This window comes from Malania oleifera, chromosome 11 (genome assembly GCF_029873635.1).
Source record: "Malania oleifera isolate guangnan ecotype guangnan chromosome 11, ASM2987363v1, whole genome shotgun sequence".
NCBI classification, from domain to species: Eukaryota; Viridiplantae; Streptophyta; class Magnoliopsida; order Santalales; family Ximeniaceae; genus Malania; species Malania oleifera.
This window is the reverse complement of record NC_080427.1, coordinates 51677470-51749558: the sequence shown is the minus strand read 5'-3', so window position 1 is coordinate 51749558 and position 72089 is coordinate 51677470. Positions and strand designations below refer to the sequence as shown.

The window sequence follows — 72089 nt, the reverse complement described above, 5'->3', positions numbered from 1 at the left end:
CATCCTACAAACAATCTATATCATAATATAGTTCGATGAAAAAATAGAATGTGATGTTCATGGTTTACATGACTTCCTTAGGACTCAAAAACAACTATAATAATCAACTAATGCAAATGAGTCCATGATTGATAGTATTTTCATTTAACATATGTAAAAGTAAATTTAGAAATGGAGTTCAAAATTCATTTGAATTTTACTCATCCTTTCAAAAATGTTTTAACATTCAGCACACTATAATCATTCTTACAAATATGGTATATGACTTTGATTATTTTTAGGAAAAATTTAACAAATTTTTGACAACATGTCGTATGTAAATAGACCATTTCCCAAACTTACAAGTCACAAAAGCATGCAAATCACAATACTATTGCATCATATAGATGCTTAATGTACTCAAGACAACCTTAGGACTCAAAAATAAAGACAATGATATGCATGAAAGTCTATAGGATTATGTTTTTCAAAATTATAGAAGTTTAGAAAAATTTTGACAGCATTTCGTCTATAAATAGAACATTTTCCATAAAGATATGCTCTAGACCTAGTTATTTATACTAAACAGTTCACAATAATCCTCTTAGTAATGAATTTTATGAGTGTGCAAGACCTTCATATAACCAGCATTACATAATGTAATGTGTTCATGCATCCCACAAACAATCTATATCAGAATATAGTTTTATGAAAAAATAGAATGCGATGTTCATGATTCACATGGCTTCCTTAGGACTCAAAAATAATTATAATAATCAAATAATGCAAATGAGTTCTTGATTAATAGAATTTTCACTTAACATATGCAAAAGTAAATTTAGAAATGAAGTTCAAAATTTATTTGAACTTCACTCATCCTTTCAAAAATATTTTAATATTTAGCATACTATAATCATTCTCATAAATATAGTATATGACTTTGATTATTTTTAGGAAAAATTTAACAAATTTTCAGTAGCATGCCGTCTGTAAATAGACTATTTCCCAAACCTGCCAGTCACAAAAGCATGCAAATCACAAGACTATGGCATCATACAGATGCTCAATGTGGTCAAGACAACCTTAAGACTTAAAAATAAAGACAATGATACGCATGAAAGTGCATACAAGAATGCTGCATTTACATTGCAGTCAATCGCTCAAATTCCTTCGTCATAGACATTATAAATTTCGGTAGCATCTCTCTGACTCTCCAAGTACATGAGATGGGGGAAGTGAATATGTTGTTAGTTTTTCATCACTAACACATTTTCATGACACCCCACTACAAAGTTATTGATTTTCAAGGCACGTAAAGTTTATACCTTGAAGTTTGACCTTTCATGTTATTTATTTTGTTCATGTACATCTTATTCTACTAGTTTTGTCTACACGAGGACACGCGAACTCTATTTTTATCATGTACCCCTTGCACGTATTCATCCAAAAACCTATCCCGCTACTTCACAATTTCTCCATCAAGCATGCAGATGCTTTGAACTCAACCAGCAAGCAATATCCTAATGATGTAGGAAATTTATAGAAAGCATAAGGATGAAATTCAATTATTCATTTATTCACTCATCCTTTCAAAATATACAGGACATTGTAATCATTTGAGCACACATTTTAATGACTGTAGTCATGTATAAGATTTCTAACGACAATTCGACAGCATGCCGTCAGTAAATAGACCATTTCCCAAACCTACAAATCACAAAAATAATAAAAATACGATTCATTTGAATCCTTAAGATAGTTAAATTTAGGCTAACTCACTAAGGATGGAGCTCAGCTCCCCTGTGTGTTCTCATGCGTTCAATCCAAACATGCAACAACCTAAGCAATTATCAGCATGCAGTTCCTAAGATTCTGCATTAGCCATGCAAATGATGTTCAGTTCAAGCATGCAATTCAGTATAGTTCAATAATAGTATATACTAAAATATAAACCATCTATCAAATAAATTCAAGCATTCAATACATTATGGATAGTAAATGTAGTGATGACCTCACAAAAGCATATAAGCATAAATAAGATGAGATTGTGAGTGCATTTAAGTTATAGAACTATGAAATTACAAAGGGAGATACTCCCAGGCAAATAGTAGTTGGCTGGCAAAATGACTTGATCTTGTGATGTCGTGGAGGCAAGAATTTGGATATACTAAAGTACTAATACAAATTTTCTAACTAAAGGTTAGTTGATTGTGTTGTTAGGGACCTGATGGGGTAAATATGATGTTGATTTATTTTAGATGAATCCATCATTTAGGTTAATTAACTGGATTAACCGAAAAAAATTTATTAAAGAATCTTGTTAGCTGAACTGATCTGAAATTCCATATTAACCAAACCCAAAACCAACTGAATTGAGTTTTGGTTAAATCGATTAACCTATTTAATATTTTAATATAGAACATATACATAATATATATAAAATATATATAATTTTTTATAATTATATTTAAAGAGATTTGTAATTCTCTCTTTTAATTTCATACTTTGGTGTGAAATACTATGTCTTTACAAACCCATCTAAAATATTAATCCTCCAGCAGATTTATATGTGCATATAATTGGTTATTGGTTAATTTTGTATTGTAAGAATATCATACTACTAACATGAGCCATCATGCATGTTAAAGGAGCATAATATTCGTTGTTAAATGATACCCCAACACCCATGCTAGCAGAGTATTGATACATTTGACAAGATAATTCCCCATTGGCCACAAAAAATCGCAAAAGGGAAAAAATTATAATACATTGGAAGATAGAAATGATGAAAGAAACAAAAGACTTCTTTGGTACAAACCTGAGCAAATAGATGGAAATATCTACAAGTAGCCTACGTAGAATTTTCTTTGGTTGTAAGCAAATAACACATAACAAACACTTTGTCAGGTTGAGAGAAAAAAAATGCACAAGCACCGGGAATGGGTTTATTAAAGTGGGAACCTATGTTGCAGAAGGAAAAAAAAGACTCCTGCTAGAATGAAAAGCATACTTCAATTATAGGATAACTGATCAGTAGACAACTCAAATTTGTTCCAAGGAAAAAGAAAAGAAAGAAAGGAACAATGATAGAAAAGAAGAGAGTTCAAACAAAAAAACTGCAAAGATAATGACTCGCAGTTAATGGATTTTTAAATATGAGACAACTAAAGGCTTAAGATGATCAGGTATTACCTCAAGATTCTTCAATTCAAGCTCAGGTTTATGTGCCAAGCACAAGTTTCCAAATGTTTCAGAGGGACCACTAGTTCCACTTAACCTTTACAAATACAGATTTAGGAATCAGAGCAGAATAATCTAGCTAATCTTCCTCTTAAACTAAGAGTAGAACAAAGTAATCTCAAAAGTGAACAGCAGAGAATGAATCTTACAGATCTCCATCGAGGCACAAAGCAAAGTTTCCACCCCCACCGAATGCAATTAAGTCATTCAAGCACAAATAGAAATATCTATTTGCGCCTTCCCTATCTAAATTCAACGACATGATTTTTTATTTTTGTAATGGCACCCACTCTTAAAAAAAACATTCAGAAGTCAGAAAAGATAAAGCATACTTTAGAGACTATTATGTGTTCACCAATTCATCTCTTAGCCTCAGTAATTAATTTCAGCTTAACTCATCTTTCCTAGAAAGGATACATATTTAAATATGCAGATGCTATGTTTACCTGTTGGTGTAAACAACCTTGGTCAACCGTATATGGTTGTAAATACGAATGTTTGGTTTGTACCCTATGACAAAACATTTTGGTCAATTAATGGTTCAGTCAGCAGGCTTCAAATTTGAAAGGCTGTGTGTGTGTGTTTGTGTGTGTGTGTGTGAGAGAGAGAGAGAGAGAGAGAGCAATAAAATAAGAGGGCTACTCGTAGACATTCAGCCATTAGATTGAGCTGAATGTGGTAATGATTAAACACTCCCCCTCATGTTTGAGTACTTAATTCCTTAAATAACGAGAGTAGGTTTCGGATTAAATGGGAGACTTTGAGGCTATAATGGCTATCTAATACCATAAAAAATGAACTTGATCATATAGCTAACCCAGTTAGATTGAGGTGCAATAATTGTCCAAATATACCCAAGTCTACAACATAAATGCTACCAATTAATAATTTCACATAGCCACATAAGTAGGAGAAATTATACAGGGACCTCTCCACCCACATGTCCATCCTTACTAAAAATGGATCCCTCTTTCGTATTAATGAATATAAGACTAATATCACAGGTCCTGTATAATTTCTCCATAAATAGAAGGAAAGAGCTGCAAACACATTTTACAGATCCAAACCAAATGTATTATCGCAAATCCCATCCAAAGTTGACCACAAAAACAGAAATAATAACTCCAACCAGCGTCGACAAGGTCGAAACCAAGACAACAAATTATCAAATCCAAACCTGGCAGGGTATAAAACTTTTAGAAAATGAAATCAGAGAGGATCGAACTTAACTACCTGTCCAAGAACTGCTGGTCCACAACCACAGAAATGTCGAGGAGGGGATTGCCCATTCCCAAAAAAACTCCCTCGGTCACCATTCCACCAGCTGAAGGAGAATCGAGAGCCAGAGGTCAAGCAATCCGCAGAGAGAGAGAGAGAGAGAGAGAGAGAGAGAGAGAGAGAGAGAGAGATGAAACAGACTTAGATCTGAGGGATGTTTATACCATGAGAGAGCCACCAACCCCCATTGATTCACCAACTTACAGTTGAAAATCATAAGGGGTTCAGACTTCTGGTCCACTGTGAAGATGATGACAGGGAGGGGCCGCGGGGCATAATCATTTAGACAGAGGTTTGCGACGGCGACGGCGACGGCGAGGGGCTGCAACGGCGGCGGGCGAAGGGCTGTGACGGTGTGCGGCGATGGGCGAGGGGCAGCGACGAACGACTACGGCGAGGGGCTGGGGCTGAGATGGAGAGAGGAGGATTAGGAGGGGAGGAGGGAAACAAAACAGGGAAAGGAAGGAGGATGGGGAGGTAGGGGTGAGAATAATTTGGTGAAAACCGAATTAACCGATCGAAATTGGTCGGTTTGATTCGGGTAAAAAACTTGGTTCGATCGGTTCGGTTGAAATTTTACAAAAATTTGGTTAATCGGTTTCGATTCGGTTAACAATCAAAAATAATTCGGTTAACCGATTAACCGAATTATTAATTAATTAATTAAATTTTAAGTATAAATTATAAATATATTTATTTTTTATTATGAACATGGATATACTTTATGGAAATTAATGTTGTCGTTGAAGGGGATGACGACGCCGACAATAAATTTTTTCAACGAAATTTTTTTCATTTTTTTATTTTTCAATGTTTCAATAATAACAAAAACATCGCCTTTTTTTTTTATTTCCACTTAATTTGCACAGACCTAGAACAAATAAATAAATAAAATTTATTACACCTCAAAATAAATAAGCCTATGTGATAGAGTAAATGCATTAACACAATTATTAAAATAAATTAGTTATGAAATTTTTATTTAATGTATAATTGAATAAATTCGGTTAAAATCGGTTAACTGAATTACCCGAATTGGTAATTCGGTCGGGTTCGGTTCAGTGTGATTCAGTAATTCGGTTGATTCGGTTAACAGCATTATTTAACCGAATTTTTCGGTTAATTCAGTTAATTACCCGAATTTGGCCGAACCGACCGTTTGCTCACCCCTATCGGGAGGGGAGGAGTGGGAAACAGATAGGAAAATGAGAGAAATAAGGGAGATTGGGGGAAACCCAAGCAGCGTGAGTAAATATATTTATAGGTATTAGTGACGAATCTAAACCGTCACTAATATCCTATTATTCATGACGAATGGTGTTAACTAAATATTTTTTATATTTTTTTTTAGTAAAAACACTATTAGTGACAAATCTAAACCGTCTCTAATACCATATTATTAGTGACAAGAGATTCGTCACTAATAGTATTAAATAAATTATTTTTATATTTTTTAAAATAAAAACACTATTAGTGACGAATCTAAACCGTCACTAATACACCATAATTAGTAATGAATCTCCTCATTCGTCACTAATAGTGTTAACTAAATTATTTTTACATTTTTTTAAAATAAAAATACTATTAGTGACGAATCTAAACCGTCACTAATACCCAATTATTAGTGACGAGTCTTCCCAACCATCCCTAATAGTTTTAACTATATTATTTTTACATTTTTTTTAAATAAAAAAACACTATTAATGATGAATCTAAACCGTCACTAAAATACCATATTATTAGTGACGAATCTCCCTAACCGTCACTAATAATATTAACTTTTTTATTTTTATTTATTAATAAATACTATTAGCGACGCTTACTTAATCGTCACTAATAAGTACTTTTAGTGACGGATTGAATTTGTCACGAACAGCCCTTAATCATCGCTAATATTTTCTTAGAATAATTTCCGCCCGAAAAATGGTTTCCTGCGATAGTTTGAGCGGGAAAACCGATTTTTGGTGATGAAAGTACTAGTGACGATTTTAAAACTGTCACTAATAGTGTTGTATTAGTGACGATTGTTGAAACTGTCGCTAATACCCACTTTTAGTGACGAAATTGAATTCGTCACTAATAATTTCGTCACTAAAAATCTTTTTTTTTTGTGGTAAATATTTGAAAAATTAAAATTCTATTTATTTATACTTGTATTCTCTTAATTGTAATTTGTTTTAACTTGTAAAATTCAAAGAATATTAAAGGTATGGCACAAATGAACTAAAACTAGGATTGGAAACAAAGGAAGATCAAATCAACCTTTGTAGTCAAACGCAATCAATTGCCTCACAAAGGGTGGCAAATTGGTCTAGACAGAAGTTAGAGGCAATCGATCAAGCCTTGAAGGCGATTTAACGATCTGCTAAGTTTTACATGCAGCAGTAAGTATTTTCTCTTTAGTGGCTAATAAGCGGTTGACTGGGCCCAGTAAATGACTGATTGGCCTAACCAACCTTTTGCATAAGGGATAGCAAGTAACTACTTTACTCAAAATGTTATATATATTTCTTCCAAAGCCTAAAAAACGTTACATCATGTATCTATATTAAATTTCTAAGCACTCAAACTTTTAATTCTCTTTAAATCTTTCTTGTACCCTAAATTGCTCTCTTTTGAGACAAACATCAAAAACTCGTTCGCCATAATTGTTGGAGATGTGACTCATATTTGAGTGGAACGCATGCACCGAGGAAAGTATAGTGATGCAAAGAACAAGGAGGCTAGTTGCAGGATCAAACCGTCGATGGATTGGTTGACGGTATGAGAGATGGTTTGCTCTCGGTATCAAGCCGTCAACGATTTTGGTCTGTAGCACGAACAGCTCTCGGCATCAAACCATCGACGGTTTCATGAGAGACAGTTTGCTCTCAATATCAAACCATCGACAATTTTAGTCTACAAGAGGAACAGCTCTCGGCATCAAATTATCGACGATTTGCTTGAAACCGTTGACGATTTTGTTCGGCGCAAGTCACGGATTTTTGAATTGGTGATCATACGTATTTTTACGCATAGGGTTAGTATTTACACTATAAATTTTAACCCTAGATTTAAGCTTGATGTAAGCTTCACATGTGATAGTGAAAAATAGCTGCTTGCTCCCGTAGATGTAGGCAAATTTCCGAACCACGTAAATTCTTGCGTCTTTGATTTTGTTTGCTTTCATTATTCTTATTGTGAGTGATTGCTTGTTCTGTATATTCATCATTGAGTGCTTGCATTACTTGTTCTAGTTTTATTCAAGTTTGCAAGGTTTCTACTGCGCATTCGCATCAATAATTGGTATCAGAGCACCAATTTCAACAAGTTGGTATCAGAGCTTTTCAATGGCTAGGATCTCTTCGATGAAGTTTGATGTTGGTAATTTCGATGGAACGGGAAATTTCGAACTTTGGCAGAGGAGGGTTAAAGACTTATTGGTGCAGTAAGGTATGGTGAAGGCACTATAATAAAATAAGCTACAAGACATGGATGACACAAGTTGGAAGGAGTTGGAAATGAAAGTTATGTCTACTATTAGGCATTGTTTGCCTGATGACGTGATGTATCACGTCATGGATGAGTGATCGCAGGCAATGGTTTGGCTAAAACTGAAGAGCTGGTACATGTCCAAGTCATTGATGAACAAGTTATATCTTAAGAAAATACTATATTGGCTTAAGATGGCAGAGGGTTCGGACCTGACTCAGCACATCAACGTATTCAATCGGATCATTGGTGATCTGAAGCAAGTTGATGTGAAGTTTGAGGAAGAAGACAAAACTCATGTAGTGGCAAGATTACGCCAAGTCCAGTCCAACCATACTGTTGGGATTACAAGGCTTAACATCTTGTTTTGATACTAACAAACAAGTAGATCTTAACATGTTTTGTTTAGTGATGTCTTTTCAGGTTTCAATGATGAATGTAAGGTTAAAGAATTCATGAAAGCTTGTACTTCAAATATGGATGATTATATCAAACTTGAGGCATGGATTAAAACTTGAAGATCATGAGAGCATTGATATTAAAGAAAAAAGTTTCAAGAATAAAAGCTCAAGTGATCAACATGGAAAGCTCAAAGATCAATGGAAAGCTCAAAATCTAAACTAGTGATGAAAGATCAAGAGAGATAAAGAATTGAAAGCTCACATCAAATTCAGGATCATTGAAGCTCAGCAATAAAGAGAACTCAAAGCAAAGAAGAATCAAATGAGTTTTTAGAACAAGCTTTGTAAGTACTTTAAATATGATTCAAGTATGATTTTTTTCATTTTGAAGCTCATTAGGCAAAGACATACTTAGAAACCTGAAGTTTTTAAAGTCTTGGAACATATTTTTCAAAGAAAAACAAATTGAAATTCTAAGTCTAAATTAAAAAAGAAGAGAGAAATCAAAAATATATTGAAATGAGGAACAACTACTTGACAGACGACTGTCTGTCTATGGACAGCTGACTGTCATATTAAAAGATCTTAATCAAGTAGATAGAAGCATGACAGACAACTGTCAAGTACTTGACAGACGACTATCAGTGACAACTGAGACGACTGGGTGTGTTTCGTCAGTCATCTGCCACCCTTTTGGTTATTTTTTAAAAAACTTGGTCGTTCAGTGACAGACAACTACCACCTTGATGACAGGCGACTGTCACCTTACTAATTGTGAAATATATACTTGAAATGCATGGACAGACGACTGCCAGAGGCCACACAGTTGTCTGGCTCACGGCAGATTTTAAAATACTCAACAAATATATTTTTGAAATTTCAATTACTTGAGACACAAATTAATATAAAACTTGGACCCTACTCCAAGTAAACTTGGGAAACAAGCTAGATACCTTTCTTCATCTATAAATACCCTCAAGTTACATTGATTTGTACACCAAGAATTCAATTCAGCAATCAATTTTCTCTCAAACATTCTGAAATTCTAAAAGCTCCCTATTGCTCACATCTTGCACGAAATATACTGAAGTCTTGCTGGTTTTCTCACTGATATTGTGCTTTAACTATCAATTCTTTCATCCATAGAAAGAATCATACGGTGAAAAAATTCTAGAGCTTCAATCTGAATTTCGTATTGTAAATTTTATTGAAATATATAGTTTTGAACTGTACTAATCAGCTCCTTGAGGAGCAATTCTTTGTACATCTACTTGACTTGTATTTTGTAGATTGACGATTCCAAGGATTGTTGGCTAAGCAAGGGGATATTGCTTAGAGAGACAGACTCTAGCCTATTTAAAGGGGTGACCGAACGAGGGTACATCGTTTGGAGAGGCGGGCTCTAACCTATTGAAGGAGTGTGTAAAGGTTTGTTCCTCCCAGTAAAGGAACAGGTTTAGTGAATCCTTTGGTGATTTGTCAAAGGCAAGGAAGTAGGCTGGGTATAAGCCGAACCTCGTAAAAATCCCGGTCTCACTCTCTCTTTCCCTTACTCTTTATTTTCAGCAAATTTAAATTATGTGGATGGTTTAATTGATAATCATATAAACTACATAATTTGGAAGTTAAATAAACTTAAGGTTTAATTTTTGATTTGGGATTGCGGAAACCGAAAGGGAGTACGTTAGTTAAACCATTCTTTGCGAAAACCATACGGGAGTACATTACTTGGTTAAACACCCAAAAATAAATTAATCAAGAGTTTATCTGAATTCTGAATTTTGGAAAGAGTGTGATTGTTTTTGTTGAAGATCATTTTGAGAAAGCTAAATTCTGAGTTGTTTGGAAATTAAGTTGAGGTTTGCGTTAAAGGAACGATTTCACATTCACTACAGGGATTGGTTCAAATTTATATCCACAGGGCTTATATAAACAAACAAACCATCTCAAGTTCTTATATTATCAAAGTGCTGTATATTTTAATCTTGATTTGGTTGTTTGCTTTCAAATTGTGGTTGATTGGTTGGCTGATTAATTACTTGAATGATTGAATGATTGTGTGATTGTGGATTAAATAAAGAAATAAGTTTTTGCTGAAAGTTTGAAGAAGCAACAAGAAGTTAAGAATTATTAAAAAGATTTAAAATCCCAATTCACCCCCCCCCCCCCACCTCTTGGAACTACACCTTGTTTTTCACATACTCATTCTTATCCAAGGAAATACTCAACCATAATTACTAATGTTTCAACTTTCTCATAAACCTAAAACATTCCCAAACCCTCCCTATACCCTCTCCCCAAGTTCTTCTCACTAATGGCTTAAACAAAGCATAATCTAGCCACACATTCTCAAACCTAAAAGGAGTGGGACCTACCTGTTAGATTCTAGGAGAACAAGAAAGTGATCAAATGTAGGTCTTGAAGGAATAGTTTGGGAGAGATTAGAAAATCCGTCCTCCCGGTCACTATAAAATAAGAACCCATATAATCTATTAGCCACAACCCTAACCCCCCCTCCCCCTAACAGACCAGCCATAGGTAGCATTGCTCAAAGGCAAATCTCTAAGACCACACTACCTGATCAACGAGTCAAAATGTTGCATACTAGCACTAACTTCCAACCCCTCCCCTCCCCCCACACCACCCCCCCCCCCCCCCCCCCGCCCCCGCCCTCGCCCCTGCCCGCCCCCACAAAAAAATTCCAGAAAATCTCACCATGTTAAAATCCCCACATACTACCGACCTAGGAGAACAAAATCCAAAAAAAATAAAACAAAGCTCAACCCACAACACACTCCTTAAAGTATGCATTGATGGACCATACACTGAGGAAACCCACCACTAAACCCTCATTTTCACTTCGACAAGAACTTGGAGGGAAAAGAAACCCACTAAACCAAGTCCAGCATCTATGGACCATAACCAAGTCTAGGATTTGCATAATGGATGCATATTTGGATCCCATAAAACATAGATGCCATGTGGGATGAATTAGCATCTATGGACCAAAACCAAGTCTAGGATTTGGTGGGGTAACCTACTAGATGCAAGGTTGTCGGTGCAAATGAGTTTTCAAAACTAAGCATGATTTTAGAGGTGAAATCAAAGATGAAAAAATATATATGCCCTTTTTTTTTTTTTTTTATTGACACCAGTTATAAGAACAATTACTGTTGTGTGTGACGATTTGGGTTTTCATCACTAATGCCTTAGTTAGTAGTAACGAATTATATTTTCATCACTAATGATTCATTATTAGTGACGATTTAGACTCTGTCACTAATACTTTCGTCACTAAAAACATTTTTTTTTGTGGTGGCATTGATTTAAAGGAGTATGAGTAAAATTAGTAAGTTATTACTAATCAAAATGTGTGCTAAATAGCTTATTAAAAGAAATGAGTTCCCTAAAAATGAATGGGTATTTAAGCACAACAACATAAATAAAATATAAAAAGAGTCCAAAATAATTTAAATAAAATTTTCAGGACATCACTGCATCTACAAATTAATCTACAACTTTAACCAAAATAATATTTTATTCACAAATCCTAAAAAGGAAAAGTCAACTAAGAAAACAAAATTGTTGTAATGCATCATATAAGATGTGCTAGTGCATTCAACTGCTCAATAAAATGATATTCCCACAAACCCAACCATTAGATAAAGAGATGAAGCACAAAAATCTTTTTCAATGTTGTGCTAACTAAAACAAATTTTTATACACCAAAAAATGCGACAATGTATGACCATCTCAGCATCCAAAACATCGTTATAATTCTAGACATTAAATAGTAATTGATGCTTCCCAGATTGAGCAAAAATCGACAAATTAGTCTTCTTGACTACACTTACAAATTCTAATATGCTAGCAGCTTAGTGCAATCAAGATATAAATGTACCTAAACAATCTATATCATCTGATTCTTGATAAAAATTTCTCATTTAAAAATTCATATCGGATGCAAACAACCCAATTTCAAATAAAGTATCACACTCTAATGCATCAACATATATAACCCAATTGTAACCCATGATATATGTGAGATATTCAGATGAATGGAGAGGAATTTATAAGAATATAGAGAGCAGCAGCAGATTCATCTAGCGAAGACTAATAGCCATAACAATGGGACATTTGGAATTCTGACTGTCGAACTTTGACAAATAGTCATCTTTTGCATAACTACCAATGACAGATGGAGGGATTGCACTGAATGAACAAGTTGCAATAGACTCTTCAGTTCTAGGTTTTGGGGAACGCAAGGGATTAAAATTTTGTATGAATAACAAAAAATAGAGGGTAAATTTGGAATTTCAAATTTTGTCACCTAGGAGACTACCAATATTTCCCCTATATACTTTTAGAAGTAGTTTCATATGTGATAGAGATTTTTCTGTTTTAGGGTTTACTTTTTATTGTCAAAAATATGTGTGTAGATGTATTAGTTGAATAATAAAGTTAAGAACAAAGTAGGAAAATATTAGACATCTCATGAGTACATACAAATAATATATAAAATAAATCATAATTAGCTCACAATTACTTATGATCTCTTTTACTGTGTTAATTATTAACACTTTAAATTTTCTAAATTTTAATAAAAATGTATTCTTGGTCATATTTGCCCAACAAATATAGTATAATTCATAGTGGATTAGAGATTAACAATGGAGGTATAGAATTAAATTATTAGAATAGAGACAAATATAAATATAAATGAGAAATTAATTTTACATAGAAGTAAATTAGAAAAATATTACTCTTGCATTTGCTCAATGAAAACCATTTAGCACAACACAAGAAGTAATAAATTCGTCATATTCTAGTTATAATTTTTCTAGTTGTTTTAAAATTTTCATAATACAAGTTTTTAAAATGTGTCTACTCGTTTTGAAAATTTAACAATTAGAATATTTCATGTGTATATATTTATTTTGATTACAGAGGTATTATAGTTAAATAATTGATGTTATGATAGTGCATGAACTCAAGTGTTTGAAACAATTTAAAGTACAAGCGATTGCCCCCCAAAGGAAAAAAAAAAAACACATTGAAAGATTTTATCACAAACACGCATCTTAGAATTAGTTGACACTTTCATATTCAATAAGTTCCAACAAATCATGATTTCAAATTACCTGCAAAAGTTCTTGTGATAGTTGCCTTGTCAATGAATACAATATTCCTTCACGTCATTGCAACCCCCCTTTTATTCATCACAGTCGCGCCCCTAGTTGGAAATCAGATATATCTTTATCTCACAAATTTCATAATAGAAGACTATACATAAAAAAAAGAAATTATAAAAAATGAAAATAGAGGAGAGGAATATATGATAAAGTCCAACCTGTAAGAGCTAATCATAGATACTTCAACTATAATAAAATTTATTCCTTAGTATCACAACCAGGGGTACAAGAGACATAAGTCCACTTGTGTCAACTCGGTTTGACTCTACTCAAGTTCGAATTTTGGAATACTGCTTGTAAACCTGATCGAACTCTTGAAATTTTATTATTTTTATATTATATAAGTGATATAATATGTTTATATATATTTTATATTTTATATATATTATACATGCATTTAATATTATTTTTATAACCATATCAAACTTAATTAACTTGAGCTTGAGTTCTGAGAATTTACAAGCTAGCCAAGCTTGAGTTCAAAACTTTTGATACTGATTGAGCCCAGGTCAAGTTAGGAACTCCACATTTCTTAGAGGAGTAATATCTCACTATGTTGACTGACCTTTGCTTGAATACAGCCCCAGTCACAACTCACAATCAATTGTACCCAATAAAACAATCTCCTTGTGCCTTTATTCCACTCTCAAAATGTGCAGGCCAACTGCCAAAGAATACTCAAACATAGTTGGAAAGAAAATGCCCTGCTGTAGATAGCTCGGCTGGAAAAACCTCAAGGAAGTAAACCTACGGTGATGCAATGCTCGAACTCCCAACTGGAGGAAGGTAGAGCGGCAGACCCATTGTCCTGGGGTTTTTCCGCTCATGGGCATGGTTTTCCTATCATTAAAAACCAGGATTTTAGTAAGAAAACAGAACTACCAGCATAATTGTCCCTATCTAGAACGTCCCTGCCGGATGTATTTTTTACTACCAGTAATCCCCACATGAACAAACTCCGTCCTCAAAATGGTGAAATCGATGCATGTCCCTCACAATGATGACCCGATTTACAATTTTGCTGATGAGCTTAATGGCATTGTGACAATCTCCACAAATCCTAAGATTCTTTGTGATGCGAAGAGCAGTCCCGGGCTTAGTGTTTAGGATGCCAAATGCAATGGCCAGCCTCTCACTGTGGTAGGAAAGTGCAGCTTCTTTTGCTTCATCCTCAATATCATGAAGCACAAAATCTGTCAAGGGGGTATAACCCAAGCGTTTCATGGGAGCAGCCAACTCATGAAGCAAAGAATAAATGCTCTTGGATTGGGGATGTGATCTGTCACCAACTCCAAACTTATGGATCTGGTTGTTATACACTATCAAACTAAATCCCTGAATTTTATTGGCTCCTCTTCCAGCCATCATCTTTCTCACCTTCTCAACATCATCCCATCTATATTTAGCAGCATAAATGTTGGAGAGTAGAACATGATAGCCAGCATTTACAGGGTCTAGCTGAAAAATACGATCAGCAATTTTCTCCGCCAAATCCAGATTACCATATATTCGGCAGGAACCAAGCAATGATCCCCATATGCTAGTGTCAGGTTTCACTGGCATGCTCAGTATGAGATTTTCTGCATCATAAAGTTGTCCTGCACGCCCAAGAAGATCAACCATACATGCATAATTATTTAGTCCGGGTGTGATCCCAAATTCTTCCTTCATCAATTTGAAGTACCTCTTGCCTTTTTCTATTAGCCCGGAATGGCTGCAAGCAGAGAGCACACAAGTGAATGTCACATGATTTGGCCTCACCCCTTCTTTTACCATTTGATTGAAAAGGTCAATCGCCTTCTTGCCATGCCCATGAATTCCATAGCTTGCAATCATTGCACTCCAACAAACAACATCTTTCCCCATTGTCTCATCAAACAAATTACGTGCCAAATCCAAACTCCCACACTTTGCATACATATCCATTATAGCAGTAGCAACCAAGATATCAGACTCAAACCCAGTTTTGATCACATAATTATGAAACCTTTTGCCTTTCCATAGAGCTCCTAGATTGCCACAAACTAGTAGAACACTTAGAAAACATACCCGATTGGGCTTTACACCCAAATCGCACATCAAATCAAAGAAACCCAATGTCTCACCATTATAACCATTGTGGGCATACCCTGAAATCATGGAAGTCCAAGAAACCAAATCTCTCTGAGTCATTTTATCAAATACTAACCGGGCAGCTTCAACATCCCCACATTTAGCATACATATCGACCAAAGCAGCATCGACATAGAGATCATTGCTGCAACCACAACACAAAGAATGCTGGTGAATCAATTTTCCTGCCCGCAAATCGGATAGCCCTGCACAAGATTTGAGTGCAAATGGGAAAGCAAACTTGTCTGGTACTAGACCTGTTTCCATCATTTTGGAATACAGAATCAAGGACTGGTGGAACTGGCCACCGGTAGCAAATGCCCTTATCATGATATTCCAAAGGTAACTACATGGGTTGGGTATGTTTTCAAACACAGCACTCGCAGCGCTGATGCAGTTGAAAGAAATGTACAGAATGGCAGATTTGGTTGACAAGTGTGTGTCGTTTTGGAGCCCATAAGCAAATACCTTTACGTGGGCTTTCTTGAGATAGCTGAGGCTGTAGCATCCTCGCAAAGCAGAAGCAATTATGTGGGCAATCTGATCAATAGACTTCTTGTGAATGAATTCCAGTGCTCTAGAAGAAGAAGAAGAAGGGTAGACCTTTAAAAAACGGTTATTGTTTGCAACGGATAAGTGGAATGGAGGAAAATTTAGGAAAGGTCTCATCAAAATGTACAAACACGAAGGTCACATAAATATTTATTTTGTAGGAGCAGAGGACCAGACCCAGATAGTCTTCGGTCCCAGCATAAATATCTATTATGCTTGCCTGTGACTGCTTATCTCGTGTGCTTATAATAGATTTTCATAATGTAAATACTAGTGTAGGGTTATTTTCTACTAGTAGGGTCTTTGTAAGACAAATAAGCCAATATGACTCATCGGTCACTTTGATGTTTCGTAGTGTCAGGATGATAATTACATAAAAACCTCTTTAGGAGAGGGTAAATGTTCATCAGTCATTATAAAATTCACTCGCAATTGTCAACGTGCTTAACCTGCTTGCCTCCCTCGCGAAGTACACCATGTCAACTGAGGATTTGTTAATGAATTACGTTTGCTTCAATGTTTACTACTTGCTTTCCATGGCTTTCATGAATTGATTACTGTTTCCGCTACTATCTGAATGAATGTTAATGAAAGTGCTTCGTAAATGAATATTGGTAAACAATAGGCTGGCTAGTTAAACAAGACTGCTTTAGCTAATGCCACACGGCCTTTCACAAGGGTGTGAAAATAGTCGGACCATGACACCCAGGCTTCAACCACACAATAGAAAGTGCACCTCCTATTCCATATCCCTTTTTTTCTCTTCCTACCATTAGAATACAAGATCTCCAACATAAGGATTTTAGAGTGTTACAAAAAATATTTCCTAAGAAATAATGTGGAAAGGCAATAATATTTGGGTGGCATTGATTTTGATTTATTTGGAGTCCCAGCTATAGAGTCGAATAAATTCAATAAATTTATTTACATCTCAAACTTTACTCATTTTGAAAGTGAGTAGATGAGATTGTAATATAAAAGTCTCATGTTCTAATTATTCAAATGCCCCTAAGGTCTTATTTGAATAAAGATTTTATTGAAAAAAAAAACAAAAGGAAAAATAATAATAAACTTAATTTTCTAGTATACTTTTTTTTTTATGTTAAAAATTATTGAGCTATGACTCATATTTAGAGGATTATCCACTTAAAATATGTTACAAGCAGAAGATTTCACACAAAGGGCAAGGGGGTCATAGTGTTGAATAAATTAGTAGCAGTACAATAGAATGTGTTTTGTTTGTTGCCTAATTTGTAGGAGTCGATTAGCATAATGTTAGTGGTGCCAAGAAGTTGTTTAGCATGATGTTAGTGGTGCATAGGAAATGTTTAGCATGATGATAGTGGTGTCTATTTTTGTGCTTGTAACCGTTTGTTTTTTAGCCTATATATGACCATTTTCTTATCAATCTAGTGTGGAGTTTTCAATCAAACTCTGTTTCCCTTTGTTTTTAAATCTATTGTTTTCTTCTTCCATTTTACATCAATGGTATCAAAGTGAGGTTAGAGTTCCACAATGGCTTCTGGAACTTTTGTGCAGCCAACCATTCCACGTTTTGATGGTTACTATGACTGTTTGTTGGAAATGGTGTGATCCCAAGAGGGGGGTGAATTGGATTTTAAAATATTTTGCTTAAATTAAACATTTATCGATTCGCCACATATCATATCCCATTTGATATTGCAGCGTGTATGTAAAATGATTAAGCTATGAGTATGAACATACACGTGCAGCATATCTCACTTAAATAAAAGTGTGCATACAAATAATTAGACCTATACATAAACAAGCATGCACATATGGAAATTTAAAGTGCATTAATTAAATGAGATAGAAAGAGAATGACACAAAATATTTGTTATCGAGGTTCGACCAAACCAGCCTACGTCCCCCCCCCCTTGGGTATACCCCCCAAGGATTCCATTATCCTTGCTCACTTAAACAGGCAAAGTAGAAGTCGCTATAACCACCTCTCCTTACGGGGCGAGGAATACCCCAACCACACTTTATGGGCGGTGCCAAAACTCATCTTAATTACCAGGCTGAGATCAACTGGTCTCCCTTACGGGGCAAAGACTTCCCAGTTCAAATTTTGGGCTGAACCCAATTGGTCTCTCTTACGAGGTGGAGACTCCTCAATTCAATTTACGGGATGAACCCAACTGATACATTAAAAATCATTTTTGTACAAAATAATGCTTCTAAATACAAGTAGAGATGTACAACATTAAAGCTCTAAAACATGCCCTCTAATATGATATGAAATCATGTTCAGTAGAGTAAGAGTGCTTTCAAAATCATTTTGCAATATTTGAATATAATGTGTGTGATAAGGACCTCAAAGATTTAAACCCTAAATCAAATATATCTCCGAAAAATATTTTCAATAAAGAAGTAGGAGAACCTAGGGTCTTGGTTTTTCAAATGATCTTTGCAATATAAAGGTTTATCAATGAAAGCATGGATGCAAAAATGTGTTTCTCCAACAACATATTTACCATGGAAATATGTGGAGAAATCTTAAAGCTTTACTCTCAAAAATGTTTTTCAAACATGCAAGCAAGAGAGAGTAAAACACTTGAAAATAAATGCCCAAATAAAAAATGTTTTCTTGTAGAAATGATTTTAAAGGAATAATAAAGAGAGTTGGAGAGTGTACAAATTTACCCAGTGAAAAGATTTTTGCAATGAAATCAGATTGGGGAAACTTTGATTAACAAAGAATTAGAAATATTTTAGGGAAAATTATTTGCTAATCAAAGTTGCTTATTAAAGCAAATGAGGGGGTATTTATAGTTTTTCTAAAAAATATGATTGTTGGGACACGCTGGGTATTATTAGATTTGTTTAATTAAATTTTAACCCCAGTTACCACAGTTAATTATTGGCAACCCGAGAGTTTTGGTCGCCTGGTCCTTAAAGTCAGTCGCCCGAATAGACACAAAGAGAAAAGTAAATTTTTTAGGTTCGGTTAACCGTGGGAAACAATTGGTCGGCTAGGCCAGGTGATTTTCCAAACCTTCGTGATTTTGTTCGCCCAATGAATGGTTCGGTCTGCTGAGCCTCACAATTTAGTCGCCCGAGGTGATTTTGAACTAAAAGCTTGGGCGTCCAGGGACAGTTAAAAATTCAATAACGAGGGTTCAGTCGACCGTGGAAGATACGTTCATTTTTATTCGATAGCCTGAGTCATATTCAATATTTTGACTTTTTGGCCAATAGAGTGTTCGGTCGACTAAGGTGTTTATAACTAAAATGGGTTGGTCAACCGGAGCTATTAAAGTACCCTAAAAATCCAACGTTGGTCGACCGAGTCTCCCCTAAGGTCTGTCTATGGCCTATCTAAGCATTAAGTCATATCATGCAGATATATGCATTATTACAGACCAAAGTAATAAAAACTTAAATGCAATTTACGATTGAAATGAATAAATGTCTTCTTTCTCCTTTACTCTTCTACATGGAATTCGCCTGAAATGCATAATCTTTAAGTCCATTAGGCTTCTATTTTCTCGTATTTTATGTCTGTGTTGAAATGTAAACCTATTGACACACTAAGTACACACATAAGATACAGATGCTTTGTCAACATCAAAATAGGAATCAGACTAAAAAAGCCAACAATCTCCCGCTTTTTGATGATGACAAACACATCATAACAAAATGGGTACATCTTGAAAAGGCTCCCCCTAAGAATATGCAAAATATAAAATATAGACACTAATGCTCAAGCATATTCATGAAAGAAGGTATTACAAGGATCATGCAGTTAAAATTTTGCATTAAAACACAAGTTCAGATATTTGCCCCAATATTTTTGCCCCTAAAATTTTCCCTTTCGATCATTATCATTTTACTCAAAAACATTCTCCTCTTTTTGTCATCAACAAAAGGGTTAAGTTAAGTAGAAAACAATTTTATCATTTAAAACAGACTTAGCAAAGAGAACTCCCCCTTTTTGAAAAAATAAAAAAAACTTTTTATTTTTCTTAGAAAAACTCTCCCCTTTGTTATATAACAGTTAAGCATAAAAAAAATTTATAACTCGTTAAAAAATATAACAATTAAGCATAGTACAATTTTCATAACTGGTCATTAAAAGATTAAAAGGCACATGACAAACAAAATTAGATCAGGATTATTCACAAACCATGGCAATTTAAACATATCATAAGACCCATGAAAGATTTGAGTTTAACACACACGACATATGATAGCAAATGTAGGTTTGAGCATAAAAGCGGTCTAACTTGTTCAAATGCATTTCATGTAAAATCCATGAACCAATTATGCAACACCTTTAAAAAGAATTTATAAACAATATAATTTCACGACATAAAATTTCAATATAATACAAGCACAGTCATGAAAACATTCAAGCACATATGCAAAAGACAAAATATATTATATATAAGTTCATTTCTTGCTTTTAGAATATATATATATTTATATATTTATATATATATCTATATATATAAATATATCCCCTTATGATTTTCGATAAATACTGGGGACTATGTGTTGACCTTATAGGTTACACCCGATTTTGATAATGACAAATAGTTGTTGTATTTGATGGGTGTTTGAGGATATGTGCAGGTATACAGTTGGTAGGTCAAAATGATGGCAGAAGAAGTATAAGTTGAAAGCCCTGAAGATCCTACTTATGTTGTATTTAAATTCATTATTCATTATGGGTCTATAATAGTAACTAGGGTTTAGATTGTAATAATCATACGCATCACCTGCATGGTATGATAGGTAAGCTCAAAACGAAAAAGGCCTAAAATAACCTTAGGACACTCACACACACACACACACACACACACACACACACACACACACACACACACACACACATATATATATATATATATATATATATGATCATATGGAAGAGTGATCGCATAATTAAAAAAAAAAAAGAACTAAAATGCACTTAAAATGCATGTTCGGTAAACCGTACTTCACAAGTCCATATCTCTTGGTCGACCGAACCGGGACTGGGTCAACACTTTGACCACTGCTCGGTCGACCGAACGCAGCTCAATACATTCCACTCAATCGACCGAACTTCCTCTGAGTCAAACATTTAACCATACGGTCGACCGAGCCCAAATCCTAAGCCAACAACCTAGTCGACCGTACTCACACGTGAGAGAACTCAATGCTCCAATTGACCGAACTACTTAGTTCAAAAACCTCCCGGTCGACTGAACCACGCAGAAAAGAAAAATCACCTTTGGGGCACTATGTCTAGTCAACCGAACTTTTAGTTCAAATCATGTCCGGTTGACCGAACTTGCACAACTTGGTCAACCGAACCTTGCCTTCGGTCGACCGATGCTCTCGAGTTGCCCTATTATTTTTATTGTGGTTAAAATATTTAAATAGGGTTTTAAAATATTTATAATAATTCCCTATGTGTCCTGAACGGTTATAGTTTTGGGAAACTCTATATATACCCCCTCATTTGGAATGATTAGCTTTGGATTAGGAATCTTAATTAGGAAAAATCTTCTAAAATTTGAAAATCTTTCATACTCATTTTTGAGCCTTCTACACTTATTCTTACCAGATTTTAGTGCTTAAATCTCTTTGTAAGTGTGATTGAGTGTTGTTCTCATTAGGCTTAAGCTCTCTCTTGTTCTTATTGATTGAGATTATTTTATTAGAGAGCTAAGCTTGAAGTTTCCCTAGGAGACTTTGCTAATAAGTCTTCCCTAGGAATAATTCATTGAGCCTTTGAGTTTTGCATTGTCATTGCAATACTCAAGGTGTTCACTTTGGATTTTGATTGCTAAAATATTTTACAAATCATTTTCAAAATATCTTTTGTGCTTATATTTGATAAATATATATTTTAAGACATTTTCTTGAGTGCCAAAAGATCTTTGTTGCTATATCATTTTAATACAAAAATCAAATAACTATTTTTACAAACCATTGTTCAATATCTCTTGTGGTTTACTTTGATAAAACCTTCTGTTGAGATAATTGGAGTATACTTGTGATCTTTACTAGTGCACTGTGATTGAGAATATTATTTTGACACAAAGATGCTGTCACTTACACTCTCACGTACTAATTGCATTATTCACATTAATTTGAGAGTAGACACTAAGGCTACATTGAACTTATCATATCTTATCATTTGGTAGTGTGTTGATTATATTGGTACATATCAACTTATGTAAGAAGCATTTCCTTGTACACAAAAACTGTATTTCAAATTGGTTGTATTCTAGGTACGAGTCTGAAGAAGGAGACTAGCCCTGTTGAATAGTCTCGTACTGGCTAAGACCCGGTTAGGAAAGTTAGGTGCGTCATCCTGATAAGGCGTGTTGGTTGAGATCAGCCCCTTGAATTGACCTGGTTGTAACCGGTGCCGCTCTTCCCATTAAGTGAGCTTTAGTGGAATCCTTAGGCTTTCGAGCTAGAGGTGGGGACGTAGGTACAGTTAGCCGAACTCCGATAACATATCATGTGTCTATTTATATTTCCGCACTTTATATTTATCACACGTGTATGTTATAGTGTGAATGATGCGCATGATTTAAATTTCCGCATATTATATTTATCTGCGCATTTGGGATTGCATAGAAAGACCCTAAGTTGTGATATTCTGCTAACATCTGTTTAACCTAGGAATATGTTTTAAAATTCCAATTCACCCCCCCCCCCTCCCTTTTGGGAATACACCAAAGCTAACATTATGCTTGCTGAAAAAAAAAACTTTAATATGAAGTTCAAACAAGCATCATTTTCCTGGATAAGCATTTTAGCATAATACATAATCTAACTAGAAAAATGCAACCATATAGATCCAACGATATTAAATAATTTAAAATAAGGATCATATGGCAAAACCTAAGACACCTGTGGCAAGCAACATAACTCAATCTTAGATTTTCAATAAAATCATCATACTTTAAAATACATAAGCCACAAAAAATTTTAAAGCAGATCTAAGCCAAAACTGTTGGTGAGCAAAACAAGATAGAAAATTATTTTTAGATGCTCCCCCTATCAATTTGAATACATGCTTAGATGTTTTTAGCTTCTTACACTAAAATTAATTGTAAAATAGTCATTTAGAGAGAAGAGTTTATGGATAAAGGATTTATCAGGCCTAACGTGTCGCCTTGGGGAGAACTAGTCCTGTTTGTGAAGAAGAAAGATAGGACTATGAGAATGTGCATAGATTATAGAGAGATAAACAAACTGATAGTCAAGAATAAATATCCTCTTCCCAAAATTGATGATTTATTTTTTCAGCTCTAGGGGACCCAGGTCTACTCCAAGATTGATCTTCAGTTGGGCTACCACCAAGTGAAAGTTAGAGTAGAGGATATTTCGAAAACAACATTCCAAACTAGATATAGGCACTATGAATTCTTGTTAATGCCGTTCGGATTAACTAACGCACTAACAGTGTTTATGGATTTAATGAATTGGGTGTTCCATTAGTACTTAGACCAATTTGTTGTGGTATTTATTGATGATATACTAGTCTACTTGAAGAGTTTTAAGGAGCACGAGGTTCATCTGAGGCTAGTATTGCAAGTATTGGGGGAAAGAAATTGTTTGCTAAATTCAAGAAATATGAATTTTGGCTGAGGCAAGTCACTTTCCTCGGGCATGCGATTTCTAGGGACAGCATATCAGTTGACCCGAGCAAAATAGAAGCAGTGGTGAGTTGGATGAGACCAAGGAATGTTCAAGAGGTTAGAAGCTTCCTCAGTTTGGAAGGGTACTACTAGCGTTTTGTGGATGATTTTTTTCAGATTATTAAGTCCACTGACGTGAATCACGAGGAAGAATGTGAGGTTTGAATGGACCGATGATTGTGAGCAAAGCTTCCAGGAGTTAAAGTGGTGGTTGGTCACGACAGCAATATTAGCTATACCATTAGAAGAAAATGTTTTTGTGATATACAGTGACGCATCCCAAAAAGGACTTGGGTGCGTGTTGATGCAACATGAGAGAGTCATTACCTACGCATCTCAGCACCTTAAAGAATATAAAAGGAACTAGCCAGTACATGATTTAGAGTTAGCAACAGTAGTGTATGCTCTAAAGATATGGAGGCACTATCTTTATGGGGGAAGATGTGAGATCTTCACTGATCATAAAATTTTGAAATATTTCTTTATCCAGAAAGAATTGAATATGAGATAGAGAAAGTGGCTAGAGCTTATTAAGGATTATGATTGCACTGTCAGCTACCACCTAAGGAAAACAAACGTGGTGGTTGATGCTTTGAGTCGAAAATCAGTGGGTGCACCATTGTTAACAGAGGAAATTCAGCATCTGATTTTGATGGACTTAGAGAGGCTAGGCGTGGAGCTGATATAAGGTGATCATCAGACATTCATTGCTAACCTAGTGTTACAGCCTACTTTACAAGAAAGAATTAAAGTCGCCCAAAAGAATGACACAGAATTTGTAGAGCTAATAGAGAAAGTGCAAGATGGATAGGGGGAGGAGTTCAGTATTTCAGGGGATGGAGCCCTGAGGTTTCGTATTAGACTATGCGTGTCTGTGAATGTCAAGAATAGGAGGGCTATTTTAGAGGAGGCACACAGATCCCTATACACAGTTCATCCTGGCAATACTAAAATGTATCGAGATCTCCGGGAATCATTCTGGTGGAGCGGCATGAAGAAAGAGATAGCTAAATTTGTGGAGCAGTGTTTGACGTGCCAGCAGGTAAAGACTAAGCACCAGAGGCCGGTAAAACAGTTGCAGCCCATCCACATTCCCGAGTGGCAGTGGGACCATACATCTATGGACTTCATTTCAGGGTTACCGCCGGCGCTACATGGACAGAACGTCATTTGGGTGATTGTAGACCGGCTAACGAAGATGGCCTACTTTCTCCCTATTAAGGTTAGCTACCCTATGAATAGACTGGCAGAGATATACATTCAGGAGATAGTTCGACCACATGGAGTGCCAATGTTTGTAGTTTCAAACCGAGACACACGTTTCACATCCTGATTTTGGAGGAGCTTACAGGAGGCTTTGGGGTCTCAGTTGTCATTCAGCACAACTTTTCATCCTCAGACTGATGGGCAGACAGAAAGGTCGATCCAAATACTTGAGGATATGCTACAAGCACATGTATTGGATTTTGGGGCTAGTTGGACCTAGTATATGCCGCTGGTTGAGTTCTCATATAATAACAACTATCAGGCCAGTATCAGGATGGCACCTTACGAGGCATTGTATGGTAGGAGGTGTCGTTCCCCGTTATACTTGGATGAAATGGGTGAGAGGCAAGTTTTGGAACCAAAATTAGTATAGCAAGCCTACAATAAAATTCCAACTTATTAAAGATAGAATCAGTGCAGCTTAGAGTCGGTAGAAAAGCTACGCAAATACTTGCCACCGAAATTTAGAATTCGATGTGGAAGATCAGGTGTTTTTGAAAGTAGCACCGCTAAAAGGGGCTATGAGATTTGAGAAGAATCGTAAGTTGAGTCCTAGGTTTATTGGCCTATTCAAGATAATAGAGAGAGTGGGTCCAATTGCCTACAAGCTAACTTTACCACCAGCTCTATCCAGAATACATGAAGTATTTCATGTTGAGGAAATACGTTCCAGATCCCTCCCACGTGATCAGCTAGGATGAGATAGAGCTTAGGGACACACTAGCATATGAGGAGACACCAGTACAGATCTTAGATAGAAAAGAACAAGAGTTTCATACTAAAAGAATACCATTAGTAAAAGTTCTGTGGGGAAATCTTAGTAGAAGAAGCATCGTGGGAGCTTGAGGAAGAAATACGACAGAAATACCCACAACTGTTTGGTGGGGATCAGTAATAGTCAGGGGTGATAATTTAGAGAAAATCACTATTACTTATTTTAATGCAGAGTAATAAAAGTATGAATGTATATTAGATTATAGGATAGAAAGTATTTTTGGTTTTAGGAGAATTTTCTTTTTATGTATACATTTGTAATCTCCCAGAACCATAAATGTAACCACGGTATTCCTCCACCATAAGTAAGGGTAATTAATAAAATAAGTAGTAAATTTTCCTCAGAGGATGGTGCATAGCACAGATAGTAATATTCGAGGATGAAATTTTATAAGGAGAGGAGAATGTAAAGACCCAAAAAATATAATAATTAAATAATAGACAGGAAGGAAAATTTTAAAAGGGGATGGGTTCGTCGACGAGCCCCCTGGTTTCGTCGACAAACTCTCATATACAGTTCATGGACGAGCTTCAATGCCTCGTTGACAAAGAGATACTAAGAGGGGGACATGCAGACCCTTTGGTTCATTGATGAACTTCCTTTTTCAACTCACTGACGAATCCACATGTCTCGTCGACGAGGCCATGTGTCAAGTTACCTATATATATATATATGCTGAAATATGGATTCAGCATGAAAAATCTCTCTCTCTCTCTCTCTCTCTCTCTCTCTCTCTCTCCCTTTACCCCCGGTTACTTCTCCTTCTCTCTACAAATTCGGCTCTGTTTCTCCCCGTTTTGACAATCAGAAGCTACCACGTTGATCCTGGGGAGATTTTCTACAACTTAGCCAGAGTAGAATTTTAGTTTGAGGAGTTCAGACACTATCCCAAAATCAGGGTAAGTAAGTTATTTAAGGTTTATTTGGTTAGTAGGCTTTTCTAAGCCCAGATTCTGTATTAAATATTGATATACTAGTGTTTGGGATGATTAAACTAGGGTGTTACAATTTCAGGGTTTGGGTGTAACAACCCGAAGAATAATGATATTTAAATAATAAAGAGGGAGGGAAATGAAAATAGTAACAGAAGGAGGCAGCTAACTTCGTCGACAACGTTGCACTTTGGGATGTAATGACCAAGAGAATTTATCAGATCCTCGTCGACGAATACAAGGAATTCGTCGACGAGGGTACAAGAGGGTCTCGTCAACGAAGACAAGTTTCGTCGACGAAAAGATACCGAAAGAGGATTTTTGGAAGTCTAAAATTTGTCGAAGAAGGTGCAGGTTCGTTGACGAACTTTCTACAGGACTCGTCGACGAGGTGACGTGTCTCGTCGACGAATCTGACTCTATAAATGGCTGAAAGTTTGATTTTTACACAGAAAATTCACAGAGATTCACTCCCTCTCTCTCTCTCTCTCTCTCTCTCTCTCTCTCTCTCTCTCTCTCTCTCTCTCTCCTACGGCTCCACCTCCATCTCTCTTCGATTTCGGCCCCGTCATTTTCCTAATCGACAATCTGAGGCGACCACGATGCTCCTGGGGAAGTTCTCTCTAAGTTTGCCGGAGCGGATCATCAGTGGGATGAAGTTGGATTTTATCCTAGATTCAGGGTAAGGTTTTTTAAGCAAAATTTGGTTTTTCAGCAGTTGTAGGAAATGTAGTAGATATAGAAATAATGATGTTTTGTTCTGAGATATATGGTTTTTAGGGTGTTGAGTGGAGAACCCTGTGGATGTAGGACCTACTACTGTAGGGAGATTTTAGCAGGAATCAGGTAAGGGAAATATGCAATGTTAGGTAATAGTAGTATGATTTCAATATGAAATATTTGTTTTTATCAGATTATTACTTCACAGCAAGAACTTATACAGTTTATCAAATACGTTTTAAATGTTTTAAATTACTGTGTGGCATGAGAATATGGATATAGTGCAGAAACATGTTTTTACAGTATTTTCAGAATTATGTTTTATAGATTATTCAAATAGGAAATATGTTTTATAATATTTTCAGAATACCATGATTATACAGTTTTCAGTACCATGACATACAATTTTACAGTTTATTTCAGAAATATAATTGATATAGATACAGTTTATCACAACATCATGGTTAATACAGATATTACAGAATCATGGTAAAACAGATAGATTGTATATAGTAATGTATTATTTAGTATCACAACCTGATGGATCAGATTCAGCAGAGCACGGTACCATTTCTATATACAGATATTCAGTATAGAGTGCAACCATCTATTCAGATAATATGTGGTATGTAGGTCGATCAAATGCCCAGGAGTGGACAGGCTCCCCATCAGATATGGGTTGAGGAGGGCTGATAAGACCGATAGAGTATAGTGGTTTATCCTGGTCGGCCAGCCACAGTAGATCCCGCCTTCGGGCCACACAACCCTGTCTTGAGGGGTTAAATCATGACATACAATCATCCAGGAAAGTTTTCAGCTATTATATGTATATACAATTTTACAGTAATAAAGGGCATACTTATGTATAGAAACCTAAAATACAGTTATGTTAAGCAACATGGGATGGTGGTTGTTATATTATTTGTACTCTATTTACAGATTCAGTTATATGTGATTATATAGAAACAGATCTTCTCAGTATTGAAACTCATTTGTCACACACTAGTAATAGCATATTTCATCTTACTGAGTGTTGTCTCATCCCATTAACTTATTTTTATGTATAGCCCTAGCCCAGTTGAGGGTATTTTGGGAATCATTCTTATTTGTATATTTTGGGGACACATTTTAGCACTTTGGTATTGTATATTTTCTTGGTTGTGTTTATATGAATTCTGTTTCTTGCTGCTTAGGTTGATGGATTGGTTTGATCTAGTAGGTATCAGAGCATTATAAATTTTGCAGTATATATATATATATATATATATATATATATATATATATAAACCTAGTTAAATAACGGGTCGTTACATTGGGGTTCCAAACACTTTAGGCATCGATTAAGAAGCCCCGTGGGTATTATCTTAGGAACCCAAGTAAATGATAAATAGTTCATAGTTTAGAAATGTGGGTATGATAATTATTCTAGATATTCATTTGATTGAAAGGGAGATATATATATATATATATATAATTTCAGGGTTTGGAATTACGAGTGCTGTAGGCATGAGATAGAGAAATAATAAATAGAACTCAGATATTCAGGTAAGGGAAAATATGTTATACCAGATAATTTAAATACTTTATCAGTATAGCACAGTATTTGAATATGAGTTACAGAGTATGGTTTTTTAACTAAATAAAGCATGAAAATTATACAGTATTACAGTAGATATTTATAGAGTTTTATTTAATTATGTGGCATGAGAAAAATACTGGAATATTTATAGAATTTTATACAAATTTACAAACTTATGATTACATAGTTTTTACAGAGTTATGAAATACAGTTTTATTTACAGAACTACGGTTATACAAAATTTTATAGAATTACAATTTACATGGTTATACAGAATTGCAATATACAGTATTTTACAGAACCATGTTTATACAACATTATGCATAACTATGTAATACAGTATTTTATAGAAACATGTTTATACAGAGTTTTATAGTACCATGATTATACAGAATGTTTTACAGTATCATGATTATACAGAATGTTTTATAGAACCATGATATACAGAGCATAGAACCATGACATGCAGAAATACAGATTGTACATAAATATAGATTATACAAAAATATAGATTATATAGAATTATAGAGGTTTACAACGTCATGGTTAATACAGAGAATTACAAAATCATGGTTAATACAGATGGTATAGAATCATGGTAAAACAGTTAGATCTTATATAGAAATAGTATGATATAGTATCAGACCCTAATGGAACAAAGCAATTTACAAAGCACGGTACCGTAACTATACAGTATAGACAATATGTCTCATATAGAGTATGGTACAGCCGATTGTGCCACATATAGGGTAGAGAACGCCCTGATGTCCGGACCAGGTGGAGTGGGGCCTTTCATGCTAGAGGCATATACAGATGCATACAGTTAGGCTGACATTGGACGGCCAACTAGTGTCTAGCCCCGCCTACGGACCGCACAACCCATTTATGAGGGCTTAAATCATAACATACAGCCATCTAGGGGAAGTTTTCAGAGTTATGTATGTATTATAGCATTTACAGAAAATAGAGATTACTTATTATAGATAGAACTACTATTTAATAGTTAACTCAGAAAATAATGTATTTTAAATGACATAGATGTGGATTGTTATACTGATACTCTTACATGATATCCTATTTACAGTTTTAACTAAAGATTATAATTTTACGTACAGACTCATATGCCACACACTGGTAATAACATGTTTTCTCCTTACTAAGAGGTGTGTCACCCTAGCATTATAAATATTCCAGGTAACCTAGAGAGGTGGGCAGGGCTGGCTTAAAGGTAAAGGAGGCGGCTAAATTAGCATAGTTTTAAGGGTGAGTCTTGGACTGGATAGTAGGGCCCACAGTATTTTGGGATTTATGGAAATGATGTATATGTGTATATATATACAGGTGGGTCCGTAGAACTTTGGTATTGTGTATTTTGGGTTATGTATTGGATGTTATGTTTTTCCGCTGCATAGGTTAAATACAGGAACTGCACAGGTTACCATGGTGCCTACTCTGGGCCGTGAAGATGATAGATGTTTATTTACAGGGTATTAGAGATTATGTTTTATAGCATGACATATAATGAATTAATAAAAAAAAAATGGATAGAAATTTTGGGTAATTACAGATAAGATGGTGATGAAGCAAACCAGCCGTAGCAACACCTTGCTCCAGCAAATGATGCATTTGAGAATCCTCAAAATGAAACTCCTATAGTCTCCTAAGTCACTCCAATAGCACCAGAAGAAGCAACTGAATCACGTTCTCATCGTGTTCGAAAGAGACCAACATGGATGTCAGATTATGAGGTAATCAGAATTGATCAATCTGAAGACCAACTCACTCATTTTGCTTTATTTTCAGATTGTGATCCTATAGTGTTTGAAAGTGCTGTCAAAGAATCAAAATGGTGGAAGGATATGAATGCTGAAATTGTAGGCATTTAAAAGAATGACACTTGGGAGTTACCTGATCTTCCAGAAGGGCACAAAATAATTGGTGTGAAGTGGGTTTACAAGACAAAGCTGAAGGAGAATGGTGAAGTCAACAAGTACAAGGCACGCTTGGTGGCCAAGGGATATAAGCAAGAGTGCAGTGTTGATTATAAAAAAGTATTTGCTCTAGTTGCAAGGCATGACACAATCAGATTGGTGATTGCATTAGTAGCTCAGAACTCATGGCCTATTTTCTAACTGGAGGTGAAGTTGGCGTTCCTCCATGGACATTTGAAGGAACTGGTATTTATCAATCAACCTTCTAGTTATGTGAAATTTGGAAATGAGCATAAAGTGTATAGACTAAAGAAGGCTCTATATGGATTAAAACAAGCCCCACGGGCTTGGTATAATCGTATAGAAACTTATTTTTTAAAGGAAGTGTTGGCCTTACAACGCTTAAAATCTTGTTTTGTTGCTAACAAACAAGTGGAACTTAACATATTTGGTTAAGTGATGTTATTTCAGGGCACACATATGTAAAAGTAAGGTCAAAGTGCTTACAAGGATCAAATGAAGCAAATTCATATCCATAGGGTTTATATAAACAAACAACCATCTTACGTTCTTACATTACTAAAGTTGTATACTTTAATCTTGGTTTGGTTGATTGCTTTCAAATTGTTGGTTGATCAAAACTTTGCTGAAACCTCAAAAGGAAGTATGTTGTTTGGTTAACACCCAAAGACAAATTAACTATAGAGTTTATTTAAATTCTGAGTTGTTTGGGATTTGAGTTGTGGTTTGCATTGAAGAAACAATTTCATATATACAGGGCTTGATTCAAATATATATACCTAGGGCTGACAACAAAAGCTGAAAGTTGAATCTAATATATTGATTAAATATATTAGTTGAATGGTTTAAAGTTTGACATTGATTGGAGTGTGTTTATATTCCAAAGCTTTGGTTAAGCTTACATTCTAAATCTTTGCTTAGAAGTGCTGAATCTTGCAAGCATTCATCAAATAGTGTTGCAGTTAACTTATACTTGACAAATCAATTGGTTGTTTGATTGAACTTTGTTTTGATTACTTGTATTGTGTAGTTGTGGATTGAATAAAAAAAATTAAATTTTATTAATAAGAAGACAAGAAATCTTTGAAAGAATTAAAAGAGGTTAAGAATTCTTAAAAAGATTTAAAAGAAATGTTAATAACCCAATTCACCCCCCTCTTGGGACTACACCTTTATTACCACGACTCTCCTAGTAAAGTTCTCTGTAAGTCTGCTGGAACTGATCGTTGGTGGAGTTGGTTTGAAATTTATCTCAATTTCAGGGTAAGACATTTTATTCAATATTTGCTTTCTCCACAATTATAAGAAATGTTGTATGCAAATAAATATTGATATTTTGTTCTGGGCGATGTTGTTTTTTGGATGTTGTGTAATTAACCCTGCGGGTATAGGGCCAGAGTACCGTAAGGGTTTTCTAGAGTTTAGGTAAGGGAAATATGCTATGCTAGAGATTTTTAATATGTATAACAGAAGATTATGAATGTGTATTTACAAGCATACAGATCAGATTATTTTTCCAGAATATCATGAATATTATTTTTACAGCAGAATTACAGAAATGAAGCATGAGATTTTAATTACACAGTTGTGTGGCTTGAGTTTATTATAGTTTAATATGTTGATTGTGAAATTTTACAGATATCTAGATATACAGTTTAATAACAGAAAGCATGATTTACAGCATTATTCAGAGTAACATGATTCAAAACCATAACACTCAAACAGATATTTCAGATACTATATACAGATATTACAGATAGTACAAATAGATATTACAGATATTATACACAGATATTACAGATATTATAGACAGTTTATACAGACAGATTATATAGTTAGATTCACAGTTATAGCATCAAGATGCTACAGTTATGTTATTTAGGTATTACAGTATTTACAGTGCAGAATTAAGTGTTATGGTTGTTTAGAAATCATGTTAAAAGCAACAAGATAAATATATAATTATATATATACAGTATTACACAGTTTCAGACCCCTATGGATATTACAAACAGAGATATACAGTAAAGTACGGTATCGTTGCTATTTCAAACACATGCAACCACATGACTTAGATAGTATGTGGATTCCATCTAACCGTGCGAGGAGAGATTGCAGTCTCCCCAGCATGCTGGTTTGAGGTAGCTGGTTAGACGAGATAGAGGTTAGAGATTGCTCAGAGTGATTGCAGTGGGCTAGATTGATACAAATTGGCAGATGTTAAAGATACAGATTGACTTGTCTGGTAGGCCAACTAGAGAAAGTGTAGCCTACGGGCTGCACGACCCTATCATGAGGGGATATATCATGACATACAGATCCCAGGGTGTAACGACCCGGCCCTTTACACGGACTCAGGTGTCACTCACATACATCAAATACCTATACCTGTTCAAGATATGGAAACAACCCGCCCTAAACAGGGACATACAGGTGTAAAACATACATAATCATGATGTAAATGTCGCGGAAAAACATAAACATCCATTGGGATTACTACTAGCCTTATACCAGAGTTCACTAATACATCCATAATTTACATACATTCGGACTTAGAGTAATCGTCATATTACAACCCTCCAAAAAGGACTTTCATCAAGTTTAGTACAAAAATTTAGATGCTTACGTAAGCTAACCAAAATAAACTCCCTAGTCCTTTTATCTACTAGGACCGACGCACGGATGGACCTGAAAACAAAGGTTGTAAGATAGGGTGAGACACCTCTCAGTAAGGAAGAAGGAGTTACAACAGTGTGTGACTGCATACATGCATATTTTCATTCAACATCTGGAATATAAATCAAATATTTTCAATACAGTAATGCATCAGGTATATCATTATTCATATTACAAAATTTCCACATCTGTCTTTCGACCATTTAATGATTTATCAGATGACCAACAGCAAAATATCCCTATAACCAGTTTTACCCCGTGGCTCGGGTTGTGCACTGGTACTCGTCCAATGCCCTGTTCGTGCAGACACTGTCGAGTACCTACATACGATCCGACTGCCTCCATTGGCCCAATATCAGCCAATGGTTTCACCCTGCTAGCCGACCATCTTGGTACCCACATCGTTTAGTACGTGTGGTTGCACGTGTACATCTAGCTACGATATCGTGCCGTATCATATAACAGTAGTTTATTTCAACTCTGCAAAGAAAGTATTTTTCAACCCTCCCGGGACTCTCAAGCTGTGGTTCCGTGTATCATAAATTCAATTTATACAAATATGATAAGATTTTATTTCCCATAATCTATATCAATAATATAGAAATAATTCCAGCGGGTTCAAACTGGCGTCTTTCCACCTGGTTTACCCCTCTTTGTTTACTGATGCGGCTCGGTTTATCACCAGCCTCTGTTTATCACATTGTCAGTATAACAAATTGGAATTTCATTCCCATATTCTATATCAGTAGTATAGAAAATACATTCATTTCCATTTCAACATATATCACACAAGTTTAATACAAAAACCCGCTAAATGATAGAAATTCAATATACATAGTTTAACTAAATAAATAAAGGAATCGAGTCTCTCCTACTATAGTATAAACACAAATAAAGATGTTTGTAAAATTTGGAGATCATACGTCGAAATCCTCGTTTTTACCAAAAACCATAAAATCGTCAAATCGGCATTTCTACGCGGTAGAATTTCACAAATAAGCATTTAAATCATACATAATAACATAAACTAGTTTTTTAGCGGTTTAGTTTTCCAAAATAGCTGTTGTAATGTTGTTCCCCTTACCTTATATTCAAAATGAAACTTCGTACGAAACGTCCAAACGACAACTCAAGATCCCGCAACCCTAAAACCACAGAACATAACCTTACTATGTTTTCTACTGCTATCCAAATATCCAATCAAATTAGGAATCAGCATTCCTACCTCGATTCTTGGGAACCAACCCGAAACTCTCCAGAAACGACGATCCGATCCCACAAAGTGTAGAGTTTCCTCTCTGATCCACGCAGTACCCTCCGTTTTGGAAACGGATGACGAACGGCGAAGGATCTTAAGGGGAAAGAGGAGAGGAGAGAGAAATTGTGAGAGAGAGAGAGAGAGAGGAGAGAGAGGAGAGAGAGAGAGAGAGAGAGGAGATGTAAAGAGATAAGGAAGATAAAGAATAAATCCATTGGGAGAGAGAGAGAGAGAGAGGCAGAGAGAGAGAGAGAGAGAGAGAGAGAGAGAGAGAGGAGAGAGAGGAGAGGAGAGAGAGAGCGAGAAGAGAGAATGAGAGAATGAGAGAATGAGAGAGGATAAGAGAATTTATAGAATAAATCTTTACTTAGCCCTTAAGTAATCTAAATAAATATCTCCTCCAAGATATTTATATATAAATATCTCAAAATATCTTCTCCAAAATATCTTTTTTTTTTTTTTTTTGGGTCGGGTTACTACACAGGGTATAGCAGAAGTTCCTATGTACAGATATATTACACAGCAGCAGTTTTATTATTATATTAGCTGTATGTACAAATAGCAAGCTTAGATCACAGTTATATTTTGAAACTACATTACATGTGTTTTGTATAGTATATCAGCGTATCCATTTTACATTATCAATGTTATTTCAGTTATTATATGTACAACTTAGCCGCCACACACTAGTGATAGCATATTTCTACTTACTGAGCGTTGTCTCATCCTAGTGACTTATTATTTTTTAGGAGATCCAGTTAGGCGAGTAGATCAAGCTCGCGGGTAGAGGTTGTTTTGGTGCTACCTTTGCTGATCTCAGGTTTTGATGTGGTCACTAGGTATTTTATGTTGTAAATATACTCCAGGATATTATAGTTCTCTGGTATTATGTATAGTAGTTCCCAGTTTTTGCATACCACTGCGTAGATATGTACGAATACAAGGTTTTCTCAGTCCTCCTTCGAGCCTAGGGTATTATCAGTAGTATTTCAGATAAATGATATTTGTGTTATATGTATATATATATATATAAATGATATAAATAGCAGGTCGCCACAACAACCATGTTTGAAAGCTTTAAGAAATCCATTATGGCTGAATTTGAAATGTTTGATCATGGCATGATGCATTACTTTCTTGGCATAGAAGTGTTGCAGTCTTCTATTGGCATTCTTATTTCTCAAAAGAAATATGTGGGAGAAATCTTGGACAGGTTTCAGATAAAGGATTGTAATCCTGCGAATACATCGTCTGAGTTTAGTTTAAAGCTAAACAAGGATGATGGAGGAAAGAAAGTTAACAGTACTCTTTACAAGCAGATTGTGGGGAGCTTAATGTTGTTGACTACAACAAGTCTTGATATAATGCATGTTGTAAGTGTCATTAGTAGATACATGGAGTGTCCAACATAGGTTCATCTTTTGGCTGCAAAAAAGATTCTTAGGTACTTGCAAGGTACTAAAGAGTTTGAGCTGTTCTTCAAAAAGGGAGAAAAGTCAGATTTATTTGGCTTTACAGATAGTGATTATGCAAGAGATTTTAATGATCGAAAAAGCACATCTAGGTATGTTTTCATGTTGGGAACAGGAGTTGTTTCATGGTCATCAAAGAAGTAGCCAATTGTCACATTATCAACCACTGAAACTGAATTTGTTGCAGCAACAGCTTGTGCTTGTCAAGCTATCTGGCTGAAGAAGATTCTTGAAAAGCTGCAATTTAAAGAAGATGAGCCTACTCTCATTTACTATGACAACAATTCAGCAATAAAGCTCTCAAAGAATCCTGTTCTACATGATCGAAGCAAGCAAATAGATGTGAAGTATCATTTCTTGAGAGATCTCACGAATGATGGAGTTATTAATCTGGTTTACTGCAGAAGTGAAGACCATATTGTTGATATTCTAACGAAGCCTATCAAATTTCCAACATTTCAGAAGCTCAGGGAGTTACTTGGTGTTTGCAGTTCAAAGGACTTTATCTGAGGGATGACGCTGCAAAGTTTGAGTCTTATTAAACTAATGTTATGAATGGAACATCAGTTTTAAGGGAGGGTTTGTTGAATAAATTAGTAGCAACACATTAGAATGTATTTTGTTTATTGCCTAGCTTGTAGGAAATAGTTAGCATGATGTTAGTGGTGTCTAGGAGTTGTTTAGCATGATGTTAGTGGTGCCTATTTTTGTGCTTGTAACCATTTGTTTTTTAGCCTATATAATGACCGTTTTCTTATCAATGAAGTGTGGAGTTTTCAGAACTCTGCTTCTCCTTGTTTTTAAATTTATCGTTTTCTTCTTCCATTTTACATCACGTAGAGCTCCTGAGCCTTCTATACACGAAACCTCTCTATGTTCTAAAACCAAGCCTTATCTCCTTGTGGAGCAATTCAATATGATTGAGTCAAGGCATAGTGTAATCGTATTGTCATATGAGGTATTTTAGGATTTCAAATGGGTTTTATATGCATATTATAGTCAAGAGTCGAAAGCTTAAATTAGTTTTCGTTTGATGATATAGTGAAAATTGTGCAAAGGCTTTGTGAACATAGGTACACCGTCGAATCACGTAAATTTGTTGTAATCTCTCTCTTTTGATTTTCTCTATTTCATATTGTTGTTTGTGTACATAATTTTAAAATGTGACAAAAATAATTAGGAAAGAAAATTTGTTCAAATACAAATAAAAATTAAGAAAAATTAAGGATATGTTCGGATCAAGAATTTGGTGGGAAAGGAAAGGAAATGAAAATGAGAAGGAAACTCATTTTCTATTATATTTTTCTCTTTATATCAAATACTACTAAAAATAAAAGCTTGTTCTAATGTAATTAAAAAATTAAAAAAAATTAAACATGAATGATGTATAAAACTAAATTTTTATTCATTGATTCGATATATATCATCTTTTCTTTTTCAATTTCTTTAATAATCAAACATGAGAAATCTGATTTCTTTATATTTTCTTTTACTTTCCTTTCATATTTTTTTTTAGTTTCAAATGGGAGCCTAAAAGTTAATGGTGAATGAAATCCATTTTATGTCCATTGATATATTAATATACATTCTTTATCATTTTCTTTAAACGATGAAAAAGTAGATTCTTTGCTGTTTTCTTTGTCTTCTCTTTTTCCAAGTTCCAAACAGGTGTTTTGGGTAGTCGTTTAAAACTCCAATAATATGCTCTCGAAGGTATTCAGAGCTCAGTTCTGACGGAAATATGTCATCTTGTTTTTTAGGTTTAAAGATCAAACAATGGTAAAGCACAGCAGCACTACATGTCAATGACACCATGTAACTCTAGCAGCTGAATATGAAATGAGTGGACGACCAAGCAAGGCCTACAACTTACGTTCTCATGCTGATAATAGAAGAATGACTACACAGACGACATATAACAGGAGGGGGAAACCCCAAAATAAACAGAAAACTAATAAAAAAAAAAGATCAAGCAAACTACCCGTCTACAATTTCGAGTTTTTTCCCATTTTATTATTAAGAATAAATAAAATATTAAATAATACTCTGATTGGGAAAAAAATTTTCAAACTAATGCTTACGTAATCTCGCAGCTTGATGCTGCGAGATTTAAATTGATGGGCTACTAGAAAGGCAACGTGTGGTAAGGAGAGAACCAAATCTTGCAGCTCCAAGCTGCGAGATTTAAAGAAAGTAGCCACTGGAAATCTAACACGTGGCAGGGTGGAGCAAATCTCGCAGCTTGGAGCTGCGAGATTTAGGGTGACGCGTGGCACAAATTTCGTCGGCCATGGACTCGAAGATCTGTGCGCTGGACGCCTGCAATCCCACCAATGGCGACGTAGGCAACCCACCGAACGGCTCCGCCACCGCAATGCACAGCTCCGTAGCACCCTCCGTCGTTGCGTCCTCCGAGGCCACCCTCGGCCGCCACCTCATCAAAATCGGTGTCAACGACGTCTTCTTCGTCCCCGGCGACTTCAACCTCACCCTCTTCGACCACCTCATCGCCGAGCCCGGCCTCAACCTCGTCGGCTGCTGCAATGAGCTCAATGCTGGGTACGCCACTGACGGCTACGCCCGCTGCTGCGGAGTCGGAGTCTACGTCGTCATTTTCACTGTCGGCGGTCTCAGCGTTCTCAACGCGATCGCCGGAGCCTACAGCGAGAACCTGCCCCTTATTTGAATTTAAATTTGCTAGATTCTTCTTCCTTCTTTTTGAAATTCGTTCTCAAAATCTTATTTTGGGGATGTAGATTGAGTAATCAAATGGGTCTAGAGGCAGCAGTAAAGGCAACAGCAAAGTTCTTAAGCAAAGAGTGAAACCTGTTCTGGTTGGCGGGCCAAAATTGTGGGTGTCCAAGGCGGCCGATGCGTTCGTTGAACTGGCGGATGCTTGCGGCTACGCCCTTGCGGTGATGCCGTCGGCGAAAGGGCTTGTGCCTGAATTTTAGTATATCAAGTATTATTACAACAAATCTTGCAACACGGTGCTGCGAGATTTGTGTCACCTGATCGCCGGCTTTTCCCCTTAAATCTCGCAACTCCAAGCTGCGAGATTTTTTCTCCTCCGTGCCACCTTTCCACTGCCACGTGTCAACTTCTTGGTGGCTGCTTTCTTTAAATCTCGCAGCTCCAAGCTGCGAGATTTAGTTCTCTTCTTGCCACGCGTCGTCTTTCCAGCGGCCCATCAGTTAAAATCTCGCAGCATTAAGCTGTGAGATTACGTGAGCATTAGCTTGAGAATTTTTTTCCCAATCAGAGTATTATAAAATGGGAAAAAACTCCTACAATTTCCATAGGAGGGTGTGCGTGCTACTGCTGCATATACAATCAGAGGTAGCACCCCTGTAGAGACAATTACCAAAGGGTTTTACCAAATGGTCAAAAGCCAAATGTTTGTGAAAATCAAAAAGCCATGTACAAATCCTAAGCACATGTAACTGGCTAGGGTCTATAAAACAGAAGCAAAAACCCCAAATTTCCATTGATAGAATCCAAGCCCAACTTGCTAAATCACTTCTACTCTAAAATTGTACAAAATGCAAATCGTTAGAAAGCAAAATGCTCAACTCTAAGACGCCTTCGCAAAGATATTTTCTGCTAGACAACTTCTCCATCGATCTTTCAACTTTCTTGATGGTGATGCGAGGGCCAACTTATACAAGTTCTCAGGTGATTCAACCTAGACAACACATCAAGCAATTTCGTTGAAGTAGGCAAAAATTTCAAGGAAGTAGTCATCTTGATCAGCAAACCATTTGTTGCAGGTTCATAAGACATGCTTCATCCTTTAGGGCCATTTTGGATCAACAACTTGGTTTAGAAAAAGGAAAAGAAGGAAAAATAATTGTCATTATATTTTCTTTCCATATCAAATACTATTAATATATATATATATATATATATATGTATATATATAATATAATTAAAATTTAAGAAAAATCAAATGTTAATATTGTGTAAAAATAAAATTTAGTTTGTTGATTTGGTATAATTTTAGTTTCCTTTTCACTTCCCTTGATAACCAAACATGAATACATTTTCCTTTCCTTTCCTTTCCTTTCCTCAATATTTTCCAAATTCCTAATTGGGCCTTTGGGTCAACAGATTTTTCCTGAGTGGGACCTGTTGCTGCATGCTTAAGTTGTTCCTTTCATTGCAAACTGAGATCCTTTGCTTGGCTAGGAAAATGCTCCCTGGAGAATGCTCCTGAAACAGGGAAACAACCTAGTGGCATCTTACGATGCAGCTCATGTAGCTAAATGAGTGCTTCATGATATTTTATTTCCAATCGCTCCACTGTAATATGTTTGAGTGGCATCCATTTCAGGAAGGAATCGCATGTTTAGATCATTTGTCATAGTTAGCCTAACTGTCCCTTCAAACATGAATCTTTCATTTGTTGAAGAGGACCATCCAAAGGATGCTTTTTAAGAGGATTGCCCAGCCTTCTAAGATACACTTTTCCACTCCATGATTATGACAAATTTGAAAACTGCGGAAACTTCAGTTATCAATCTCAGATAGAAAGGACATTTTTTGCAGTCCAAAATCTGACGAGTAGGTAAACATCCCTGGTGGTCAGCTTAGGTCCCAAAGTATTGCTCCAAAACATTCTGTGTTCATGTATGATGTATACACCCTTAAATCTATAAACTAGCTCTGCATCATTTAGCACAAGTTCCAGGTCAGGAACAGAACCCTCCTTCCTCATTCTTGACTCCAAATTTCTCATCCCCCAGAAGTTTGTTGATATTCTGGGTGAAGTCTATCACCAGCTAAGAAGCTATGGACCTTGCCACTAATTTCAACCACACTCTGCCCAAGCATCTTCCTCAAACCATTTGACTTTATTAGAGTTCTAAGTTTTGACATGCTTTTCCATTCCCCATCTCCAGCATATATATTTGATAACAGAATGTAATAGCCTGCATGTTTAGGATCGATCTTGAACAGGTTTTTTGCTGCAATCTCAGCAGTCTGAATATTCTGATGGACTTTACATGCACCAAGCAAGGCTCCCCAAACATGAGGCCCAGCTGGAACTGGCATTTGGGTGATAATGTCCATAGCATTGTCTAACTCTCCAGTGCGGCCAAGAAGATCAACCATTATTCCATAATGTTCTGAATTAGGCTTCAATTTGTAGTCATGCACCATCATATTAAACATCTCAATCCCTTCTCTAACCAGACCTGCATGGCTACAAGCAGACAAAATTGAAAGAAATGTAATACCATTAGGCATAACTACCAAATCACTAATCATCTGATTGAATGTTTTTAGAGCTTCTTTTCCATTCCCATGAATTCCATAAGCTGCAATCATTGAACTCCACACGACAACATCTCTTTCAACAATTCCATTAAATAGCTTGATAGCATTATCTAAGCTACCACATTTAGAGTACAATTCAATGAGTGAAGACCCAACAAAAATATTATCATTGAAGCCACTAATAATGACAAAACCATGAAGGCAAAAAGCTTGCGAAAGTGCACCAACTTCTGAGCAAGCTGAGAGAATCTTCACCATTGCAACAGCATCAGGTTGAATTTCATTAGACAGCATATTGCGGAAAACACTAATTGACTCATATGCCATTCCATTTTGAGCATACCCACTTAACACAACAGCCCAAGAAACGGCGTCCTTCTTCGGCATTCTTTGGAAATGGCCAACTGCTTTTTCAGGGGACAAACACTTCATGTACATATCAATCAAGGATGTAGAGACCGAGAAATCAAACTCAAGTCCTTCCCGAGCAGCAAGCTCATGGATCTTTTTCCCCTCTTCCAAATTACAAGAAACTGCACATGCTTGTAATGCACCAACAATGGTAATGGAATTGGGTTCAAATTTCTTATCAATCATTTCATTGAAAAGATTTAATGCTTCAACAGCAGCATCATTCTGAGCATAACAAGCAATCATAGAGCTCCATGAGATCACATCTTTTTCCTGCATCATCCCAAACAAATTAACTGCAAATTTCACACATCCCGTCTTCGAATATAAATTCAACAATGAATTGGACAAAGATACATTAGTATCAAAACCCTTCCGAAACACAAAACCATGAACGCAGCTTCCCAACTTAAGACTCAACAACTGAGTGCAGGCAGAAACAATACTAACTAGAGTCACCATGTCCGGACCAGCTTGCTCAGCCATCCCCATTTGCGAGAAAAATGCCAGTGCTTCTTTGGGATTGTCGTTCTGTTCATACCCAGTAACCATTGAAGTCCACAGAACAATGTCTGGTTGACCAAATCCCTCAAAAACTTTTAAAGCTTCACCCATTTGCCCACATTTTGAGTACAACTCAATCAACGCAGAACCCAAAAACATGTCCGAACTAATTGTACCATTCTTCTTGACAAGCCCATGGATCACTCTGCCATGTTCTAGCGCCCGTAACCCCGCACATGCCTTTATTGCAATGGGTAATGTGAAATTGTCAGGTCTTTCCTCAATCCCCATATGGCGGAAAAGGCGCAGAGTTTCTTCCCATTGTTTCTCTCTGCAATAACTCTTCAGTACAGCATTCCACAGATAAACACTTCGGTGAGGCGTTTCGTCGAACACCCTGCGTGCGAGATCAAGAGACGCGTATTTAGCGTAGAGGGTGTTCAAATTAGTGGCGAAGAAACTGTCATGGGCAAGCCCAGCTTTGAAGATTTGAGAATGCAACTGAGCAATTGATCTTCCATTGTTACATGCACCGAACAGATTTGTAAGCAGCTCTATCCTTTTCATATAGGAAAGGATTGGCCAAAATAAATACTGACAATAATAGAATCAGAGAGTGACGACGTCAGAAAGTTTAAGAAAAGATGAATGATCAGGAAATGCATTGTCGTCCTCAAATCTTAATAATATGAACTGCACCATGCTGATTTTTCTTTTTCCTGTATCATCGAACAAATGCTCTACAATTATATGCATTAATGATCGAACTCCACAAGACTTACAATATCTTGGCACACGTGTGGTTCACATTTTTAAATTTTTTTTTTAGGAATCATGGATAGGGAATAGTTTAAAATTTTAAATAGAAATTATTTATTAAATTATATATGTATTTATGATTTATAAATATTTTAATTATAAGATAATTTGTAATTAAGGATAAGAGAATCTACCAACACACATTTTGAAAGCTAAGATTTAGAAGGTTAATTACATTGTGAATGAAACTTATATTTTAATTTTGTTTTGGTTACCTAATCTTAGTTTCTTGTAGTTGGCATACAAAAATAAGACAATAAGCATATTTTAAAATAATTAGGGAAATTATTATGCGATATGCACAAGAATATGCAAAGACTACCATTAGACAGAAAGAGGGGAATTTACAATTTTTCAATCATTATAGGTGTGAATTAAGGTTTTACTTTGAGTCTATATTTTTACTCTATATTGATGAATTTACTATGGATAACCAAAATAAAATTCCGTTTGGAAGCATGGATTTCAAACTTTAAATTTGAATTTGAGTGAATTTGAACAAATTTCAGTATAATTTTATATTACATCATATTTAAATCCAATACAAATCCAAATCTAAGGCTTATCCAAACATAGGATTAGGTTGTATTGTTTGTAGATGATATTGTCTTGATTGACAAAAGTAGGAGTTAAGGGGAAAATTTAGGAGAATTGCTTTAGAATTTAAATGTTTTAGGATAAATAAGAATAAGATAGAATATATGAAATGTAATTTCAATAACTTAGGAAGTAGTAGAGATGATTAAACTTGATAATCAAGAAATTAATAGCATTTGTAGATTTCGATATCTTTGATTTATTATATAAGTAGAAGGAGAAATTGAAGAAGATGAAATATATAGAATTTAAACAAGTTGGATAAAATGGATAAGTGTGTTAAGTGTATTATATGATCATAAACTAACCTTAAAATTAAAAAGAAAGTACTATAATAATGCTAAAGGCCAACTATGCACAACTAAGAGATAACATGTACAAAAGGTACAAGTTGTCGAAATGCAAATGTTAAGGTGAATGAGTTGTATAATATTAAAAGATAAATTAAGGAATGAATATTTTGAGAATTCCACTTGTGAGTTAGTTCTATGTACATTGAAAAAAAAATGAGTGGATGATGGGTGCTTATATACATGGTTGGACCCAAGACCTAATAGGCTTAAGCTTTTGGGTCAAGTTAGTGCTCACTCATGTATATAAAGCTCACCCATGGACTCTTCCGGTGCTAACAAGTGGTATTAGAGCCAACAGTTTGTAACTCTGGTGAGCGACATCATAAAATTTGAGACGTGAAGCTAATAATTCTCCAAACATGCTAACAGTTGAAGGACCAAGTGTGTGACTGAGGTTAATAAGAATCATCTAAGTTGAGGATGGATCTAAATAGAGTCAAGACGTGGGAGGTAGGATTGGTTCGGAGGCACGTGGAATGCAATCCGAGGCACATAAAGCGCCAATGGTAAGACCCACTTAAGCAACTGTTGGGGAATTAGACTTACTCTCATAAGGGAGACGGTTTCTGTTCAAGGGAGAGCATTTGGAACTTACAAGTGAGGGAAAGATTATTGAAAATTTAACTTGTGAGTTTGTCCTACATTGGAAATATTGAGTGGATGATGGGTGCTTATATACATGGTTGGGCCCAATACCCAATAAGTTTAAGCTTTTGGGTCAAGTTGGTGCTCACTCATGTGTATCACCCATGGACTCTTTCGGTGCTAACAAAATATATACATAATAATTTAGGTATATTTGGTCAAAGGCAAGATAAGAGAGAGAGAGAGAGAGACGACTTAAATGGTTTAAAAATTTGAAACATTGACCTAGTAGCACATCTCTAAGTTGGAGTGGATTAATTATTATTTTTTACATGAAAAAGATAAGGGTGTGTCTAAAATAACTTGGAATGAGGTAGTAAGAAATGATCTAACAGTTCTTAATCTAGTGAAGGAAAATGCTCTTAATTGAATAAATTGACAAAAAAGAATTCATGTAAGCGATTTCAACTAATAGGACTTAAGGCTTATTGTTGTTGATGTTGTATACCAAATTTAGAAACTTATCTCAATTTTAGAGATTTGTTAGTTAAAATTTATATGAAATGTTTTCTAAGAAACATTTCAATAGATAAACCTTGTATTATATGTTGGAGGGCTTAAGACTCGAATCTTGTGAGGAGTAAAAGGGGTATGGTATGAGAGATAATTTACCATTTTGCGCTGCAAACACACTTTCTTTAAACATTTCCAATCATTCGGTAGTTGGAAACAAAATTGTTAAAAATAATGTTCTTTTTAGGAGGGTAAAATCAAAGTATAATATCAAACAATCAAGTGTAATTATTGAGTTCTATGGTAGTGATTTCAATCAAGTTAATTATAGTAACCCTACTATTGTGAAAAACTATGCTACATGTGTTCAAGACTTTGAAATTAAAAAATAGGACCAATATAGACTTTCAATTGACATGCCTTGTCCAAATAAGTATATGTTTATTTATAATATTTTTTTAAGTTACGTTCATAATTGAAAAAAAAAATTTATTGGACAATTACACCCAATCTTGCATATTTAGGCATAAATTTCACATTTACATTTGTGTTGAGCTCTCTCAAATACCACAGAGTCTGATATAACACAAATTGATTGAGATATGTTTGTCACATTAGTCACAACTGATTTGAGATATGTCTACCACATTTGTCACAACTTATAGGTAATCATAATTGTTCTCTATAGTAGAAAGAAGAATAAGAAAAAGTGAGTAAAAATATTTTTAAATTCAACTGTTTTCATGATGGCCTTCTCAAAATTAACTTTTTGAAAATGGAAGGTGTTGACTGAGACAATTGCTTTTAATAATTAAAGTCTTTTTTTTTTTTGTGCATCTTTTTAATTTGGTGTTGCTATCAATATTCCAAGGAAGTGGTGACACAATGACCCCTAAAAAAATGGGAAAAAAAATTAGTTTTGAGGGAAAAGAAGAAAGAAATTAAGAGATTCATAGCCATAATCTAGAAAATGGAGAAACTAAAAAGTTTGAAAAAATATAGGGGTTAAAAAACTAGGTTCGACAATGCCAAGTAAAGTAACCTAATAGGGTGGGTGAGTTTGGTGAACATTTAATTTTATTCAAAAAATTCAAATAATCTGCACAATATAAAAAATGTTAAAAATTAAAAGATTAAGTAGACTCCACTCAAACCCAATGTCTACTGACGTTTCTCAAGAGAGTCCCCTTGAGCTTCTACGTACTATAACATTGATGACTACGAAATCATCATTATAAGAGTCGATTTTCATGAGCTATCCAATCACTGGTTGAACAAGTTTCATGTACCCAAAAATAAAAAAAGAAACAATTTAACTCAAGAACTTTTTGTCAAATTGCACAGAATCTCACAAAAGGAGGACATTTGGTCAGTACACTGACAATAATTTATTTCATCTTACTGAGAGGTGTCTCACTCCAATAAATATTTCAACATTTCAGGACCATGAGGGGATCGAGCCTAGAGCTACAAGACAGGATATAGATAGTATTATTTAAAGTAAGTGTTGGTGAGGTCGGTTATGTATGTAGTGATATTTTTTATACATCTGGGGGTCGTATTGTAGTATTAATTTTTGGAGAGTAACTTATGTAATTATGATGACAATAGTGCTCTGGTATTGTATTTGGGATATTATATGTATGATTCCGCTGCATGGTAGGAATATGTGATGAACAAGTCAAACCGGTACCCACTTAGGGTTCGGGATGGCATAGCATGGTATCATAGTTTAATATGTGGGAAAATTACATATATAGTATAGTTTTTGGATCACTACAGTTTGGTATTAGAGCTTAGGTTGCTAGGTTCTGTGGACTTTAGTGCACAACAGAAAACAATACTAGAGTATAGGAATGGATCTTGGTGAAGGTAGGAAATGGGTAGATCAAGATTTTTGTGAGTCAATACTGGAGGATAAGATTGGAATTTAAGGTTTTGTCTCGCAACCTGGAGGCAAGAATGTCGTGGTGGTTTCTGTGATTTTCCTGAAACGACGATTTCAGGAAAATCATGGTAAACTATCGTCAATTTTTTGTTTCTGAGTTGTAAGACTAAACCTTAAATTGGGAAATAAAGACTTTAAGTTGATTGGTTGTATGAGGATATCTTATGGTTCTTAGTTAGATAAATGTATTAGTTGTGTTATGAAGTTAGGAATCTTATACTATTTTTTTCTATTTTCAAAATGGACCATGGGAATAGCAATGCACATGCTGGTGGTGGTAATGATGCGGGGCCTTCCAATATGGGCGACAGTGATTCTGATGTAGTATTCTGTAGTGTCACCCAGCAAGTTATGGCAACGATAGCAAAAACTTTAGGGGAACAAGGCTACCCACCAGCTCACCAGGGCTGCACGATTGAGCAGTTCACCCGTATAAATCCCCCATCGTTCTCAGGATGAGCCGACCCATTTGTGGCAAAGAATTGGGTCCAAGAGATTGAGGAGACATTGGCACTTCCCTTGCACCGAGGAGCAAAAAGTGTCGTTTTTTACTTTTAAGATGTCAAGGGAGGCTAAACGCTGGTGGAGATCAGTGAGGTTGCTGGAGGAACAGAGACCAGTACCCATAGCTTTGACCTAGAGCTGCTTCAAGGAAATATTCTTCGAACGGTACTTCCCCACTACTACCAAGAATGCTAAAACGGTAAAATTTATGAATTTGATCCAGGGGCACCTGACGGTTCAGCAGTATGCAGTTAGATTCATTAAGCTCTCCCGTTTTGCCCGTACATGGTGCCAAATGAGGAAAAGAAGACGAGGAGATTAGAGGGAGGCCTGAGACAAAGTATCTATTAGTAGGTGGTGGCATTTCAGGTTCAAACCTTCTCAGAGTTAGTAGATAAAGCCATAGTGATAGAGACTAGCCTACAGAGAGGTGTTGGTATGCAGAATTAGAGGAAGAGGCTCGTACCTCCTGAATTTCGAGTGGGTACCAGCCGGGGTCCATGGAGGAGAGATAGATACAGTGGAGAGCAGAGATAGGAGGTGAGGTGTCGAGTGTCCCCTACTTGCCCTAGATGTAACAAAAATCATGTTAGGGAATGTCAAGTTGGGACGAATAACTACTATCAGTGCGGTAGACCCGGTATTGTGGCACAAGACTGTTGTGTGCCGCCCAGTAATATGTATGCTCCTTGATAATTCTAGCGAAACAACCAAACACTCGAGCCGGCCAGTAGAGGAATACTACCCAGACGCGGGTTTATGCACTAAACATGGTTACAAGTATTATAGTTATATTTTTAGTTAGATCTGTTGCTTTGTTTGATTCAGGAGCAACACACTATTTTATTTTTAGGGAGTATATCAGACTGTGTGGGATGGAAACTCAATTGTTAAACACCGAATTATTGGTAGCCACACCAACAGGAATAATGGTAAAATGTAGAAAGGTGCTTAAGGATTATCCAGTGGGTATTCAAGGAAAGATATTGCCCACTGATCTTGTAGTGCTTGATATGCACGAGTTTGATGTGATTTTGGGAATGGACCGGTTAGCCACCAATTATGCTAGTATAGATTGTTATAAGAAAGAGGTAGTGTTTCAACCTCCTAGGGAACAGAAGTATAGGTTTGTTGGGTCAAGTGTGTGCTCCTCACCACAGGTATTGTCAGTCATTCAGGTGAGAAGGTTACTCGTGAAGGGATGTCAAAGGTACTTAGCTTATGTGAAGGTAGCATCAGAAGGAGAACTAAAGTTGGAAAATATCCCTATAGTGAGGAATTTTCTTGATGTGTTCTCAGAGGATCTACCAGGGTTGCCTCTCGATCGTGAAGTCGAGTTCGCTATCGACCTATCTCCGAGAACAGCACCGATTTCTAAGGCTCCTTACATAATGGCTTCAGCAGAATTGAAAGAACTAAAGGAACAAATACAGGAATTATTGGTCAAGGGGTTTATCAAACCTAGTGTGTCATGTCATGCCCCGAACCCACAGATTGGCCCCAGGTATGATTTTAGTAACCTAACATGTCTCTGTATCATTTAAAACATATATGATACCATACTGAGTGAGGGACCGACCCCGTGGGGTAGACGTACCCTATACACATTCACATACACATACATACACATCACATACACAGCGAAAATGTTCTTTTTAATACATACAACATACCACACCAGATTCTATACATAACTAGAGTCTACGCTCCAAAATACCATACTTACCCTGGGTGTCTACAAAACCCAACAATGACAACCCGATTACAAGATCTGTACTTACACAAGTACTATACGTAACTAACCGACAACCACGCTCCTGTTATTCTAGGACGCTAGTGACGGCTACTCGAAGAACTTGAAAAATATTTGTATAATCAGGGTGAAACACCTCTTAGTAAGGAAGAAAACAGGTTATATTAGTGTGTGACATACAAGTGTTATTTTGACATAAAATATAACACGATACAATACCAGTATTTTTACAATCTAGTTCCAGTACATACGATACAAAACATATGGTCAGTGTCGTCACACTCTTCGGCCGAAATCGGACACATTACATGGAGCACCCGATAACCTGGCATTAGCCGAAGCCCCACAATGATATCGTTGCCATTCCGGTGTCAACTCACACCCATTGGTGACCAATCGGAACAAACGGGTGATATTTCACACCCTCGGATATAGAGTCGGACACTCTCGCCCATGATATTTAGCTGAAACATGGCGTTTCACAATACTTGGAACAATTTGGAGCTCATGTTCCTATACTTCTCAGCTTACGGTAATTAGTCGTCACAACTATTTTACAAACCTGGAACATTTTACATACAACAGTTCATTCCACACTTACTTGGTATACAACAAATCATATTGTTTTCATTTCTAGAATACAGTTTAATACAAATATAGGTACGGTCATCTCAATATCACAATTTTATACAACATACGGTTTTCCAATAGAAATAGAGATGATACCCAAAACCCCCAAATTTTCCTAAAAACTATAACCCGAAAATCCCGTATTTTCACCCAATAGATTTTCCCAAATAAGTAGCCAAATCATACATACAATCATAAACTTCATGTTTACTTATTCCGATTTAAAAAATAACTGATATAAATAGAATCCCCTTACCTTAACCCGAAAACCAAAACACGAACTCTACAGCTCCAAAATTACGAACCGAGTTCCCAAAACCTAAACATCAAAGAACTATACTTCACTATAATTCCTACTACTACATATATACTGAAACAAAAACAAGATTAGACCCTTACCTCGGTTTTGGGTAAAAACCCAAAAATCCTCGAAACGATTTTTTGATATGCTATCCTCGAAGAGATTCCCCTCCTGATCCACGTAGCAACGTTGGATTGTTGATTTCGGCAACAAACGGCTTGAAATCCTAGGAAGAGAGAGAGAGAGAGAGAGAGAGAGAGAGAGAGAGAGAGAGAGAGAGAGAGAGAGAGAGAGAGTGAGAGAGAGGTTTTTGGTTTCTTCTTCATTAAGCAAAGCTAAAAGATATTTATAAGCAAGTTGACCCGGCCAGACTCATCGACGAGATGACGTCCTCGTCGACAGGGTGTAGAAGGAAGTTCGTCAACGTCAAGGGGAACTCGTCGACAAGCTTGAGATTTCAAGATTTCCCAAAATTTGTCTGTATCTCCTCGTCGACGAACCATTGAATCTCGTCGCCAAGCTGCACAAGAGACTTCGTCGATGAAAGAAGAAGCCTCATCGATGAGACCTGCTGAATTTTACCCTTTTAAATTTTCCTTCTCTTTTCTTATTTATTTAATACACCTATCTTGGGTCGATTTCTTACAACCTTCCCTCCTTACAAAAATTTTGTCCTCGAAATTTGTAATGTCTCATTTACCAACTCAACAACATACCCAAACGCATACCCGACTATAGAAAGAGCCGGTGGCCACCCACATAGCAGCCTCATCCCAAATGCATAAATAACCTCACTTATGGCGGAGGAATACCATGGTTACATACATATCATCTAGGGAGCTCACAATATTTACTAACTCTCCCAAAGACCAACCAAACAATGTTACTACAATAGTAGAATATTACATACATACATACCCATACCGATTCTGCTACCAAGCTACTACTCAGAACAACTGTGGATATTTTTGGCGTATTTTCATCTCTAACTCCCAAGAAGCTTCCTCAACCATGTGATTCCACCACAGCACCTTTACTAACGGTATCTCCTTGGTACACAGCTTCTGAACTTTACAGTCCAGAATCTGAACAGGTATCTCCTCATACGCCAAAGCATCCCCAATTTCTAAAGATTCGTAACTAATCACATGCAATAGATCCAGTACGTACCTCCTCAACATGGATACGCCACCAGACTCACTCGTTCTAGTACCTTGAATGGTCTGATATACCTCGAGCTCAGCTTGCCCTTCTTCCTCAACCTGATCACTCCCTTCATCGGAGCGATCCACAAGAATATCTTACCCCCCACCTCGAATTCCAACTCAAGGTGGTGAACATCCGTGTAACTCTTGTAGTAACCCGAAGAATAATAGTATTTTAATAATAAGAGAGAGAGAAAATAGATACAGAAATAGAAGGAGGCCGTAGACTTCGTCGACGAACGCTATGCGTTCGTCGATGACATTGCATTTTGGAGATAATATGAAATCATAATTTCAAGAATTTGCCAAGCTTCGTCGACGAACACAGGGTTTCGTCGACAAAGGTCTTCATAATTTCGTCGACGAACACAGGGCTTCGTCGACGAATTTATTGAAGAACTCGTTGACGAGGTGACGTGTCTTGTCGACGAGTCAAGTTGTATAAATAGTAGAAAAACCAGGATATTTTCATTTCTCTCGCCGCTTTCTCTCTCTCTTACGACTCTCTCTCCCTTCTCTCTTCATTTTTGGCCCCACCAGTAGCCGGATCGACGATCCGAACTACCACGACGCTCCTGGCGGAGTTCTCTACGCATCTACCGGAGCAGATCATCAGGAAATCAGAGTTGGAAATCATCCCAAATTCAGGGTAAGCCCTTTTAGCCACTTTTTGGCCTCATGGTAGTTATAGGATATAATGTAGGTAGGAAAATACTGATGTTTAGTTCTGGAAAATATTGGTTTCAGGGTGTTTTCTAGGAGGCCCTGCGGGTGTTAAACTTGTATTCCCTAGGGGCTTTCCACTAGTCAGGTAAGAGAAATATGTTATGCTAGGAAAGTTCTGAATATTATGCAGTTTATTTATTTACGAAAATTATATATTTTAGTATGGTGTGGCTTATGATTATGTATATAGTACGGAGATATGTTTATGAATTTAGTTTCATGATTTTATGAATTTCAGTATTATGGTTATACGAACTTCAGTATCATGATTTTTTGGATTTCAATACCATGATTTTACGATATTTTAGTACCATGATCTATGAATTTCAGTACCATGATAACACGAATTCCAATATTACGAATATGCAGTTCCATGTTATGATTATTTAGATTTCACTACGTTATGCAGTATCATGGTTATTTCAGTACTTCAGAATCATGGTAAATCAAATAGACATGTATATAGAAATATATTATACGATATCAGACCCTGTTGTGCAGCTACAGAGCACGGTACCGTTGCTACAGATACTATGTTACTTTATGAGTGCAACCACCTATTCAAATATATGTGGTACGATCGACCACCTAGGCCCTAGAAGAGGTTAGGCTCCCCATCCAGATATGGGTTAAGGAGGGCAGGTCGACTGACGGAGTTCAGTGATTTATTCCTGATTGGCCAGTCAGGGTAAATCCAGCCTACGGGCCGCACAACCTCGTCATGAGGGGCATGTCATGACACAGATAGCCATAGGGAATAGTTTCAGTTACTATTACTTACGTATTGATTTACAGAAACAAGGATCCTACTATATACACTAGAAGTATTTTGAATTATAACCATAATACTGATATGTTAAGCAATAGGGAAAAGGGGTGGTGTGCTTTATTACTTGTTCTGTACCTTGGTACGCAATTATTCATGTTTATATAAAACAGATTTCATGATATATAGTAGTTCATTTGCCACACACTAGTAATAGCATATTTCTTCTTACTGAGCGTTGGCTCATCCCAGTGTTGAAACATTTTTCAGGTGATCCAGTTAGGCGAGCGGACCAGGCTCGCAAGTAGAGGGGCGTCTGTAGTGCCCTGTCAGCAAAGTGAGTACAGAGTAGAATTTTTTTGTATTAACCCTAGCTAGTTTAGGGTATTTTTGGGGAAGAGATGTATTTATATTTTGGGAAAACAGTGATATGCATATAACTCTGGTATTATATTGTATGGATATGTTTATTATGATTTACGCTTCTTGCTGCTTAGGTTAATGACGTAGATGGTATCTGAGTCTATATATATATATAAAAATCATGATAATTAAGCAGGTTGTTACAACTCTTCTGCCAACTCTGAGCTGATTTAATCCTATCCCTGATCAAACCAACCTTTTCATAAGCCTGTTGCACAAACTAAAACTTGTCTTTCATTGACCTCATCCCAATACAGAGGAGACCAACACTGTTTGTGGAAGGATTTTCAAAACTATCGAGTCCTCTGACACTGTTGACGAGGAAGATTGTAAAGTTTGAGTGGAATGAGGATTGTGAGCAGAGCTTCCAATAATTGAAGCAGCGACTTGTCACTGCACCAGTTTTGATTATTCCATCAAGAGATGGTGGATTTGTGATCTACAGTGACGCGTCTCTGAGAAGACTTGGGTGTGTACTAATGCAACGAAGGAATGTTATTGCTTATGCTTCTCGGAAACTCAAAGAGTGTGAGAAGAACTACCCTATGCGTGATTTGGAGTTGGTTGCAGTGGTTTTTGCATTGAAAATTTGGAGCCACTACTTATATGGTGAAAATGTGAGATATTCACAGATCACAAAAGCCTGAAGTACTTCTTCACACAGAAGTAGTTGTATATGAGGCAGAGGAGATGGCTGGAATTGATAAAAGATTATGATTGTACCATCAGTTACGACCCCGGGAAAGCTAATGTGGTAGTCGATGCCTTGAGTTGGAAGTCAGGGAATGTCTCAGTATCAGCAATGGTAACCCAACACCAGATTAGGGTGGATCTAGAAAGGCTTGGTGTGGAACTAGTAGAGGGGAGTCATCAAGAGTTTATTGCGAGTCTAGTAGTTCAGCCCACTTTACTGGAGAAGATTAAGACTGTTCAGATGAAATATACAGAGCTAGTAAAGATTGTGGATAAAGTGCAAAGTGGGCTGGGCACATATTTTAGTATCTCGGATGATAGAGCTTTGAGATTTCATACTAGATTGTGTGTACCTAATGATGTTGAAATTAAAAGAACTATTTTGGATAAGGCACATCGTTCCCTCTATACAGTGCACCCAGGAAGCACTAAAATGTATAGGGATCTGCGGGGATCCTTCTGGTGGAATAATATGAAAATAGAGATTACCTGATATGTAGAGCAGTGCTTGACATGTCAATAGGTAAAGACTGAGCATCAAAGGCTGACAGGACTATTGCAACCACTTCACATTCTTGAATGGAGTGGGAGCACAATTCCATGGACTTCGTCACAGGATTGCCACCAGCACTACATGGGCAAAATGCTATTTGGGTAGTAGTAGACCAAGTAAAAAAGATTGCCCACTTTCTTCCAATTAGGAACTACTACTCCATGAATCGGTTGGCAGAGTTGTATATTCTGGAGATAGTTAGACTTCATGGCGTGCTAGTATCCATTGTTCTAGAAAAGCTTGCAAAGAGCCTTGGGATCTCAGTTGATGTTCAGTACAGCATTTCACCCCTAGACTAATGGACAGACGGAGCGAATAATTTAGATATTGAAGGATATGTTATGTGCTTGTGTATTGGATTTTGGAGGGAGTTGGATCCTGTATTTGCCACTAGTTGAATTTGCTTACAATAATAGCTATCAGGCCAGTATCAGGATGGCGCCGTATGAAGCATTATATGGTCGGAGGTGCTGAACTCCACTGTGTTGGGATGAAGTTGGTGAAATAAAAATTATGGGGCTAAGAATTGTACAACAAACTTATGAGAAAATCAGAGTTATTTAGGAAAGGATTAAAACAGCTCAGAGTCGACAAAAAAGTTATACAGGCACTCGCTGACAAAAGCTGGAGTTTGGTGTATAAGATAATGTAATCCTAAGAATTGCACCAATGAAAGGAGTTATGAGATTTAGGAAGAAGGGTAAGCTAAGCCCTAGGTATATTGGACCGTTCAAGATACTAAAAAGAGTTGGTCCAGTTGCCTATAGGATAACACTACCCCCGACACTATCTAGGATCCATGATGTGTTCCATGTATCTATGTTGAAAAAGTACATCCTGGATCATTCACACGTGATAAGCTACGAGTCCTTGCACCTTAGAAATACTCTATCTTATGATGAAGTGCTGGTTTAGATCTTAAACTAGAAATAGCAGGAATTATGCACCAAGAAGATCCCACTGGTAAAAGTGCTCTAGCATAATCACGTAGTTGAGGAAGCCTCATGGGAACTAGAGGAGGAAATGTGTAATGACCTGATTTTTCATGCCATTTTTTTTTTCCACATTAGTATATAAACTGTAAAATTTCACTACTATAATATCTTCTAATAAAAACCAAACCATCATCACGGACCAGATAGGGACCGTGGAATTTGAAATTCAATAAACTACCTATGTAGCGGAAAGCAGAACACATATAACCATCTCAATATATACAATACCAGAGTGTTAGAATTTTTCCAAAATATGTATACACAACTATTCCCAAAATACCATCATTTGGACCTAAGGACTACTCAAAAATGACTTCCCAAAAACACTCACCCTATAGATAGGGCAATACTGTAGTCCCCTCTATTTGCGAGTCTGATCTGCTCATCTAACTAGATCACCTGAAAAATGTTAAATCACTGGGATGAGACAACGCTCCGTAAGATGAAATATGCTATTGCTAGTGTGTGGCAAATGAGTTTATATAATTGTAAAATCTGATTTAAAAGTACCATAAATAACTGAGTTTGAGAAAATAAGTATAATTAATACACAGTATAATTCATACCTATGTTGCTTAACCTAAACTGTTTTTTTGAATATTCTATTCATAATACTTCTAATATTCATAGGTATGTCTACAGTTTCTCTAAATCTGGATACATATATAATAATTGAGAAAACTTCCCTAGATGGATAACTGAAAGTCATCATTTAACCCCTCATGACAAGGTTGTGCGGCCTGCAGGCAGGACCTATCACTGGCTGGCCGACCAGGATAAGTCAACTGAACTCCGAAAGTCAAATCGGCCTCCTCAACCCTAACTGACGGGGAGCCTGTCCACAACATAGGCACGATCGACTACTGAAAATCCACATACTATCTGAGTTATGTGGTTGCACTCTGAACTAAAAATAGCTATGACACTGTGCTCTACTAACTGAATCTAGTCCATCAGGGTCTGATACTATATATATATATATATATATATATATATATATATATATATATATATATATCTCTGTGTGTGTGTGTCTAACTGACATTTCTATATTACTGTTTTACCATGATTTTGAAATAACCGTAACACTGTAAAATTGATCTGAATAATCTGAAAATCTAAATAACTGACTAAATATTTAAATCTGTATATCTGAACATCTAAGTGTCTGGGTGTTATGATTAAGAAATCATGGTATTCTGAAAATGCTGAAAATATATGTTTCTGTACGTATACTGTAAATCATGAAATCTTTGAAATACTATAAATCATGTTTTTGAATATTCTGTAAAATTTATATCTGTATGTATACTGAAAATTCATCATTCTATAGAATATGTATATTCCATGATATTTTCTGCTAATATACTATAAAACATGGTATTCGAAAACTGTATAAATACTGTACTAACCTGTTACAAGCTCATGCCACACCATTAAATAATTAGATTCACATGCTCTAAAATATGTATTTTCTGTTATGCTAATATTTTATAATATAAATAATAATCTGGTAAAACATATAATTTTTACTGATAACCATACTAAAAATTCCTCGCATAGCATATTTCTCTTACCTGACTATCTAAGCACTAGATGCTATTCACAACTTCACGCGTGCGACATTCATAATTTCACCATCCTAAGATAATACACGTATAATTTCCCAATCAAACAACTGAATTCACCTAAATAATTAACACATACATATTCTCTCCAAATCCTTGTGTGCATAATTTCTAGACTATAAACCATGTATCATTTTACTTGGGTTCCTGAAATATCACCCACTGGGGTACCCAAAACACCCTATTCCTGAAAACATAATACCCTGATTTTACTTCACAAAACTCCAGTATATTCTCATATAATACAAAAGCTGAGCTCAAACAAACTTGGTAATACTAACAATATCCAAATACTCTACTTACCCTGGTTTTGGGATAGTTCCCAAACTTCTCAAATCAACATTTTGCTTTGGCTATGTTGTAACGGCCTGCTATTTATTTTCCAGTTCTTTTTTTTTTATACTATAAAATTTATAATACTCTGGTACCTACTTGATTAAACCAAACCATCAACCTAAGCAGTGAGAAGCGGAATTCATATAAATACAATCAAGAAAATATACAATACCAAAGTGCTAAAATGTTCCCCAGAATATACATATATGACTGTTTCCAAAATACCCTCAATTGGGCTAGGGCTATACATAAATACTCTCAAAAATACTCACTCTACTGACAGGGCAGTACTGAAGCCCCTCTATTTGCGAGCCTGATCTGCTTGCCTACCTGGATCACCTGAAAAATGTTAAAGTAATGGGATGAGACGACGCTCAGTAAGACGAAATATGTTATTGCTAGCGTGTGACAAATGAGTTACAATACTATGAAGATCTATTTTTATATAATCATGTATAACTGAATCTGTAAATATAGTACAAATGATATAAACCACCACCCTTCCCATGTTGCTTAACATATCTATATTTTAGGTTTTTATACATAATACTTTTAATATATATACATATATTCCCTGTTTCTGTGAAACTGTACATACATAATAATAACTGAAAACTTCCTTGGATGGATAACTGTATGTCATGAATTAACCCCTTATGACAGGATTGTGCGGCCCATAGGCATAATCTACCCTGGCTAACTGACCAGGATAAACCACTATACTCCATCAGTCTAATCAGCCCTCCTCAACCCATATCTAATGGGAAGCCTGTCCACACATGGGCATGTGATCGACCTACTTACCACGTATTATCTAAATAGGTGGCTGCACTCTATTTTGTATATAGCAACGGTACCATGCTCTGTAAACTGTATTTGTAATGGTCCATCAGGATTTGATACTATATAATACATCTCTATATATACTCTTTTACTGTTTTCATCATGTTTCCAAAATAACCATAACACTATAACTCTATACTATAAATACTGTAATATTTGTAGCATCTTGATGCTAAAACTATATCATCTGTCTGTATACTCTGTCTATAGAATCTATCTGTATACTCTTAGTGTTATGACATTTAGGAAAACATAATTTTCTATATACTCTGTGTGTATATATATATCTGTGCAATCATTTGAATAAAACTGTATATGTATACGTATTCTGTCTGTATAAAATCTGGAAATATCTAACTATATCTACATTACTTGATATACTAAGAAACTGTATAAAACTCCATATCAGATAATATCTACTCAGGCCACAAATACTTTAAAAACTCATATTCTGTATAATAACTAGTATACATGCATATATATATAAATTTCTACTATAAATAATAATCTGGTAAAAACGTATAATTTATGCTGAAAACTTATTAGAATTGCCTAGCATAGCATATTTCTCTTACCTGATTTCTGCAAAAATCCCCTTACTATGAAGGGTCCTACACCAGCAGGGTTCTCCACTCAACACCCTAAAAAGTATATATCCCAGAGCGAAACATCACTATTTTTACGTCTACAATATTTCCTAAGCCTGCTGGAAAGTCAAATTTCAATAAAAAGGTCTTACCCTGAATCTGGGATGAAATCCAACTTCATCCCACCAACGATCCGCTCTAGCATACTTGGAGAGAACTCCCCCAGGAGCATTGTGGTCACCTCAGATCGTCGATCCGGTGAATGACGGGGCCGAAATCAAAGAGAGAAGAGGGAAGGACCGTAGAGGAGAGAGAAGAGAGGGTTTCGATGAATTTTCTGCGTAAAAATCTTCGTTTAACACTATTTATACTGTGAGATTCATCGATGAGCCACGTCATCTCGTCGACGAGTCTTGTAGAAAGTTCGTCGATGAACCTGCCCCCTCGTCAACGAATTTCAAACTTCCAAAAATCCTCTCTCGGTATCTTCTCGTCGACGAGATGGGTCTTCATCGATGAGGCCCTCTTGCACCCTTGTCGAAGAATCTCCTGTGTTCATCGATGATATTTTCTTGGGTCATTACATCCCAAAGTGCAACGTTGTCGACGAACGCTGCCTCCTTCTGTTACTGTTTCCATTTCTCACCCTCTTTATTATTAAAATACCATCATTCTTTGGGTCGTTACATATGTTGTAGAGAATCTCCCCAAGATCACCGTGGTAGCTTCTGATTGTTGAATTGGGGAGAGACGGATCTGGAAACTTAGAGAGAAGTGATAGAAACTGTATTCTAGAGAGAGAGAGGAAATTCTCGCAGAAAAAAAAGATTTTCGGCTTTGTATAGAAAGCTTATCCACGTGGACTCGTCGACGAGTCAATGAAGGGAGCTCGTCGACGAACACCTTCTCCTAGTCGATGAGTTTCAGGTTCTGAAACAGTCCTTTCGGTAATTTCTTATCGACAAGACACTCTTTCTTGTTGACCAGCTCAAAAGCCCTACTTGTCGACGAGCACTTCTACACTTGTCGACGAGACCCTGCTGAAATCTCTTTTACAAATTCCTTTTCATCTTCTTTCTTTATTATTTAATTACTATAATTCTTCGGGTCTTTACAAAATGCGCCAGAGGTACCCACACTTGTTCAGCGAGGCCTGGAGTTAGACAGATAATGTAATAGTTCAGGTAAGTATTAGTTTGTATGTAAACAGGTTAGGTAGTTGAATATTGTAATTAATTGTAAATCTAAATGATATCGTTTTTATGTCAAGTGGTTTTGGGAGAGTTTTTATGTGATTAATTGTAATCTCCCAAAAACCTGTGATGTAACCACGGTATTCTATTAATAAATTTGGGACGAGGTCGTTATGTGGGTGGCCACTAGCTCTTCCTAGAGTCGGTAACTACATCAATAATTTCCAAATGTGGTATAAGTGTTAGTCAACAAATTTCGAAGACGAAATTTTTATAAGAAGGGGAGAATATAGTAAATCTAAAAAAATTAAAAAAATAATAATTAAATTAATAATTAATATAATATAATATAATAATATTATATACATATATATAGAAGCTTTCACTTCCTGCACATTCAAGAAGTGAAATTGGAAATCAGAGAGCCTCCCCCCAGTGGCTCTCTCTCTCTCTCTCTCTCTCTCTCTCTCTCTCTCTCTCTCTCTCTCTCTCTCTCTCTCTCTCTCTCTCCCTCCTCACTCTTTCTCTTTCTTTTCGATTTCTCCCCAATATTCAACCGAATCGATGATTGGACACCACCACGATGTCCCGGCTTCAATCCTTAGCAAGTTAATCGGAGCAGATTTTAGGTTTGGGCTTCCTAGGCACTACTCTAGGGCCAAGGTAAGGGAAATAAATTATGTCAGTTATTTTAGAAATTCACCTGATTAAATCATGGTATGTTATTACTGGAATATTGTATATGGTTTTCTGAGTAATTTTATGAGTATGAAAATTATGGTTTATTTACTAAATTGTAGTATTTGATTATTAAATTGTAGTATTTGATTAAATTAGATTTTTGGGAATATTTTTGAATTAAGCTAAACTACAAGGATTTGATTAAATTAGATTTTTGGGAAAAACATGGTATTATGAGTTTAAGAAAACCCTAGAAAAGGTTATATATTATTTTTCAGCAAAACTTATATTTTTCTTGGGTAATTATTATATTAAGAATTATTACTCAAATTGTGTGACATGAAAAATGACTATACTATTACAATTAGAATATTTTATGACGATATACAACAGATTATGATTTTATATCAAGTACAGGAAATGCTATTTATATGATTTTATTCTGATTTTAGAATTTTATGAATATGATGAATATATGATATGGCAGTTTTATGCAAAAATTTGACACGACAGATTTATGTTAAGTTATGAAATGACGACTTTAAGCCGAATTATGATGTGATATGCTGATTTTATACCGAGACAGTTATGATATGACAGTTTTATACTAATTACGATATGATAGATATGATATGGCAGTGAAAACATGGTTTATACAGATTTATGAAATAATGATTATGATATGAGATTACGTTATCAGTTATGTTATATAAATTGTACTATATGATATCAGAACCCTGATGGACTAGGTGTGTTCAGAGCACAGTACCATAGCTAGCTAACAAGATTAGATAGTGTAATCCCCTGTGTGCCGACCCGAGAAGTGTTGAGAAGAGTAGGATGGACGGACCAAGTTGGGTGTATAGCCGACAATGCTATCACACTATTCAAAAAGTGTCGCTGTCGGAGCCAATTAGCTCTGTAGTGTTGAGAAGCGTAGGATACCCACTGTGTGCCGACCTAAGAAGTGTTGAGAAGCGTAAGATGGGCAGACCAGGTTGGGTGGGCAATCGTGCGTACTTATGTTATGTTTAACTTAGCTTGGTAGGCCAATCATGGTTAAGTCCAGCCCTTGGGCCGCACAACCTGATCATGCGAGGTTAATTCATGATGTTATGCTAGAACCATCAAGGGAAAGAAAAGGAAGTATCATATGTATATATGTAGCTCTATGAAAACAGGATTATCTATTACGTTAAAGTATGCTTGAGTAGAAAATATGTACCTTAAAATGTATAGGTGTGAGTTATGATTGTTATACAAATGCTTTTCAGTTACAGTTTAATTAATAGTTATGTTTAAATATGTAAAACTCATCTGCTACACATTGACAATAATTTATTCCGTCTCACTGAGAGGTGTCTCACCCCAATAAAGATTTCAACATTTCAGGACCACGAGGGGATCGAGCCTAGAGCTACAGGATAAGACATAGATAGTATTATTTAAAGTAAGTGCTGGTGAGGTCAGTTATGTATGTAGTGATATTTTTTATACATCTAGGGGTCATATTGTAGTATTATTTTTTTGAGAGTAACTTATGTAATTATGATGACAATAGTGCTTTGGTATTGTATCTAGGATATTATATGTATGATTTCGCTAGATGGTAGGAATATGTGATGAATAGGTCAGCCCGATACTCGCTTAGGGTTTGGGATATTATAGCATGCTATTAAAGTTTAATATGTGGGAAAATATATATATATAGTATAGTTTTTAGGTTGCTACATGGTGAAGTGAGAAAAGAAAGGAGGTTGGCAGGGGCTACCTCAGGGCAGCTGATGGTCGTAGAGGAGGGTAGTGATGGCTTGCCCATCGGAAACAATGGCGGAGCGGGCTGAATGTCAGGGTGGCAATGCGTGGGGTGGGAAACGACAGGAAGAAGATGACGAGGACTTGGAATGATATCATTCCAACCCCCTTATTATTTTTACTATTCACTTAAAAAGAAACAACGCGATTTAATTGTGGGCTTGTGAACTCACGTGCCAAATATTTTAATTTTTTTTATTTTTTATTTTTTATATTATTTAATTATATATTTTATAAAAAAATATTATTATTTTCTTTTGAGAAATTTTAAATTTATTAAATTACAAAAATAGGTAAGGTCCTCAAAAAATAGTTAAAATTTTCAAAAGTATCCAAAAATGCCAAAAAATTACCAAAAAAAAAACATAATTTTGTCTCGATTTTCATGCAAAAGCCTAAAATTGTGATTTAGCATTTCAAACTACTTTGGATTACTTGGTGCAGTCAAATTTGGCTAAAAGTGAGTCAAAAAGTAAGAAATAACAGGGCTTTACCTCGATTTGCATGCTTGATGGCGAAAATACTAGGGACGTTGGTTTACCATTTCAAACTAGTCCAGATCAGCTGATGTAGTTAGAATTGGTGGGGAAAGACCAAAAAACCTAAAATGATAGGGGTTTTACCTCGATTTTCATGTTCAAAGTCAAAATCATTGTCAAATCTATTGTTACCATTTTGGACTGCTCTGAATCGCTCAGTGCAGTCTGTTTTGGCAAAAAGGACCAAAAAAGTCCAAAATGATAGAGATTTTATCTCAATTTGCATGTATAAAGTCAAAATCACTGTCGAACCCATCCTTACTGTTTTGAACTATTTCGATTCATTATGGACAATAAAATTGACAAAACCAAAATGAAAAAGGAAGAAACGAAAGGCAAAACACTAGAAAGAGTAAATGACTTTGCCAAAATTAGCTTTAAATGGTGATTGGCAACCCTATACAAAATGGGTGTCAACTGTAGCCATGAACATATGCACTATTGTACAATTCAAGATTATTATTATTATTATTATTATTATTATTATTATTATTATTATTATTATTATTATTATTTGCTTATATTATTGGGTTAGTTTGCAGCCAATTCACTTACCTTAGATTGGAGAGATAGAATTTGAATCTTGAGTGCTTGCAAGACACATTGTTTATGTAGCTCAGTTGAGAAGTAACATAACACTTTACATGAAAATTCTTTGAGGTTGGATGTAACTAAATTAAAAATTTGTTCAGTTATATAATCATTTCCACATCTTTAAAAAGAAAAAAAGGTACTTGTGTTCCTAATACATTATTTCTTGTATAGATTTCAAAGGTTTTTTATATTCAATTTACATTGATGATTCTTATGAATAGACAGATAATCATTTATTAAAAATTGTTCATTATTGTGGACATCAAAATAATTCAACAAATCTTGTTTATCATTGTCATTGTTCAAAAATTTACGGTTAGTATAACTTAAATTCTTCATGTAAATCACACGTGCTCCTGCTAGTATAGTAAAAGATCATATTGGATGCAAAACAAAGTCAACTTAATTAGTTGAAATTGGATAAGATCAGATACACTGATCCCTTTTACTAATTAAAAATATTCAAGATAGTACCAAAAAGACTTAAAACCTTAACATCATGCAAGTTTTGAATATTGATTAAACAAGTATGTATATATATATATATATATATATATATATTGATAACACGAGGACTTTGGTCACCATCGCGCCACTTTGGACATTATGGTGCAGCACTAAACTTGAGGGTGAAAGCCGCCCACTCATTGATGCACCCCTGGTAATTCATTGGAGTAAACTCTCAAGGGGGAATCGAACTCGTGACTTTGGGATCACCAAAGTCACAAGTTGCCCTTACCACTTGAGCCAACCCGACTGGACAGTTTTCAACAACATATTAATTTTGGAAATACACAAATACCCGAGTATTCCGTGTTGGGGCTCTTGAAAAGTTTATAAAATTTTGGGGTGAGACACCTCTCAGTAAGGGAAATAAACTAATATGAGTATGTGGCAACATGAGTATTACGTGTTATACATATACCACACAGAACATATTCAGTAACTATTTTGTCAAATTTAGGAAAATATTTATATCATTAAAACATGACAGAACATACGACATTTACATAAACATATTTGATCTCATATAGTAATAATACAAAAAAATTCTTGGTAGGTTAGCTAGCTGTTGTCATGTATTACCCCCACATGACTGGGTTGTGTGGCCCGAAGGCGGGACCTGATAATGGTTGGCCGACCACTGCCAAGTTAAAAGTATAGTTTGTAAGTCTGATGGGTCTGCTAGACCTAGTCCGTACACCAGGGGCGCTCACACACTTATTATAAACCACATCGACCATCAAATCTCACACCATTCCGTACAGTGGTGTTAACACAAATATCATGATCATGATGACCATGGACACATAGCAACGGTATCGTGCAAGTGCTAGCCTAGACCAAGCCAACCAGGTTTTGATATCATATAACATATATTGAAACTGTGATACATGGATATTTCATATTATTAATTATCAAATCAATCATATCATTTTGCATATATACGTATATCATGAAAATCATCGGTCCGTACGCCGGTATTACACATTTTATCATAACTCGGCCCATACACCAGCAAATCATAGCACAGCCCATATGTTGGCAAATCACATCCATAGCTCGGCTCGTACGCCGGAAAATCACATCATAGCACAGCCTGTACGCTGAAAAATCACATCCATAACACGGCCAGTACGCCAGCAAAATATATCCATAACTCAGTTCGTACGCTGGCAAATCATACACATAGCACGGCCCGTACGCCGACAAAACATATAAAAATTTTGGCCCGTACGCCGGTTTTCCCTTATAAAAATCCGTTTTATAATCACATTTCCAGAAAATAATATTTCATAACAATTTCTACTTATGTCACACTAAACAGGTTTTTCATATTTTCAACATACCATTGTTTTCAACATTGTTTTCTCAAATACAAATCATATATATGAACATATTTACTTTCCTAAAATCAAATGCTTTATATATATATATATACATACATTTTCTTAAAAAGAACTAGCTTAGTTTATCCCCTTACTTGTGTCCTGAAAAGCCCCTAAATCAAACACTCCTACACTCGCAAGGTTCCCCGTTCAACACCCTGAAAATAACATTCTCCAGAATTAAAGTTCAGTATTTCTACACGTATATCACTTCCTGCAACTGTCAATTAATCAAATACTGAGTAGAAAGCCTTAACCTGGATTTGGGATGGTTTCCACCTCAGCCCTACCGACAATTCGCTCTGGCAGACTTGCTAATAACTTTCCCAAGAGCGTCGTGGTGGCTTCAGATCCTTAAATCGGAGGAAATTCGGCCTGAAATCGAAGAGAGAAGGGGGAAGAACCGAAGGATGAGAGAGAGGGGGTTTCTGCGCAAGATTTCCATCAAAATCCGAGTTTTTCACTATTTATAGGGCTGGATTCGTCGATGAGTCACGTCATCTCGTCGACGAGTCCTTTAATAATTTCGTCGACGAAACCCACTCTTCGTCGATGAAATTCAGACTGCCCAAAACCTCTCTTGGTATTTCCTCGTCGACGAATCTTGCCTTCATCAACGAGGTCCTCTTATACCCTTGTCGACAAATCCCTTGTGTTCGTCGACGAGGCTCTAATAATTTCCTTCGGTTATTCCTTCCAAAGTGCAATGTCGTCGACTGCCTCCTTCTGTTTCTGGTTTCCATTTCCTTTTCTTTTTATTATTTAAATACCATTATTCTTCAGGTCGTTACAACAATTGTTTTTCAATTACAGTTTAATTAATAGTTATGTTTAAATATGTAAAACTCATCTGCCACACACTGACAATAATTTATTCCGTCTTACTGAGAGGTGTCTCACCCCAATAAAGATTTCAACATTTCAGGACCACGAGGGGATCAAGCATAGAGCTACAGGATAGGACATAGATAGTATTATTTAAAGTAAGTGCTGGTGAGGTCGGTTATGTATGTAGTGATATTTTTTATACATCTAGGGGTCGTATTATAGTATTATTTTTTTGAGAGTAACTTATGTAATTATGATGACAATAGTGCTTTGGTATTGTATCTAGGATATTATATGTATGATTTCGCTAGATGGTAGGAATATGTGATGAATAGGTCAGCGCGGTACCCACTTAGGGTTCGGGATATTATAGCATGGTGTTAGAGTTTAATATGTGGGAAAAAATATATATAGTATAGTTTTTAGGTTGCTACATGGCGAAGTGAGAAAAGAAAGGAGGTTGGCAGGGGCTACCTTAGGGTAGCTGATGGTCGCAAAGTGGGGTAGTGATGGCTTGCCCATCGGAAACAATGGCGGAACGCGCCGAATGTCAAGGTGGCAGTGTGTAGGGTGGGAAATGACAGGAAGAAGATGATGGGGACTTGGAATGATGTCGTTCCAACCCCCTTATTATTTTTACTATTCACTTAAAAAGAAACAACGCGATTTAATTGTGGGCTTGTGAACTCACATGCCAAATTTTTTAATTTTTTTAATTTTTAATTTTTAATATTTAATATTATTTAATTATATATTTTATAAAAAATTATTATTATTTTCTTTTGAGAAATTTTAAAATTTATTAAATTACAAAAATAGGTAAGGTCCGCACAAAATGGTTAAAATTTTCAAAAGTATCCAAAAATGCCAGAAAATTACCAAAAAAAAAAAAAAAACCATAATTTTGTCTTGATTTTCATGCAAAAGCCTAAAATTGTGATTTAGCATTTCGAACTACTTTGGATTACCTGGTGCAGTCAAATTTGGCTAAAAGTGAGTCAGAAAGTAAGAAATAATAGGACTTTATCTTGATTTGTGTGCTCGATGGCGAAAATACTAAGGACGTTAGTTTACCATTTCAAACAGGTCTGGATCAGCTGGTGTAGTTATAATTGGTGGGGAAAGACTAAAAAAACCTAACATGATAGGGGTTTTACCTCGATTTTCATGTTCGAAGTCAAAATCATTGTCAAATCTATTGTTAGCATTTTGGATTGCTCTGAATTGCTCGGAGCAGTCAGTTTTGGCAGAAAGGGACCAAAAAAGTCCAAAATGATAGAGATTTTACCTCAATTTGCGTGTATAAAGTCAAAATCACTGTCGAACCCATCCTTACTGTTTTGAACTATTTCGAATCATTATGGACAATAAAATTGACAAAACCAAAATGAAAAAGGAAGAAGCAAAAGGCAAAACACTAGAAAGAGTAAAAGACTTTGCCAAAATTAGCTTTAAATGGTGATTGGCAACGCTAGACAAAATGGGTGTCAACAGTAGCCATGAACATATGCACTATTGTACAATTCAAGAATCAATTTTTTTTATTATTATTATTTGCTTATATTATTGGGTTAGTTTGCAGCCAATTCACTTACCTTAGATTGGAGAGATAGAATTTGAATCTTGAGTGCTTGCAAGACACATTGTTTATGTAGCTCAGTTAAGAAGAAACATAACGCTTTACATGAAAATTCTTTGAGGTTGGATGTAACTAAATTAAAAATTTGTTCAGTTATATATTCATTTCCACATCTTTAAAAAGAAAAAAAGGTACTAGTGTTCCTAATACATTATTTCTTGTATAGATTTCAAAGGTTTTTTATATTCAATTTACATTGATGATTCTTATGAATAGACAGATAATCATTTATTAAAAATTGTTCATTATTGTGGACATCAAAATAATTCAACAATTCTTGTTTATCATTGTCATTGTTCAAAAATTTACGGTCAGTATAACTTAAATTCTTCATGTAAATCACACGTGCACCTACTAGTATATTAAAAGATCATATTTGATGCACAACAAAGTCAAGTTAATTAGTCGAAATTGGATAAGATTGCATACACGGATCCCTTTTACTAATTAAAAATATTCAAGATAGTACCAAAAAGACTTAAAACCTTAACATCATGCAAGTTTTGAATATTGATTAAACAAGTATGTATATATATATATATATATATATATATTGATAACACAGGGATTTCGGTCACCATCGCGCCACTTTGGACATTATGGTGCAGCACTAAACCTGAGGATGAAAGTCGCTCGCTCATTGATGCACCCCTGGTAATTCAAAGAGGTAAACTCTCAAGGGGGAATCGAACTCGTGACTTTGGGATCACCAAAGTCACAAGTCGCCCTTACCACTTGAGCCAACCCGACTGGACAGTTTTCAACAACATATTAATTTTGGAAATACACACATACATGCATTTATACAGTCATATATAAACACATATAAATGCACATGAATTAATATCTTCTATTATAAGTAAATTTTTTTTTACTAAATCTAATATTTTTTCTATATTTTAATATTTAAAAGATGTAAAAGCATAATTATATCCACATTACCCCTCTTCATATAATTGAGTTAATTAGCTAGATGAATGCAATAAAATGACTGCAAAAAGAAGCTTGTCCATTAAATTAAGCAATAATCATTAATTTTTTTCTTCATTTTTCTTAATTTGTCCAACCAAACGACGTGACAGACAAATAAACATATTTCCCTATCTTTTCACTTTTCCTCTTTCCTTTCAACCTTTTTCCTTTCTTATTTCTTAGCTACCTAGCTACCTATACCAATTAAATGCTGCATTATTAGAACTAGGTCTATCTCATTGGAGGTGATTTTTTTCTTTCTAGTATCATGTTATATAAGCATTATATATATATATATATGTATGCATACATACATACATATATACATAGAAAAATACTTATCTTATTTTTGGAGAGATTTTAGATTTAGATTTGTATTTGTATTGGATTTGCATCAGATGTAATATAAAATTGTATTGAATTTGTTCAAATCCATCCAAATTTAAATTTAAGATCCGAAATCTATGTTTCCAAATGCAGCATTAGAACTAACAATTCTTACACGAAAAATTTGAAACTCTCCAATCAAAAGATATTATATTAATGTTTGGACCCATTAAAATTTTGAAGAACCTATATATATATTGATAACTCGGGAACTCCACCAGTCCATTAACGTACTCCTGGTAATTCAGCAATATAATGTCATAATGGGGAATCGAACCCATGACTTTAGGTTCATAAAAAAAAAAAAAAAAAGACCCATATATTATTATTCACACCTAATACTACACTTGTGCGTGTTTAGGTCAAAAGAGATTAGGGTTTGGCCTTAGAGGAAACTAGATTCCTCATAGGCTACATGTATAGCTAATGAAAAGAAATGTGTGTGTGTGTGTGTGAGTGGGAGAGAGAGAGAGAGAGAGAGAGAGAGAGAGAGAGAGAGAGAGAGAGAGAGAGAGAGAGGCGCAGCCGTGCATGCATGGAGGGATATACACCCTTAATTAATTAATATGCATGAATTAATTAAGCAACTTGCATGATAATTTACGTTGCATATATTATAAATATAGAGTGGTTTGTTGCACGCCAGCTCTAACTTGTTCTTATTCCATGCATAATATATTTATATAAGGTTTTTAGTTTAATAAACGCATGCAATTTAAAAACGTAGGGTGATGATTAAACTTTCCATATATTCTTTAATTTGGATACAATCCGCCATGGCCCTCGCCACCGGCCGTTCCTACTTGTATATGGTATATTATTAAATTAAATATAGACTCTGATTAGGTTAGCTGTGTGCTAACTGCGTTTAATATGAAAATCGAAACGAAACACATTCTCGAAAAATTTTTAAAAATGAATTGTATTTGAATAATATATAATATAAAATTGTATTGAATTTTATTTATATTTGTACAAATCGAAATTTTATTCATAATAACTTTCCCACGGATTGTGACTCATGCCTCTTATGGCGTGCTTCACGCAAGTCGAAAGGTGCTATTTGAACAGTAGAAAAGCTCATGCATACTCAATTATTTTTGAAAGTAACTAGGCCCGTAGAAAATTGTATCTCAAGAAGACATAGATTGGAGGTGCCCCCCACGTCTCACTTTAAACTTGTGTTCTCTCCAAATGCTATCGAAATATGTTCGTCTGAAATGATAATATTACTAAACTATTTTTTCCTCATTCCTGACTCTTTTTTTTTTTCCTTTTTATTTTATCTGTTGCATATAGTGAGAACAAAGGAAGTAAAATTGTCAATTAGGTTACTCGATCTTGAGTTGCACAGTATTTATTTGTAAGAATAGAATATAGGAGCAAAACAAAAATATATAATTTTTTTTTTCTAGAGATAATAAGTTAATCAGAAAAAAGTCAAGAAAATAGATTTGCGATATCAATTCCATGCATCCAACATGAAAAAATATACGAATAGGCGTATGTAGAGAGAGATATTAATCAGCCCTCGTGTACTGCATATTATAGATTAATACAAGCTTTGACGTCAACTGCTTTTCTGTCATTCGTTTTAAATTGACAACACACGCAGTACCTCCATTTATTTATTGATAAACCCTCACTTTTGGCGAAGGAATACCGTACAAGACAATCAATGGGAGAAACAAAAGAAAAAACTTTAAAAAGGCCTCCTAGAAAAAACAACACCAACAATAAGCCAAAATAGGGTTACAAGTCCAAACAAAACAAAACAAAATAAGGACTTACAAAACAAACCTCACGTAACAAAACAAACAAAAGATGAACAACATAAATAAATCAAAACCAACAAGAAATCAGCTAAACATACCTCATATACGTCGTATCCATCTTCTCCAGTTTATACAAATCATTAATAACTCTAAGGAGTTGACTACTATTGGTAAACAAACTATTCCGAAGAATATACATCTTGTGAATTAAATATAATTTTAAAAATAAATATAAAATAAATGTATATTTTTTAAAGAACAAATAGCATCTCTCATCAAAATTATTTATAAATGGAGTG

General features: G+C 35.6%; 1 protein-coding gene and 1 long non-coding RNA gene across 3 annotated transcripts in view; both read right to left on the bottom strand.

Moving 5' to 3' along the window:
* The window catches only part of LOC131168529 (uncharacterized), a 5528-nt gene extending 568 nt beyond the window's left edge, over positions 1 to 4960 (bottom strand). Inside the window, exons 1-3 of one of the 2 annotated variants that reach the window (XR_009140323.1) lie at positions 4662 to 4960; positions 4453 to 4543; positions 1531 to 1686 (exon numbers count right to left, since the gene is read on the bottom strand). This is a non-coding gene — a long non-coding RNA (uncharacterized LOC131168529). Of the gene's footprint in view, positions 1 to 1530; positions 1687 to 4452; positions 4544 to 4661 lie in introns of those variants that run through there. The other variant, XR_009140322.1, reaches the window with a different exon arrangement.
* Positions 4961 to 13965: 9005 nt separating this feature from the next.
* On the bottom strand, positions 13966 to 43485 carry LOC131167526 (uncharacterized). The gene is made up of 4 exons (XM_058126330.1): positions 41263 to 43485; positions 39352 to 39468; positions 38802 to 39196; positions 13966 to 16337 (listed from the first exon to the last, which is right to left on the bottom strand). The coding sequence occupies exons 1-4, from the start codon at positions 43285 to 43287 to the stop codon at positions 14492 to 14494; spliced, it is 4383 nt and encodes a 1460-aa protein (XP_057982313.1). The 5' UTR covers positions 43288 to 43485; the 3' UTR covers positions 13966 to 14491.
* Between the last annotated feature and the right edge of the window lie 28604 nt (positions 43486 to 72089).

Excerpts from the sequence above, each read along its gene's own strand:
- LOC131167526 (XM_058126330.1), bottom strand. The coding sequence starts at position 43,287 with ATGAAAAGGATAGAGCTGCTTACAAATCTGTTCGGTGCATGTAACAAT. Across the intron at positions 39,197-39,351 it reads TGGCCCGCCAACCAGAACAG|GTTCTCGCTGTAGGCTCCGG; the intron begins GTTTCACTCTTT and ends AATAAGGGGCAG. Across the intron at positions 16,338-38,801 it reads GTCCATGGCCGACGAAATTT|ACCTTTCCTAAATTTTCCTC; the intron begins GTGCCACGCGTC and ends CATTTTGATGAG.